The sequence below is a fragment of the Triticum aestivum genome, chromosome 1B (genome assembly GCF_018294505.1).
Source record: "Triticum aestivum cultivar Chinese Spring chromosome 1B, IWGSC CS RefSeq v2.1, whole genome shotgun sequence".
Lineage (NCBI taxonomy): Eukaryota > Viridiplantae > Streptophyta > Magnoliopsida > Poales > Poaceae > Triticum > Triticum aestivum.
This window is the reverse complement of record NC_057795.1, coordinates 212,289,289-212,361,377: the sequence shown is the minus strand read 5'-3', so window position 1 is coordinate 212,361,377 and position 72,089 is coordinate 212,289,289. Positions and strand designations below refer to the sequence as shown.

At 46.8% G+C, this 72,089-nt stretch overlaps 1 protein-coding gene and 1 long non-coding RNA gene across 8 annotated transcripts; both read left to right on the top strand.

Moving 5' to 3' along the window:
• The first annotated feature begins 35,594 nt into the window (after positions 1–35,594).
• LOC123116488 (cold-regulated 413 inner membrane protein 2, chloroplastic) lies at positions 35,595–38,937 on the top strand. 7 transcript variants are annotated; one of them, XR_006457096.1, is made up of 6 exons: positions 35,595–35,864; positions 35,950–36,075; positions 36,811–36,897; positions 37,025–37,120; positions 37,585–37,649; positions 37,746–38,937. XR_006457096.1 is itself a non-coding variant. In XM_044537444.1 (5 exons), the coding sequence occupies exons 2-5, from the start codon at positions 36,047–36,049 to the stop codon at positions 37,799–37,801; spliced, it is 246 nt and encodes an 81-aa protein (XP_044393379.1). In that variant the 5' UTR covers positions 35,595–35,864; positions 35,950–36,046; the 3' UTR covers positions 37,802–38,937. The 7 variants fall into 7 exon arrangements, 1 of the variants encoding a protein (XP_044393379.1); XR_006457097.1 differs by lacking the exon at positions 37,025–37,120; XR_006457092.1 differs by having other exon boundaries at positions 37,025–37,649.
• Positions 38,938–54,924: 15,987 nt separating this feature from the next.
• LOC123089571 (uncharacterized) lies at positions 54,925–60,072 on the top strand. The gene is made up of 5 exons (XR_006442324.1): positions 54,925–55,344; positions 56,250–57,145; positions 57,297–59,108; positions 59,339–59,504; positions 59,611–60,072. It is a non-coding gene; the product is annotated as an uncharacterized lncRNA (long non-coding RNA).
• Positions 60,073–72,089: the final 12,017 nt, after the last annotated feature.

The following is a 72,089-nucleotide window of genomic DNA, read 5'->3' as shown; positions in this document are numbered from 1 at the left end:
TAAGTTATCCTGCCGATCCAACTCGGCTTCCTTCTCTTCGTACATGCGCACGCGAGGCGAATCGTGTATTATGTCGCAGGGTAGTACTGCTTCTGCACCGTACACCATAAAAAATGGTGTATATTCGGTGGTGCAATTTGGCGTGGTCCGCAGCCCCCAGAGTACAAAGTCGAGCTCCTCGACCCAGTGCGTGTCCGATTCTTTCAAGGATCGCACTAGTCTGGGTTTGATGCCGCTCATAATGAGACCGTTCGCATGTTCGACCTGGCCGTTTGTTTGGGGATGGTAGACGGAGGCGTAATCGAGCTTAATGCCCATGTTGCCGCACCAAGTTTTCACTTCATCGGCTGTGAAGTTTGAGCCATTATCAGTGATGATGCTATGGGGGACGCTGTATCGGTGTAGAACCCCGGATATGAAGTCTATCACTGGTTCGGATTCTGCCATTTTGACTGGTTTAGCTTCTATCCATTTGGTGAACTTGTCCACCATGACCAATAAGTATTTTTTCTTATGGCTTCCCCCTTTAAGGGGTCCGACCATATCCAGCCCCCAGACTATGAAGGGCCAAGTGATGGGGATTGTTTGGAGAGCGGTAGGGGGCATATGACTCTGATTGGCGAAGAGCTGGCAACCGACGCAATGTTGGACAAGGCCCCATGCGTCTGCTCGAGTTGTCGACCAATAAAAGCCTATACGAAAGGCCTTGCTGACGAGCGCCCGAGCCGCGGCGTGGTGCCCGCCGAGTCCGGCATGGATTTCAGCCAATAGCTGCCGCCCTTCCTCTTCGGAGATGCATCTTTGGAGCACTCCGGTCGCACTCTTCTTATAGAGTTCTCCCTCATGTACTTTGTAGGCCTTGGAACGCCGCACAATACAACGTGCTTCATTTTGGTCCTCGGGGAGCTCCTGCCTATTTAGGTAGGCCAAGAAAGGCTCGGTCCACGGGGCGATTACAACCATGATTTCATGGGCTGAAGGTGTTATTTCGGTGGCCGAGCCTCTGATTACGTTTGATGGTTCGGAATCTGGGGGTGTGTTTGGATCCGTGCTAGTGTTTCCGGACTCCCCTTCCCATACCATGGATGGCTTGAACAGCCTTTCCAGGAATATGTTAGGTGGGACAGGGTTGCGTCTAGCGCTGATGCGGGCGAGGATATCCGCCGCTTGATTGTTTTCTCGAGCCACATGGTGGAATTCGAGCCCCTCGAACCGAGCTGACATTTTGAGGACGGCATTACGGTAGGCCACCATCTTCGGATCCTTGGCATCAAAGTCTCCGTTTATTTGCGATATTGCGAGATTTGAATCCCCACGTACTTCCAGGCGTTGAATGCCCATAGAGACTGCCATCCGAAGACCGTGCAACAGAGCCTCATATTCGGCTGCATTGTTGGAACCTGTGTATAATATTTGGAGTACGTATTGGACCGTGTCTCCAGTGGGAGATGTCAGGACTACACCTGCTCCCAGTCCGGCCAGCATTTTAGAGCCGTCGAAGTGCATGATCCAGTTAGAGTACGTGTCGTACTCTTTAGGGAGTTCGGCTTCTGTCCATTCGGCGACAAAGTCGGCCAATACTTGCGACTTGATGGCCCACCATGGCTTGTATGTTATGTCAAATGGAAGGAGCTCGATGACCCATTTAGCAATCCGGCCCGTAGCATCACCGTTATTTATTATGTCGTTGAGTGGTACTTCGGAGGCCACCGTAATCGAACACTCTTGAAAGTAGTGCCGTAGCTTCCGGGATGCCATGAAGACTGTGTATGCTACCTTTTGATAGTGGGGGTATCGGGATTTGCATGGGGTGAGGACCGTGGATACGTAATATACCGGCTTCGGGAGTGGGAACTTGTATCCGTCGGCCTCTCGTTCGACGACGAGCACTGCGCTTACCACTTGATGTGTTGCAGCTATGTAAATAGCATAGGTTCGCCAATATTTGGCGCTGTTAGGACTAGATTACTGGCCAACAAGGTCTTTATTTCGTCCAGTCCAGCCGCGGCTGCATCCGTCCACATGACGTGTTCGGTGCGCCGAAGAAGGCGGTAAAGAGTTAATAACTTTTCTCCTAACCGGGAGATAAAGCGGCTTAAGGCCGCCATGCATCTAGCTAGTTTCTGGATATGCTTGAGGTCTGTTGGGATAGCCAACTGCGACGGAGCTCGGATTTTTGCCGGATTCGCTTCAATTCCTCTATTGGAAATAATGAAGCCGAGCAGTTTCCCTGAGGGGACGCCGAAAACATATTTTTCCGGGTTCAGCTTGATGTCGTATGTTTGAAGGTTATCGAACGTAAGCCTCAAGTCGTCTATTAGGGTTTCAATGTGTCTTTTTTTATGACCACGTCGTCCACATATGCCTCCACTGTTTTGCCGATTTGCTTTTCCAGGCATGTTTGAATCATGCGTTGACAGGTTGCGCCGACATTTTTAAGCCCGAAAGGCATAGTGTTGAAGCAGAAAGGACCATATGGCATTATGAAAGCTATTGCAGCTTGGTCGGACTCTGCCATCTTTATTTGATGGTATCCAGAGTATGCATCAAGAAAAAACAGTGAGTCGTGTCCTGCTGTGGCGTTGATGATTTGTCGATGCGAGGGAGGGGAAGGGATCCTTGGGGCAAGCCTTGTTGAGGTCTTTGAAGTTGACGCATGGGCGCCAGGATTTGTCCTTCTTTGGTACCATTACTAGGTTTGCCAGCCAATTCGGATGCTTGATATCTCTGATGAATCCGGCCTCGAGTAGCTTGGCTAGCTCTTCCCCCATGGCTTGCAGTTTGGGCTCTAAAAAGCGCCTTAGAGTTTGCTTGACAGGCTTGTATCCTTTTAGTCTATTGAGGCTGTGTTCGGCCAGTCTGCGCGGGATACCCGGCATGTCCGAGGGGTGGCAGGCAAAAATGTCCCAATTCTCGCGTAGGAAGTCTCGCAGTGCGGCGTCCATTGTGGGGCTCAACTGTGTCCCAATGGAAGCTGTCTTCTTGGGGTCCGTTGGATGGACCTGGAATTTGACTATCTTGTGTGCGGGGTTAATGAGGTGGACTTGGGTCGCTTGTCGAGTATCATGTCGTCCCTGTCCACGGTGGCACGCAGCGTTGTTAGTTCTTTGGCTGCTAGGGCTTCGGATAATGCTTCCAGGGCTAGTGATACGGTTTTGTTTTCGGCGCGGAGTGTGACGTCTGGATCACTGGCTAGAGTCATGATTCCATTGGGTCCGAGCATTTTAAGCTTCATGTACCCGTAATGGGGTATAGCTTGAAAGCTTGTAAGCGTGTCCCGACCTAAAAGGGCGTGGTATCCGCTGCTGAAAGGAGCCACTTGGAATGTGATTTCTTCGGACCTGTAATTCTCCGGAGTGCCGAATACCACATCGAGTGTGATTTTTCCCGCACACCACGCTTCCCGACTAGGGATGATTCTCCTAAAGGTTGTGCCGCTTTGCTCAGTGCGGATTTTATCAATTTCCATCTTGCTGAGTGTTTCTTTGTAGAGCAAGTTTAATCCGCTTCCGCCGTCCATGAGTACTTTAGTGAGCCGAAAGCCGTCCACGATTGGGCTAAGGACCACAGTGGCTGGTGCCCGGACTGTCTGGAATTGAGGTTCATCACTAGCACTGAAAGTTATAGCAGTGTCGTTCCACGGATTTATTTTTTCCACGTGGCAGATTTCAGCGGAGCTTCGATGAGCTCGCTTGCGCCTATTGTTTGAGGCGAAAGTCTTGAAGACTATTAGTACCGTATTGTTTTCTTTGGCGGGATGTTGTTCTGCTTTATGGCTTACAAGGAGATCCTCGCCACTTTTTGCTACCTGCCGGAGTATCCAACATGCTCTAAGGCTATGTGTTGGTGTGGTGTCCGGCGTGCTGTGGAGTTTACATGGCCCGTTGAGCCATTCTTCCAATATGGTTCCACGCCCTGGGGTGGGCTTTGGTTTCTTGGGGATTGGATTGGCTGACTTACGAGAGTTTGCCCGTTTAGCTCGGACAAAGGTTTTAGTGAGAGCCGGACTATCCCAAAATTCTATTTGGTTTTTCCAGGCGCTTTCCATTGCACAGTACTTCTGTACTATGGTTGCCAAGTCAACAAAGTGTACTATGTCACGGCGACTTATAGCATTAAGGATTCCTTTGTTCGTACAGTTTTTGCAGAAAAGTGAGACTGCGTCCTCCTCACGACAGTCCTTGACCTTGTTTAGCACAAGGAGGAATCTGGCCCAATAGCGATGTACTGTCTCTTGGGGCTCTTGTCTGATATGGGAGAGAGGGTTTGAGTACGGGTGGGTGGGCGTAGCTAAATCTGGATTCTGATCTGATCTAACACCCTGGGGCAGGGGAGCTTCTGGGCTTGAAAGCTCGGGATCCGGGGTGCTGCCCAATTTTTCCGGCCCAATACCCGATTCTAAGTCCGGGGTCTGGGTCATGTCTTCCATTGAGCGGGTGTCCGGCTCAGGGAGCTCGGTGATCCGGACATAAATCGTCCTCAAATAGAGGGGCAATCCGTATGTGGCTCCTCCACTACCGCTATCTCGTGGGTGACCGGCGGGGATTTAATATCCCTTTGGTCGGATTTAAGCCTGATCCGGTCATCGTCTGTGGCGACTCCCAAAGCAGCGATGCGATCCGAGAGCTCATTAAGGAAGGAGAGCTCCGTCAGATCCATCAGTTCGGTGAGTTCCGAATTGGCGTGGAGGCTATGCGTGATGACCCGAGAGGTCAGCCTCGGCGCGACAGCCGATTGGGCGGCCATGATGAAGCCGCCTAGCCGGAGAGTTTGGCCTACAGCCAGCGCTCCCCCAGAGGTGATGGTGTCCTTGACAAAGAGACGGGCCATCGAGCCTTGCAGCGACGACACAGAGGAACTCTCAATGAAAGCACCAATGTCGGTGTCAAAACCGGCGGATCTCGGGTAGGGGTCCCGATCTGTGCGTCTAAGGCGGATGGTAAATGGAGACAGGGGACACAATGTTTACCCAGGTTCGGGCCCTCTCGATGGAGGTAAAACCCTACTTCCTGCTTGATTGATATTGATGATATGAGTAGTACAAGAGTTGATCTACCATGAGATCGTAGAGGCTAAACCCTAGAATCTAGCCTATGATGATTATGATTATGTCTGTAAGGACTAAACCCTCCGGTTTATATATACACTGGAGGGGGCTAGGGTTTACATGGAGTCGATTACAAAGAAGGAAATACAATATCCAGATTGCCAAGCTTGTCTTCCACGCAAAAGAGAGTCCCATCCGGACACGGGACAGAGTCTTGAGTCTTGTATCTTCATGCTCCAATAGTCCGGACAAAGTATATAGTCCGGCAGTCCGGATACACCCTAGTCCAGGACTCCCTCAGCAGGGACGGACCGACGCGGTTTGGGGATAGTGCAGCTCGAGGGGCGCCCCCAACTGACCGAACTAAAAGATGTCACCTGGCACCATTTCTAAAGAGGTGTTGGAGTAGTAGATGGCATGCGCTGCAGAACTTGCTCCTCATGAGCCGCCATGGCCCTGAACCTTGGGAGGCTCTGGAGGTCCGGGGGGCTCATGAGGATCCATCGCCATCTCCGCCTGGATCGCCTGGCGCCTAGCCTCCTGAGCCGCCAGGACGCCCCGCATGTGGCGCTGGGAGGCAGCAGCCGCGTTCAGCAAACCAAAGGGCATGTGAATGTAGCTGTGAGGGGGACCCTCACATCGGCCAACACGGGACGACCAGAAGAGCTCCTGAAACGCGGCCCTGTTGAGCCCCGGGATGTCGACACAGACGCGCAGCTCCCCATCCTCGTCTGGGCAAGGAGCTGCGCCTGGTGATGGGCAGTGATCGCCCCGCATAGCTCTCGCCTCCTGAATCTCCTTGGCTGCCTTGGTGATGAACTCCTGAGCGACTGGTGCCTCGCGCCCTGCGCTCTCTCCGCAGAAGCGCGTGCGAAAGCACGCCTCCACATGGGGCCCAAGCGCCTCCCTCATGACGTTGGCCAGGTCAGAGGCCCTCCAGAGGAGAGCCCCTGAGCCCAGCCTGAGAGGGGCGCCGGGCGCGCCTTCCTACGCGAGAGGGGAAGGCGCCCCGTCCACGGACGCAAGGCTTGAGGCGTCACCGCCGGACGCCCCACCCTCCTGAGATCCTTGGTGGAGCAGCTGCTTCTTCTTGGGAACGGCCTCAGGAGGGAAGACGGCGCCCTCGTTGTCAGGGTTCTCGACCGCTGCAGCCTGGTAGGCGCGCTCGAGAGAGCACATCGTGTCCTTTTCTTCGCAGGCGACCATGATGATGCTATAATTTCCCGGCATCTTGAGGATGTTGTAGCCGTGGTGCGTTGCCTCCATGAACTTGGAGAGAGCTGGGTACCCAAGGATGGCATTGTACGACAGGAGAATGTCGGCGACGTCGAAGTCGATGAGCTCGGTGCGGTAGTTGTCGCATTTGCCGAAGGTTACAGGGAGGCGAACCAGCCCGATCGGATGCGTGGAGCCGTCGGTCACTCCTGAGAAGGGCTTGGTAGGCTGAAGTTGGTGATACGGCACGTGGAGCCTGTTGAACGTCTGGACAGAGAGAACGTTGAGCCCTGCGTCACCATCAATGAGTGTCTTGGTGACGAGTACGTTGATGATGATGGGCGAGCAGAGCATCGGGAGGGCACCGGCGGTGGCCGCACACTTGAGCTGGTCGGAGGAATCGAAGGTGATGGCGTACTTGGACCACCTGAGCGGGCGCGTTGCCTCGAGCTTCGGAAGGGCTGCGTTCACCTCACGCGCGAACTGCTTGAAGATGCTATGAGAGGCTGGGGCCTGGGAGCCGCCCAGGATGCAGGTGATGGCGCGAGGCTCTTGGAAGCACCCAGACCCCTTGTCCTGATGGTGGTCTTCATTCCTTCTTGGTGGTGGCGGCAGTGTGGGAAGGCCAGCGTTGCCTTGAGGACGGTCCTCGCGCGACCGATCCCTCCATGCGCCCTCACGAGGGTGGTCCTGCCAGCGGTCTTCCCGAGGCTGGTCACACCATTCCTAATGATGGTCGCGGCCGTCCCAGCGTCCTCCGCCTCGTCCTCCTCCGCGGTCGTAGCCTCGATCGTTGTGCTCGGGGCGACGACCGAGTCACCCATCGTGGATGGCCCTGAGCTCCTGGCAGTCATTGGTGTTGTGGCTGTGTATGTTGTGGAAGACGCCAAACGGGCGGCTGCCCTTGGATGACTTTGGGTGATCGCAGCCGCGCTTCATCTCTAGCTCGACTACGAGTACGGCCGGTCCCTTGCGCTTCACGTCCTTGGCCTTGGCCTTCCTATCTTCTGGGTCCGCATCCGAGAGCTTGAGGAGGGAGAGGTGTCCCTCCTCAGCACTCGCGCACATGGTTGCCATGTTGAACATCTCCAGGGCCGTGCACATGTCTTCTTGTATGCAAGCTCCTCCTTCATCTTGACATCGCGGACGCCGTCAGTGAACGCCGAGATGATGGCTTCGTCCGACACCTTGGGGATCTTGAGGCGAACGCCGTTGAAGCATTAGATGTACTTATGCAGGGTCTCTCCTGGTTGCTGCTTGATGCGTCGCAGGTCACCCGCGGCCGGCAGGCGGTCGCGAGTGCCTTGGAAGTTGGCGATGAAGCACTCCCGCATCTCGTCCTAGGAGGAGATCGATCCTACAGTGTGACGCCCGGATAATCAGACTACAGTAATCCCACGTTAACGATGTCACGTCACCCCGGTTACTGTTGCTACTCTATCGTTAGATCAAAACCGGTCCAAAATTCAAATTCAAAGTTTGGTAAATAATAATAAAATTCAAACATTAAAATAAAAATGTTCGGTTTGTACTAAATATTGCATGTGTAAATATGGTGTAATAAACACATTTTATAAAATGCCTAAATAATTTAAATTGAAATAAAATAGAAAAGAAAATAAATAAAATAAAGAAAATACAAAAGAGAAACAAAGCCCCCTGCTGGGCCCTGGCCCGACCGGCCCACCCCACTCTCCATATCCCCCTATCGGTCGAAACCCTAGCTGCCCACGATTCCACTCCCCCTCCACTCGCTCGATCCCCCACTCCCCCTCGTTCCCTCCTCACGCCGCACATGGGAGGGGCGCATCTGTTCGATCCCCATCCTCTCGACGCGCTCGCGCCTGAAGGCCGGCGCCAGCCGGCACCGAGCACCGCACCTCCCGACCTCCGTCCTTGCGCCGCTGTCCTCGCCCAAGACCTGGCGGGATCTCGCGCCTCCCCGACGCAGCCCCGTCGTCCTCGTCTCCTCCTCGCCCGATGCGACCTCGACTCCACCTCGCCAGACCGCCTACCCGTCTCCGGCAACGCACGTCGTTCCCGTCCTCCTCCCCGAGCACCGCTGCCTAGACCCCACGGCCCCGTGGTGAGGCCCCAACAACTCCTCCTCCTCCCCTGCTCCGGCCACTTCGGCCATGGACTCACTCACTGGCGCCCGCACGCGCACCGGCCGCCCTGACCGCGTCCTGTCCCGTGTCGTCGCCAACGTCGGAGCTCTGCTCTCGTGCGCGGCGTGCCTCTTACCGCATCGTGGCTCCCCGCTCGTGCCGGCCCCTCCGGTTGCACAGCCCCGCGCCCGTCCCTCATGCTCCTGTGCCGTGTCGCTCGCCGTCGTTCCCGGCCGACCGGCCTGCCACGTCGGCGGCCCCCGTCTGTGCGCGGGCGTAGCCCCTGTCGGTTGCGCCTCTGCCAGATTAGGCAGGCCCCTGCTAATTGGGGGTTAGATTAGCACTAACCCCCTCCTATTAGTCACTAACAGTGGGCCTTGCCCCTGTTTGAATTAAAAAGATATCTTCAAGCATAAATAAATAGATAAAATATTAATTAATTAATTAACCAATTAAATTTAACTTAATTAATTCTGTTTAGACTAACCTAATCATTAGGTAAACTAATTAACTCTGATTAACTAGCCTGCTAACTAAACAGACTATTACATGTGGGACCCTCCCGTCAGCTTGACTGGTCAACGGTCAAAGCTGACCGCTGACATCACCTTGACATCATGCTGACATCGTAATTATATTTTCTTATTTAATTAATTCTGTTAATTCTAAAAATGATTTAAATCTTTAAAAAGTAATATAAAATAATCCGTAGCTCGGATGAAAATACTTTGTACATGAAAGTTGCTCAAAACGACGAGATGAATCCGGATACACAACACGTTCGTCCGCCACACATTCCTAACATATCGAACATGCAACTTTCCCCCTCCGGATCACCTGTCCAAAAACGCAAAACACCGGGGATACTTTCCCGGATGTTTCCCCCTTTCGTCGGTATCACCTACTACCGCGTTAGGGAACACCTAACCTCGCTCATTGTCATGTCATGCGTCGTCATGCTTATGTTTGCATTGTATTTACTGTTTCTTCCCCCTCTTCTCTCTGGTAGACTACGAGACCGATGCTGCTGCTGCCCAGCTCGACTACGGTGTTGACGACCCCTCCTTCTTGCCAGAGCAATCAGGCAAGCCCCCCCCCCTTGATCACCAGATATCGCCTATTCTTCTCTATACTGCTTGCATTAGAGTAGTGTAGCATGTTACTGTTCGGTTACTCCTATTCTGTTGCATAGCCTGTCATTGTTGCTACAGTCATTGATACCTTACCCGCAATCCTAAATGCTTAGTATAGGATGCTAGTTTATCACCATTGGCCCTACATTCTTGTCAGTCTGCCTTGCTATACTATTGGGTCGTGATCAATCGGGAGGTGATCACGGGTATATACTATACATATATACATACTACAGATGGTGACTAAAGTCGGGTCCGCTCGAAGAGTACCCGCGAGTGATTCACGGATCGGGGGCTGAAAGGACCTTTGTCCCGACGGCCCTCTGTGTGGATCTTTGTGGCGGAGCGACAGGGCAGGTTGAGACCACCTAGGCGTGAGGTGGGCCTGGCCCTGGTCGGTGTCCGCGGTTGCTTCATAATAACACGCTTAACGAGATCTTGGTATTTGATCTGAGTCTGGCCATTTGGTCTATACGCACTAACCAACTACGTGGGAAAGATATGGGCACTCGACGTCGTGGTATCAGCCGAAGCCTTCTAGATGTCAGCGACTGAGCGGCGCGTGCCGCATTGGAACGTAAGCCTGCTCTTGTATTAAGGGGGCTAGTTCTGCTTTCGGCCGCCCACGCAACATGCACGTGTGCAATGGGCGATGGGCCCAGACCCCTGCACCATAGGAGTTAGACCGGCGTGCTGACCTCTCTGTTAGGCCTAGGTGGGGCTGCGACGTGTTGATCTTCCGAGGCCGGGCATGACCCAGGAAAGTGTGTCCGACCAAATGGGATCGAGCATGTTGGGTTATGTGGTGCACCCCTGCAGGGAAGTTAATCCATTCGAATAGCTGTGCCCCTCGGTAAAAGGACGACCCGGAGTTGTACCTTGACCTTATGATAACTAGAACCAGATACTTAATAAAACACACCCTTCCAAGTGCCAGATACAACCCGGTGATCGCTCTCTAACAGGGTGACGAGGAGAGGATCGCCGGGTAGGATTATGCTATGCGATGCTACTTGGAGGACTTCAATCTACTCTCTTCTACATGCTGCAAGACGGATGCTGCCAGAAGCGTAGTCATCGATAGGACTAGCTATCCCCCTCTTATTCTGGCATTCTGCAGTTCAGTCCACTGATATGGCCTCCTTACACATATACCCATGCATATGTAGTGTAGCTCCTTGCTTGCGAATACTTTGCATGAGTACTCACGGTTGCTTTGCTCCCTCTTTTCCCCCGTTTTCCTCTTCTTCTCGGATGCCGCAACCAGACTTTGGAGCACAGGAGCCAGACGCCACCGTCGACGACGACTACTATAGTGGAGGTGCCTACTACTACGTGCAGGCTGCTAACGACGACCAGGAGTAGTTAGGAGGATCCCAGGCAGGAGGCCTGCGCCTCTTTCGATCTGTATCCCAGTTTGTGCTAGCCTTCTTAAGGCAAACTTGTTTAACTTATGTTTGTACTCAGATATTGTTGCTTCCGCTGACTCGTCTATGATCGAGCACTTGTATTCGAGCCCTCGAGGCCCCTGGCTTGTATTATGATGCTTGTATGACTTATTTATGTTTTTAGAGTTGTGTTGTGATATCTTCCCGTGAGTCCCTGATCTTGATCGTACACGTTTGCGTGCATGATTAGTGTACGATTAAATCGGGGGCGTCACAAGTTGGTATCAGAGCCAACTGCCTGTAGGAATCCCCCTTCCACACTCCTTGGCCGAAGTCGAGTCTAGTCATTACAAAACTTTTACTAACTTGGCTGTGTGCCTTACGGGCCCACGTCGCCATTGGGTGATATTAGGATCTTTTATTCCTCATCTACACTCTGGGACTCTAATCTCTCTTCTCTTAGGGTTAAATGAATTTGCTAAAACAATAACATTAGGTTCTCGTAACAACTTTCTCCCGGAGAGCCCCTTATTACAGATGATCGCCTGATGCACCAGAAGATTTTGAAGTTACTCTACGATGTTCTCTCGAGACCTTGTGCCTTCGCATTTGCGATTTCCCTCCACTGTCAACCCATATGGAAAGCTGCATACACTTTCCATTCATACAATCATTTCCCGTTGCTCTTGTTATTACAAGATGCCCCGAAATACTCTCCGTTGTCCCGATAATCCTTTGAGTTTATTGTGTTGCAGTTCTTTACCGCATGAATACCCCCTACGGATAATTCCTCGCACTTATCGTGTATCTGTTCATCCCCAGTTGTTCGTATGCTTCATAAGATACTCTGAAATACTATCCGATCTTCCGTGAATCCTCTTCAAACTATTGCTCTGCAAATACTTGTCTGCTTGCATTATGGATGCTTCCCATATGTCTAGCGATATTCATTAGTATCCTTTGACACTGTCATTTTGATCCTATTGATTCAACATGTGAGTGAATGTGCGCAAACATCAATTGATCCTTTTAAATTATCTTTCTGGCTCAGATGTCTTTTTGAACATGAGCTGGTTCTCGACCAAACAAATTACTGTCGATTGTGCCCCTAAGTCTACTCAACTTATCCATCCTTACTCAGAGCGTTTGTTTCTGAGCCCTTAATTTGGAAATCATAACTCCTTTGCAGTTGAGCTTGGATTAGTCAGTTGTTTCGATAATCCGATCTCCTTGCTCTCTTTCTTCTTCTGGTTGAGTACCGATGCTCACATCAGATCCCTTATGGACCACCAGATCCTTATTGGATTTTATCCAACGACGTCCTTTATATTCAATAACTCTGTGAGTCTTTTATCAGAATAATGCCTTTGGTAAATTGTATCCTCTGCTTTGTCAAACATGCTATGCTTTTGAGCTTGTGTTATTTACCCCTGAAGTTGTGGTATATGTTCTAAGAAGCCCCGATGGGTTGAACCTATGCCTTCCTTAATCTGTGTGAACTCGAAAGTTTTCACGGGTCATACTCCTCTGATAATTCACCAGGTAGGTTTTGACACTGAAATCATTTTTATCTAGAGAAGTGAATGAAAGGTTATGCATTGAAGAAGTGGGAGTCGACCTTGAACTTTGTGTTCATGCCCATGGACATGATGTAGATCGTATCATTAAAGCTTCTCCTAAATTAATTATTCCCTTGGTATAAGTTCTTATATCTGGGATTTGGCCTTTTGCAATCGTGGTTCCGACCATGATCTCCTTGAAATACCATTTCTCATGCAAGTTTAAGCACTTATCTTCATTAGAGCAATACCCCAGTCCAAGCTCTACTTTGGACTATCATCGAGTATTACCCCCTGGTATCTCGAGATTATCTTGGAACTGCATAACTCCTTATGAGTTCTTCATCAAGTACTACATTCTCACTGATTACAATTTTTCATGGGCTCTGAGTTATTAAACACTCAAAGACATCGATAACTGAACCGAGTCTGCACTACGGTTCAACAACTCTTAGTAATCTTCTTTAAGTATGAGTTTGTACCCGATCACGCCATTCCTAGCCTTATCGGCTATATCATTATCGTGCAACTTTTAACTGTGCTATCTGGTCCTTCTTCTCAAAGCACAATTTTCGATGATGAGCTAAGCTTACGTCAACTTTCCTCGTCATATCATTTTGCCTTGAACAACAAGCTTGATTCCGAGTGTGTGTCGTACCCGTGGTTTCAATAACTTTTGTCTCCATCCTTTCTTTTGCTTGATGTCGTCGATGAGCGATAATATCTTCATGAAACCTCTCAATAAATGTGTCATGATCATCATCAACATTCTGAGCTCTTCAAGGATATTGATCGAATTCATGTTGAGAAATACCATCCTTGCCCCTCGATGATTTGTGTTATCATCGACAACATCCTTGTCTTCCCTCAACACAAATGTGTTCTTGTTTTGGATTGAATCTTGAGTTCCTTGCTATCCAGCATTTGTTCTTCTTTACCTTGGAGTATTATCATCTTTTATGTCAAGAATGTCGTGAGAATTTCACCACCTCTTAAGAATTCTTGATGCAGGTGATACCTTTTGTCATATTCGTTCATTCCTTGGTCCCCGTGTTATTCTAACCGGAAAACCGATAATCGAACTATGATGTGCGAATTCAAAACTTCTAGCAACCCTATTGCTTTGAAGTGAATGGCTGATAGTTTCATTCTAAGTCTTTTGGTGATCAAATCACCATTTTAACATTGATCGTGCTATTTAGTCCATACTTCTAGGTGCACTTTCGATCAATGTTTAATTGTGGATGTTTTTCCTCGAGCATACATCATTATATCATTTGATCTGACATATGTTATCTCCTTGTTCATGTAATTATGGAAATCCATCTTTTTGGAAATCTCGATGAATTGTCGCTGAGTCCATCTGACTTTTCCTCACCCTCTCCTTGGTTTAGTGATGAACCCTTGTTTTGGAAGTTCGCTTCCATAGTTCATTTCCCGAGTATCTTACAATGCTATCTCGTCAATTTGTGTTGCACCTTTTCTTCTCGGTCATCCTGAGTCTGAGGTATCATGACACCAATCTGATATGAATCTCGGTCAAGTACGATGGTTGGGACAACTTTCCACGAGTTATGATGTTGGTCCTTTGATGAACCGGAAATATGATGTCATGCCTAGCACCCCCTGGCTGGAGGACCTATCGTTATAATTTCTTTTGCAAGGATATCCATTCTTCCTGGAGGAAATTGTAAGACTTAATTTATAAGTTGCTCCTGATGGATCATTTGTGTATCCAAAGTCTGACCTTTATTGGAACAACATATCATTGCTACCTCGAAGCATGACTATGATACCCCGCTCTTCAACAAGAACATTGGAGGCATGATGCTAAATGTTTCTTGGTCAGTTATCCAAACACCGTTGTATGGGTAACATCTTGATTAATCCTTGCCTCTTATCTGAATGGTTGGCTACTTGCTCTCCTACCTTGTATGCTATGTTCTGCTTGTACATGGGAAGGATATACTCCTAATAATTGTGTGTAAACACAATTTTCCTTTCCATTGTTCTGTTTACTCTGATAATCGTGTTTTCCTATCCAGTCTTTTGCTTAACCTTTCCTGAATCTGACTTAACTGAGCAGAGATAATTCCCTGCTTAGATAAGCACCTTGTTGTACCACTCTGTTTGTAAGACCTTGTTACTATTGTTGATGACATTTCGGTAACCACCGACGGGTGATAGCTTGCCAATTGGTTTGCCTCGTTCAACAAGCAGGAAAATTGCTCTCTTCATTCCCCATCCTTGGTACCGACATTGTTGCCGGCATAGCTGACAAGCTATTCACTGGCATGCCTCCCTGTCGCGGCTGTGCAAGATGTCACCACCCTTCCTACTTTCAACCCACATGGTGGGCCCATAACCCACAGGTCCACTGGATCGAAACCTGACTCTCCTGTACAACCCTGTTTCTAATGGATATTCCTCACGCTTGGCTTCGTATTTAATTCACGGGCCACCTTCCTAGTGCTCTATTCTGGTATCAGACGCAATACTTACTCTCGCTGCTTGGACCCATTTCACATGTTGTTTCAGGCATCGGACGGTTACCCGCCCGCTCAAATCTTCCCATGATAACTCCTTACTTTGCTCTCGATATTTCCTTAAGTTTCAATTCGAGGGTTACTTTCCGCCACCTTCCTTGATGTTATCTACTAGATAAACAAGCATTGTAGCGGCCCGTTCTTCCATAATACCCCCTTATCCTTCGTAAGTATGATGGAGTTCCCGAAGGAAGACAACTTCATCATGATGCGTTGGAATAAAGAATGGAAGACATCAACGAAAGGGATTAACTTCTTCGAGAAGATCTGTTAGAATATCGTAACCAGAACTTTCCCCCATACTCCCCTCTTAAATCTCGGGACGTGATTTCTTGTAGTGGAGGAGAATTGTGACGCCCGGATAATCAGACTACAGTAATCCCACGTTAACGATGCCACGTCACCCCGGTTACTGTTGCTACTCTACCGTTAGATCAAAACCGGTCCAAAATTCAAATTCAAAGTTTGGTAAATAATAAAAAATTTCAAACATTAAAATAAAAATGTTCGGTTTGTACTAAATATTGCATGTGTAAATATGGTGTAATAAACACATTTTATAAAATGCCTAAATAATTTAAATTGAAATAAAATAGAAAAGAAAATAAATAAAATAAAGAAAATACAAAAGAGAAACAAAGCCCCCTGCTGGGCCCTGGCCCGACTCCCACCCTGGCCCGACCGGCCCACCCCACTCTCCATATCCCCCTATCGGTCGAAACCCTAGCTGCCCATGATTCCACTCACCCCTACTCGCTCGATCCCCCACCCCCCCTCGTTCCCTCCTCACGCTGCACATGGGAGGGGCGCATCTGTTTGATCCCCATCCTCTCGACGCGCCCGCGCCTGAAGGCCGGCGCCAGCCGGCACCGAGCACTGCACCTCCCGACCTCCGTCCTTGCGCCGCTGTCCTCGCCCAAGACCTGGCGGGATCTCGCGCCTCCCCGACGCAGCCCCGTCGTCCTCGTCTCCTCCTCACCCGACGCGACCTCGACTCCACCTCGCCGGACCGCCTCCCCGTCTCCGGCAACGCACGTCGTCCCCGTCCTCCTCCCCGAGCACCGCTGCCTAGACCCCACGGCCCCGTGGTGAGGCCCCGACAACTCCTCCTCCTCCCCTGCTCCGGCCACTTCGGCCATGGCCTCGCTTACCGGCGCCCGCATGCGCACCGGCCGCCCTGACCGTGTCCTGTCCTGCGTCATCGCCAACGTTGGAGCTCTGCTCTCGTGCGCGGCGTGCCTCTTACCGCATCATGGCTCCCCGCTCGTGCCCGCCGCTCCGGTTGCGCAGCCCCGCGCCCGTCCCTCATGCTCCCGTGCCGTGTCGCTCGCCGTCGTTCCCGGCCGGTCGGCCTGCCGCGTCGGCGGCCCCCATCTATGCGCGGGCGTAGCCCCTGTCGGTTGCGCCTCTGCCAGATTAGGCAGGCCCCTGCTAATTGGGGGTTAGATTAGCACTAACCCCCTCCTCTTAGTCACTAACACTGGGCCTTGCCCCTGTTTGAATTAAAAAGATATCTTCAAGCATAAATAAATAGATAAAATATTAATTAATTAATTAACCAATTAAATTTAACTTAATTAATTCTGTTTAGACTAACCTAATCATTAGGTAAACTAATTAACTCTGATTAACTAGCCTGCTAACTAAACAGACTATTACATGTGGGACCCCCCCGCCAGCTTGACTAGTCAACGGTCAAAGCTGACCGCTGACATCACCTTGACATCATGCTGACATCGTAATTATATTTTCTTATTTAATTAATTCTGTTAATTCTAAAAATGATTTAAATCTTTAAAAATTAATATAAAATAATCCGTAGCTCGGATGAAAATACTTTGTACATGAAAGTTGCTCGAAACGACGAGACGAATCCGGATACACAGCATGTTCATCCGCCACACATTCCTAACATATCGAACACGCAACTTTCCCCCTACGGATCACCTGTCCAAAAACGCGAAACACCGGGGATACTTTCCCGGATGTTTCCCCCTTTCGTCGGTATCACCTACTACCTCGTTAGGGCACACCTAACCCCGCTCATTGTCATGTCATGCATCGTCATGCTTATGTTTGCATTGTATTTACTGTCTCTTCCCCCTCTTCTCTCTGGTAGACTACGAGACCGATGTTGCTGCTGCCCAGCTCGACTACGGTGTTGACGACCCCTCCTTCTTGCCAGAGCAATCAGGCAAGCCCCCCCCTTGATCACCAGATATCGCCTATTCTTCTCTATACTGCTTGCATTAGAGTAGTGTAGCATGTTACTGTTCGGTTACTCCTATTCTGTTGCATAGCCTGTCATTGTTGCTACAGTCATTGATACCTTACCCGCAATCCTAAATGCTTAGTATAGGATGCTAGTTTATCACCATTGGCCCTACATTCTTGTCAGTCTGCCTTGCTATACTATTGGGCCGTGATCACTCGGGAGGTGATCACGGGTATATACTATACATATATACATACTACAGATGGTGACTAAAGTCGGGTCCGCTCGAAGAGTACCCGCGAGTGATTCACGGATTGGGGGCTGAAAGGACCTTTGTCCCGACGGCCCTCTATGTGGATCTTTGTGGCGGAGCGACAGGGCAGGTTGAGACCACCTAGGCGAGAGGTGGGCCTGGCCCTGGTCGGCGTCCGCAGTTGCTTCATAATAACACGCTTAACGAGATCTTGGTATTTGATCTGAGTCTGGCCATTTGGTCTATACGCACTAACCAACTACGTGGGAAAGATATGGGCACTCGACATCGTGGTATCAGCCGAAGCCTTCTAGACATCAGCGACTGAGTGGCGCGCGCCGGATTGGAACGTAAGCCTGCTCTTGTATTAAGGGGTCTAGTTCTGCTTTCGGCTGCCCATGCAACATGCAGGTGTGCAATGGGCGATGGGCCCAGACCCCTGCGCCATAGGAGTTAGACCGGCGTGCTGACCTCTCTGTTAGGCCTAGGTGGGGCTGCGACGTGTTGATCTTCCGAGGCCGGGCATGACCCAGGAAAGTGTGTCCGGCCAAATGGGATCGAGCGTGTTGGGTTATGTGGTGCACCCCTGCAGGGAAGTTAATCTATTCGAATAGTCGTGTCCCTCGGTAAAAGGACGACCCGGAGTTGTACCTTGACCTTATGATAACTAGAACCGGATACTTAATAAAACACACTGTTCCAAGTGCCAGATACAACCCGGTGATCGCTCTCTAACAGGGTGATGAGGAGAGGATCGCCGGGTAGGATTATGCTATGCGATGCTACTTGGAGGACTTCAATCTACTCTCTTCTACATGCTGCAAGACGGAGGCTGCCAGAAGCGTAGTCTTCGATAGGACTAGCTATCCCCCTCTTATTCTGGCATTCTGCAGTTCAGTCCACTGATATGGCCTCCTTACACATATACCCATGCATATGTAGTGTAGCTCCTTGCTTGCGAGTACTTTGGATGAGTACTCACGGTTGCTTTGCTCCCTCTTTTCCCCCGTTTTCCTCTTCTTCTCGGATGCCGCAACCAGACTTTGGAGCCCAAGAGCCAGACGCCACCGTCGACGACGACTACTATAGTGGAGGTGCCTACTACTACGTGCAGGCTGCTGACGACGACTAGGAGTAGTTAGGAGGATCCCAGGCAGGAGGCCTGCGCCTCTTTCGATCTGTATCCCAGTTTGTGCTAGCCTTCTTAAGGAAAACTTGTTTAACTTATGTCTGTACTCAGATATTGTTGCTTCCGCTGACTCGTCTATGATCGAGCACTTGTATTCCAGCCCTCGAGGCCCCTGGCTTGTATTATGATGCTTGTATGACTTATTTATGTTTTTAGAGTTGTGTTGTGATATCTTCCCGTGAGTCCCTGATCTTGATCGTACACGTTTGCATGCATGATTAGTGTATGATTAAATCGGGGGCGTCACATACAGGGAGGTTCAGGAGCCAGGAGCGTGCGCTGTTCTTGAGGGCCATGGGGAAACAATTCGCCATGACTTCCTCGTCGCCGCTGGCCGCCTCGATGTTCAGCTCGTAGAGCTGCAGAAACTCAGCAGGGTGGGCTTGAACTTCCCGGGCCAGACGATGCTGCACAACTCCGGAGTGAACGCGTGACACCCTGTTATGGTCATGGGAGCCCACCGTGGAGGTGGAGCCTGGTCTTGGTGCTCGCGCACCACCATTACAAGTGGCACGCAGTCTTGACGAGGCGGCACCGGGAGCGCACGTGCATCTTCTTGTGGCCGCTGCACCACATGGCAGCTTGCTTCATCGTGCGCGAGCACCTGACGCTGTGGATCACGCCGAGGCGCCACCCATCCTGGCTCGATGATGGAGTCCTACCTGGGAGGTGGAGGAGGCGCCCTGTGAGCTACGTCTCTCGCAGCAGGTGATGGTTGAGGCAGAATCTCCAGCGGCACTGACGAGCTCAGCAATGCGGTCGAGCCAGTCCTCGTAGAGGTCGTCGACTGGGTGGTAGCGCATGAGCTCGCGTGCCATGAGCAGAGCGGGCTGCGCGTTCATCGGGCCACGACGAGCGTGGGAGGACGAAGCAGCCAGAGTCAGCGACGGAGTGGCGGTGCACCCGTCGCGGCGCACGGAAGGATGCAATGAAGAGGCCGGTTGCTCGTGGCTTGCGGGGCCCGTGGCGGCATTCACCACCGGCAACGAGGGTCGGCGAGGAAAGCTGTCGCCCACCGGTGCTGTCTGAGCAACGCAGGTGGCGAGAGCGGCCTGGCGCTCAGCACGAGCTCGGCACGTGTCAGCCATGGAAGCGGTGGAGCAGCAGTGAATCAATCGACGGAAGAGAGGCTCCGACGCACCCCTACCTGGCGCACCAAATGTCGGATTTCAGGTTCTACAAACCCTTGAGAAGCTCGAACTCTGGGGTACGTGCAGAGATCTCAACCTCCCCAGTCTGCCTACTTGCCAATCTCATAGCCTAGCGCGTTGAACTCGAAGGAAAGGGGACACAACAGTTTACCCAGGTTCGGGCCACCTTGCGGTGTAAGACCCTACTCCTGCTTTGTGGTGGATTTGCCCCGATGGGCTGAGGATGAACTAGTATAGTGGAGAACAACCTCAGGAGGTGTATTCTTGAGCCCAAGTGAGCTGGTGAGGGTGGAATGGATGCGGTCGACTTGATCGGTCCTCCCCTCGCCCATGGTGGTGACTAGGTCCTATTTATAGTTGGCTTGGTCTGCTTCCCAAACGGAGGCGGGAAGGGATCCCACAACGGCCAAATTTGAAGGGAGACAACTAGTACATCTTATCCTGACTAAAGTGGTCTTTGCCTGCAAAAGCTTCTGGTCGTGACGTCGCGGTGCGCTTGGTGATGACCTCCGTCCTACCGTCCTTGAAGGTCCTGGTGTTGTTGCACGGGAATGGAAACCTTTGGCTACTTCCTCGGGACTCCATGCCTGCTACTTGTCTCCTTTGCACCAAAGAGGAAATTGGTACACTCCGCCCGCTGGTGCCCGCCTGGCTTTGATCGTCATGGCTCACGTCTCCCGAACCTCACGAGGTGAGCCTTGCATAGAATTCTCTCCTCTTTGGGAGCCAGCCTAAGGAGGCTGATCCCTTTGGAGGTCTTGGTGTCGTCCGCCTCGCGAGGCTTGGCCCCTCGCGAGGGTCTTGAGTTGTCGATGTCGAAGCTGGGCCGCACCAGGCCGACGATGGAGCCACGCCGTGGGCTGTGGGCAGGCAAGTCTGGGTACCCCTGTATCCAGAACGCCGACAGAAACCAATGGAACCTATAGAGCTAAATTCTTCATTGCTCCAAAATACACAACAAAGTGAAGCGCTATTTAGGAAGAACCTAGTGCTTTACATTGGTTCACATTGCCCTCACACAGAGCTGGCTATACTACAGATCATATTGTAGAGGAGTGACCGTTGCATCTTTTAATTAACTGAATTGTATCCAGGATACATCATTAGATCACACCATTTACAATAATAAATATTACCAGCAAATAAATAATACCAATTGAAAAAAATACCTTTGGTTATTGGACGCCATGAGACGGGGGAGCAGCGAGATGGGGGCGCCATGAGACGGACGGTGCCGCCAGATGTGGGTTCTTATCTAATCAAATTCCATCATACAACCAGAACAGAATTAAGAGGATTTTTTAGATAGCCTCACATGGGCCATCCAACACGTCCCAATTTTGCGAGAAACAAGCAGATCATCAACAAGCTCTTACAACATTGCTCATGAGGCTCTAAACTCTGAATTCGAGTGTGTCTTGTATTGTAATCGTTTAGCTCATAGATAGCCCTTGTGGGATAATAGATTCTATTGGTTGTAGGCAAATCTTGCAGGCTATGCAATTCAGGCTATAATTGACTGAAAATTTGGTACGTCTCCCTGTTAAAGAAAAGGTTGCAATGCAGAATAGTGGTATAAAAAATAGAATATCAAAGGAACTACAAATTACCAAGAAAAAGAAAATAACAAGTGTGGAGCAGATCAGTGTTACCTTTGTGACATACTCGCTTACACCCTTCCAAAAATAACAATCAAAGCAAGCGGCTGCAGATTCAAAAAGGAAGGACATGTGTACAGCTCGTGTGCTCTTGCAATTTTTGGTATGAAAGAATGCATTTTATTTCAGCGCAAAAAAAGAAGAAAATGATGATAGGTTACAAAAAAACAAGTACATACACCAAATTAAAGGAACACATTTTTTATTTGCAAAAAAGAAACCAGGCAACTACACAATTTAAAGGATCCACTACTAGGAAAAGGGCTATAGATGTTATGGCCACTAATGGCGCACCAGACATGTGGTGCGCCACTACTATATAGCAGTGACGCACCATGTGCTGGTGCGCCATTAGTGTGTAATGGCGCACCAGACACATGATGCGCCACTAGTAACAATTTTTTTACTTTTCCAAACGTACTAATGGCGCACCAGGGCACAGTGCGCCATTACTAGTTCTAACTAGTAATGGCGCACTAGCCACACAGTGTGCCACTACTATATTTTTTTTTGCAAAACTACTAATGGCGCACTAGGGAATAGTGCGCCATTAGTATATATATTCATTATTATTATTATTTTGCAAAACTACTAATGGCGCATTTGTAGGTGGTACGCCATTAGTAACCTGGGACCAGCTAGATATTTTGGACAGCCACACCTACCCACTCACTTTCCCCACTTCATTCTTTCCACCTCCTCCTCCAAGCTTGTCTCGGCTGCCTCCTCCTCCTCACCTCATTTGCACCATAGATTCATCCAAGTTAAGTGGTTAAATTACCTTTTTTTTGATAGGTAAGTAAGGGGGAAGCTATCTTTACGTTGTTCTCCCTCCAACAATGTGCACATGCACTTTTTATAGCCTAGCTAGATCTATGTATGTTTATGGTGTTGCATATATGTTTGTGGTGTTGCATATATGTTTGTGTTTGCAGGTACCGGTATTTGAAATGCGTTAGTTGCCAATATTTTGCCGGAATGTTGATTCATTTCCGTTTCGGCGAGAATTTTGGCACTATGCATTCTTTTTGGTCCTAATTTTAGGGAAAGTCATGCCAAATTTTTTCTTGGTTCTAAAATATCATTTTGCTCTATCCCGTAGGCGACCATGGTCCGCACGATGACCGAAGGCAACGTGAATAGGTTTTTGAGCTCTGCGAAGGCCGAGATGCTTCAAAAGAACGAGACGGAGATAAGATGTCCGTGTCAAAGATGCAAGCTGAAGAGCCTTATTGCGGACCCGGATTCCGGGCAGGTGCGGGACCACCTGCTCTTGCGTGGTTTCATGGATGGCTATCGGTGGCAAGGTGATGAAGATGACTATGAAGTCGTCCATGGGGGCCGGGCAAGAAATAAGGAAGGGCAGTAAGACAACCACCGCGGCTCGGGCGGGAGAGAAGACGAAGAATCTCCAGGATATGATCACGACGTTGATGATGTACACAGTCATCATGTAGAATATGTCGGACATGATGATGAGGAAGATGCCGGAGCAGATGAAGGGCATGATCATGAAGGTGAAGATGCCGACGGAGCAGACAACGATGGACCATCGATGGGCTGGGTGCAGGACCCTCATATTCAAGAGCTGCTTCTCAAGTAGACAGATAACGCAAGAGCTGCAGCCCGAGAGAAAGCCAAGCTGGATCAACTAGAGATAGATGCGGTTACTCCATTGTATGAAGGATGCAGGCCCGAGGATACCCGCCTGAAAGTAACGCTCATGGCTCTGGAGATGAAGGTAAAACACAAAATGACCGACGCATGCTTCGACGAGAACATGTCATTCTGGCACGAACGTCTTCCCAAGGGGAACAAGTGCCCGACCAGTTTCGAGGAGGCGAAGAAAATCGTGTGTCCTATGGATTTACCTCACGTGAAATACCATGTGTGCATGAACAATTGCATCATTTATCAGGACGAGCACGCGGAGTCTACTATATATCCGATGTGCGGTGTCACTCGATACAAGAAGAGGAAGAAAGCTCCTCGAAAAGTGGTGTGGTACTTTCCGTCACTCCTCGTCTGCAGCGGTATTTCGCGGACCCTAAGGTAGCAAAGCTCCTGCGTTGGCACGCGAATAGGGAGGAGAAGAAGCGAGAAGATGACGCAAATGATCCATAGATAAATAAAAAAGACAAGATGCTGAGCCACCCTAAGGATGGGAGCCAGTGGCAAGCGTTGAACTTCGAACACCCAGAATTTGGGAAGGATCCAAGGAACATCATGCTGGGCGCGAGCATCGATGGAGTCAATCCGTTTGGCAGCCAGAGAAGCACACATAGCACCTGGCCTGTGTTTGTGTGGATGTACAACCTTCCTCCCTGGTTGTGCATGAAGAGGAAGTACATTCACATGAGTATGCTAATTGAAGGGCCGAAACAACCAGGGAATGACATCAATCTGTATCTGGGGCTGCTGAAAGAGGAGCTAGACACATTGTGGAAAATGCCAGCCAATACCTGGAACACCGCAGAGAAAGAATATTTCCCCATGAGAGCCGCATTGCTCACATCGGTGCACTACTATCTCGGTTATGGATATCTCGCGGGGAAGGTGGTCCATGGATTTTCTGGATGCGTCAGGTGCATGGATGACACAACGTATCGCCAGCTAGATGGAGATCCCGGGTCTTCGAAAACCATGTTCATGGGACATTGAAGGTGGCTTCGCGACGATGACCCCTGGAGGAATCGCAAGGATCTGTTCGATGGTGAAACCGAACCCCGAAGACGCCCGCGTACGAGGAGCGGCGAGGAAATAGACGAGCTGTTCAAAAATTGGAAAGATTGCCCACTGCCGGGAAAGAAGCAAAAGGCGCCAGAGCCGGGAAAGAAGCGAAAGGCGCCAGACCCGCTGCTGAAGGTATGGAAAACGAGGTCTGTTTTCTGGGACTTGCCGTACTAGAAGATCCACCGTGTGCCTCACAGCCTTGATGTCATGCATATCACGAAGAACGTGTGCGAGAGTCTGCTTGGTACCCTTCTCAACATGCCAGAGAGGACCAAAGATGGGCCGAAAGCAAGGGCATACTTGAAATCAATGGGCATCTGGGAGGAGCTTCACGCTAATGATGATGATGATGAGGCAAAGCAGGACACGGAAAGTCGTCGCAAAGGCAAAAAGGCCAAGAAGACCGGAAATGACTTCCCTCCCGCGTGCTTCACTCTAAGTCAGGAGGAGATCGATCAGTTTTTCACCTGCCTCATAGGAGTAAAACTTCCTTACGGTTACGCGGGGAAGATAAGCAGATACCTAGAGCCAGCGAAGCAGAAGTTCAGCGGGATGAAGTTTCACGACTGTCACGTGCTGATGGCGCAGATACTTCCAGTTGCAATCCGTGGGATCAAGGACGCGCACGTCCGTGAAATGCTATTTGGCCTATGCAACTTTTTCGACGTCATCTCTCGGAAGTCGGTTGGCGTGAGGCAACTCAGAAGGCTACAGGAAGAGATCGTGGTGATACTATGCGAGCTTGAGATGTACTTCCCGCCCGCATTCTTCGATGTTATGGTGCATCTGCTGGTCCATATCATGGAGGATATCATCCAACTCGGGCCGACGTTCCTGCACAGCATGATGCCGTTCGAAAGGATGAATGGTGTCGTCAAAGGATACGTTCGCAACATGTCACGTCCAGAGGGAAGCATAGCCAGGGGCTTTCTGATCGAAGAGTGCATCTCCTACTGCACGAATTATCTAGGTATCGACAACCCCGTTGGTATGCCCGTCAACAGGCACCTCGGCAGGCTCGCTGGATGGGGTCACCGTGAGGGTCGCCGCGAAATGCATGCCGACTTCAAGGGTCGACTCGCCGACTTTGAAAGAGCAAACCTAGTCGCACTACAACACATAGACGTGGTCGGTCCTTGGGTGGTAGAGCACAAAACCTTTATTGAGAAGACGTACAATGACCGAGGCCAACAGAGGACGGACGGAGATATAATCAAAGAGCATAACTCATGTTTCACGCGTTGGTTCAAGTAGAAGCTTTTGTCGTACCCTTTACCTGAGGATTCTTCCGCAGAAGAACAACTCATATTCGCCTTGTCACAGCGCGCCGAGCACAACCTGATGACGTATGAGGCGTACGATATCAACAGCTACACATTCTACACCGAGGGAAAGGACATGAAGAGCGATGGTTATCAGAACTCCGGGGTAATGATGGAATCCTACATCGGTAACGACAAGGACAAATACTATGGAAGGATCGAGGAGATCTGGGAGCTGAGCTACGCTGGAGAGAAGGTCCCGATGTTCCGTGTCAGATGGGCCAAGAGCGTCATAAAAGAAGACCGGTATTTCACCACCATGGTTATACCCGAAGCCAAATCCAAGACCACGGTCGCAAACGTCACCGCGAAAATGAGCCATGGGTACTGACTTCCCAAGTTGACCAATGCTTCTTCATTACCACCCGCCAAAGCCCAGTCGTGTTGTCGTGAGGAGAGGCAAAAGGAAGATCATCGGAATGGATGGAGTCGCCAATGAGCAAGACTTCGACAAGTACGGCGACCCGAAGATGGAACATGACGACGACGATCAAGTATGAGCATACACCACAAGAAGAAGCAGGACCACCCTACCTAAAGGACGTCCGTTCAAGAGAAGAACTCCATTTACGAAAAATAAGGGCAAGAAGATTGTGAACAGATAGCTAGCTAAGATCGATTGTATTTAAATTGTAGCCTTCATTTCTCAATTGTATTTCATGGGCACTTTTTGAACTCATGAATATTTTTAAATTTCACGGACACTCGATCTCGATCCCCCTCCATCTCGATCGCTATCCCACCTCGCCAGATCCGGTCCCCCTCACCACCGAGCATCCCCCGCACCCTCTCCCTCGCTCCACCGGCCGCCGCCGCCGACCCCCCGCACCCTCCCCTGCTCCACCGCCGCCGACAACCCACCGCACCCTCCCCCGCTCCACCGCCGCTGACGACCCACCACACCCTCCCCCGCTCCACCGCCGCCGTCGACCCCCCCCCCCCCCCCGCACCCTCCCCCGCACCCTCCCCGGCCCGCTCCACCGTCACAAATGAATGCAACTAAAATTGCAAAAAAAACAAATTTGATTATATTTTAAAATAACAAATTTGATGATATTTTCAAATAATAAATTTGATGATATTTTTTCATATTCATAAATATTTTCAAATAACAAATTTGATGATATTTTTAAAAAAATTATTATTGTTTTTATAAAAAATTATTACTGTTTCATATTCATATTCATTTTCTAAATAATTATTAGTTGCAACAAAAATAATAATAATAAAAAAAATTACTTATGGTGCACCTCAGGCTGGTGCGCCATTGCTATCTAAAAAAAGATTACTAATGGTGCACCGATCGGGGGTGCGCCATTGCTATCTAAAGAAAAAAGATTACTAATGGCGCACCGATCGGGGGTGCGCCATTGCTATCTAAAAAACATACTAATGGCGCACCACTGCGGGGTGCGCCATTAGTATTCTTCCCTCCCCTAGCCAATTCCACCCTCTCCCTCGCCAGATCCCTTCGTCCCTCTCCCTCGCCAGATCCACCCGCTGCCCCGACCCACGACGCCGCCGCCCCGACCCCCGCCGGGCTCCACCCCCGCCGCCCCCACGTCCCCGCGCCCCTGCGCCCCCCACCACTGTAGCTCCCCCGTGCCGCAGCCCCCGCGCCCCGAGCCGGAGGAGGAGGACCAGGAGGAGGACGAAGAGGAGGAGGAGACGACGACCGCCTCTACCTCAGCTCAGCCAGACCACGCGACGCCGCCGTCCGCGCGCTGCTCTGCTCTGCTGCGGCGTGGTCTTGTGCCGGCCCCGAACCCTAGGGATCCGGCACGACCGTGGCTTCCTCCGGGGCCAAGGCGGCCGGCCGGTGCCATGTACGCCCTCAACTGCAGGTGAGGCCCTCCCCTCCACTTCCTTCTTCTTCTTCTTCCTCTTGCCCTCAACCTCTGCTCTGAGTCTCGACCGCTGTACAGGGCCCATCCATCTCCGGCGAGCTCACCACACCGTGCGAGCTCAACGACCACTGTGCAGGGCACCACCACGCAGGTGGCCCTCCAAATGTCAAAATTTCAACATTTTGATGGAGTACAATTGTTACAGTACAGTCAGAATTGTGTATGATTGTGCCTAAAGTAGATAATAGTGGACTTTAGGCTTTTTTAGAGGCAATACTAGTGAATTTCAGTTAACTCCTTACAGTTCAGATCATATTTTGATTGTCAACAATAGTGGACTTTTAAGGCTTTTTTAGAGGCAATACTAGTGGATTTTAGGCTTTTTTATAGAAAAGTAGGGGCAAGACTGTTACAGAAAAATTCAGTTAGGTACAGTTATAGAAAAATTCAGTTAGGCTTTTTTAGAGGGAATACTAGTGGATTTTAGGTATCTATTTGCTTGTCCTTCAAATAGGGGCAAGACTGTTACAGAAAAATTACTAAATGCAGTTAGCTACTGTCAAAAAATTCAGTTAGGTACAGTTAGCATCATGTAAGAAAATGGCCATAATGTGCCCTGATAATGATGTATTTTGTCATAAAAATATCATATTTGTGACAGTTAGCATCAGTTAGGTACAGTTAGCATTAGTTAGGTACAGTTAGGTACAGTTAGCATCAGTTAGTTGTCATAAAAAAATTCAGTTAGGTACAGTTAGCATCAGTTAGGTATAGTTAGGTACAGTTAGTTACTATCAGGCTTGTTAGATTAATCTTCAGTTTACTTGACTTTTGAGCCTGCTAGTAGTTTACTTCCATGAGTTGTTTTATTGACATGGCACATTTGCAATGGAGTTTTATATATCTTTAGCCACAGTTTACTTGACTTTCTGGTTTGCTCGGCTCTTTACTTTACTTTAATTCTGGCAGGTCGATTTCTTCTCCCTCGTGTGGCATCACTGTCATATGACAGTATTAGTAAGCAAAGATTTTGTATGCTATCCCCATTGATTTTGGGGGCTGTATTGCTTTGCTTGGATTTTGATTTTGATTTCTACTATTGGATTGGGTTGAGGACAAGTTTTGTAGGTCTGGACCTTCAAATTCCATTCCTAGGCAGGGTAGCAACAACCAGTAGCTTAATTACTTAGTTTTGACTACCTGTCTGTCAATCTCTAGGCCTCTAGCTATAGGCTCTAGAATTCAATTCAGATAAGCACCTATCTATCATCATTTTCATTTCATTCTCACTTCGTTTCACCTATATATGTATGCTATATATCCTCCCTCTCCACAAACAAACATAGATAGACCATTTCTTACTCTAGATAGGTATGTACCCAATTCCTACACTAGATACATAGATAGGCAGCAGTAGCTTAACTGCTCCAAAATCCTCCTCCTTCAAGAACCACTTATGCCATTTCTTTGCTCCATATAAATTGCAGACAAACAAATTAATGTGCTCATATATTCACATTACAGTCAGTCAAACAAATTAATGTGCCCAATTTATCTCATGTTGAGCTCATGAGTTAGGTACAGTTTGCCAGAACAGAAGTTAACCTGGGCCTAGTTAAGTATAGGCTTGGGCTTGTTGTTGAATGCTACCGTTGTCCAAGCCATGTATTTTCAGAATTGAGCTAAAGATTTGGGGGGGTAGTATTTCTGATTTTAGAGCACCTTTGCTGGATGTATTTTGTGATGAAAAAGGCTCTTCCTTTGCGCTAGTTTTCCTCTCGTTTGTTGTTACGCAAGATTATGATGATCGAAGAGACATTACTGAAGTGTTAAAGTATGCATGTTTTGCTTAGTTGAAGAATCTGAGATATTGTGGTACGAGTTCGTGGCTTAAATTTGCTTGTTCTTTGTTGTTGCCCATGATGTGCAACATATGCAGCAAGAATGTTCCTGCTCTTGTGTATCTGGTTTTATATTTATAACCTGCCATTACTGGATATTCCAATTGTGGTGTCCCTGTGATATAGGGTTGGCCGTTTAATTGATACACACCAAATTTTGCGGTAGCAGTGGTCGTTTCCTGATCAATCATGCCTAGTAGACTTTTTAATTAATTAGGAGCAGTGAACCCTTGTTTTGGAAACTTGAAACTGACTGGCTGTTTAGCAATGTTCAGTAGGACCGAATTGTAGTAGTGCATTTACAGGGTAAGCTTGATGCATCCTTTCCAGTATGTGTTCTTCTCTACTTGATGGTGTGATGAAATGGTGCTTGATCTGAAGTTATAAAGCAAGAGTGTGACAAAGTTATGTCAGGGCGTAGTTTGTGATGATGCTACTTGTGATCTTGTGATGATGCTACTTGTGATCTTCTGAAATGACCCATTGGCGACTTCATTATGCGGGGATAATGATTTTGCAGTTACCCTGAGAGGCCCTTGAGTTTGCCGGAATGTCGATTAACTTCCGTTCTGGCAAATTCGGGTACTCCATATGTCTTATTTTCAGCGAAGGTCATGCTGAAATTTTTCGTGAATTTTAGCATGACTTTGCTAAAAATAGGACATATGGGGTACTTGCGACTAATGCATGGGCCGGGGTATCTTAGTACTTAATTAAGTAGGATCAACTGCCCTACCATTCTTGCTGCATTAAACCGTAGGTGGCAATAGAGCCAAGTGATTAGGCCCAACTTAGAATTCTCCTTCCCTTTTCTTGATAGGGTATATTATTAGAAGATACCCATATATGTCAGTCAACCTAGGGTGCCTCAGCATCGATAAACCCTAAATGATGAAACTTAACTTAGCATTTAGTGTGCCTCGGCGTCGACAAACCCTAAATGATAAAACCTTGGCTTTTAGGGTGCCTCGGCATTGACAAACCCTAAATGATAAAAGCTTAGCTTTTAGGATGCCTCGGTGTCGACAAACCCTAAATGATGAGACCATGATCCTGTTCCTTGATAATAACCAACTTTTTGACCAAATTTTTTTCCTATTTAGAGCGAAACATGGCCCACAACGATGAGGCCGGCGGTTCAGGCGGCAAGCAATTCTGGGAGCTATCCTAGGAGATGAAGGAAGAACCTCACCGCTATGAGGACGCCGTGGAAGACACCGATCTTGAGTACACAACCCCTAGTGGCGTCGGGGATGACACCACTGATGGTGCCCCCGAGGATGCCACCACTGATGATGGCGGCGCACGCATAGATGGCAGCCAACCGAAGAGGCAACGGAAGGACCGGCGCCCGAACGTGCTCGGCACCATCAAGGAGGAATTTACTGAAGTGAACTCCGACGGGCATCCAACGACGCCCAAAGAATTAGTCAAGGGTTACTCGGTTCAGCTCAAGTGCATTCTCCGGAGCACCGTCTCGATCAACACCGAGAACCTAAGGCATAAGGACCGAGGGAATTTGCGTAGCCTCCTCTTCACAAAGCTGCACGAACTATACAAGTTCCCTGCTGACTTTGCAAACACACGCCTCTCAGGGAATAAAGTGAACAGTGCCGCCCTCACGAGGATGAGCACGGCCCTGTCTACTTGGAGAAGCACGGTGAAGGCAATGATTGAAAAAGGTGATAGTTATGAGAAGATCAAGGCAAAATATCCTTTGATCAGCAAAGATGACTACAAGGAGTTCAAGATCAAGTGCGAGAGCAGCGCAACCTCCGAATCAAGTCAGTGGGGGAAAGAAATGCGGCAGTTGAACTTAGGGGTCCACCAACTCGGTCCCGGCGGTTATAGAGTGGCGCAGCCTATATGGGACAAGGAGGAGCGGAGCGTACCGAGCAAGGCCTACCGCCTCGCTTCGAGAAATACCATGAAAAGTAGACCAGGAACTTTGTCAGGGCCCGGTACAAGGAGGACCCGGTAACAAAGGAGCTTACCACGGATCCGAAGACCAGGGCGCTTGAGCTTGTTCTGGTAAGGAATACACCCCCGCGTAATTAGCTCCATATGGTTGCATTCTAATTAATCCCCAATATTTCTAAATGGTTCACGTTCCTTCCGCAGGACACTGAAAGCAGTAGCGCGGGGTCGTCTCAGAGCTCCCCTTTCGACACCCCTTTAAATAGGGCATTGAACGTAATGAAAAACAAGGATAAGCTCAGTAAGCCATCGTCAGCTGGTCGTGTGGCCGGCAAATGCTTGTCCACAAAACGGCCATCATACTATACCGCTGGTGGGCGAAAGGAGAAAAAGACCAGCTCGGAAAGCCAATCGTGCGAGGTTGAAGCACTCAAGGCACAAGTGGCGCAGATTCCGAAGATTGTCCAAGAGCAAGTGCAACAACAACTGGGAACGACGCTCACCGCCATGGTGCCTACGTTGATTCAGGGGCTGACGACGTGGATTGCGGGTGGCCAACATGGGCCGCCCCCGGTTCCCAGCTTCACGGCCAGCAACTCGCACAACGCGCAGGCGGCGCCATTGGTGTCTCCGGCGGAGGCGGTATTCGTGTCTCCGACGCCAGCACGGGCATTGGAGCTTAATGCACCCGGGTGTACGCCAGCCGACACCTCGCCAGCAAGCGGCCCCTCCGTCAGTTGCACACCCGCCGTTGGCGGTGCCTCGACATTAGCCGAGCTCGACGGCATCATGGTAACTAAGCCTCTCGGCCGATGACTTCATCTCCTTGCCTTTGACTGGGCATCCCTGACGCCCTACATGTTTTCACAGGGCGCCGCCGGTGTTCCTTGCACTCTCCTGCACTTCGTGGGCGACGAGTTGGTCGATGTCGCCAAGGGCAGAATCGTTCAACCGGGCAACCCCGTGTTCCACGGTAATCCGATGCCACCCACCGTGTATATGGTTGAACTGGTTCGGGTGCTGCCAGGCTGCGACAAGTTGTTACCTTCGATTCGACCCGCTGGGGCCGACGAAGATGATGTGATGACCCTCAGCGCCTGTGTAAGCTGGCCCCTGCTTTGGCCGAAGAGCCAGATTCGTTTGGGGGCGGGGGAAACCACCTCACAGACAAGACCGCCAGTCGTGCCGGCGCCAAGCCATGGCAAGAACGCCGCAACGCTACCGGACATGCCGGACATCCCTATGGCACATGATCCGGACATGCATATGGCACAGGATCCGGACGACGACGACAACGATGACGGTACATTTACAAACGTCGATAAGTACTTTGCCGAACATGGGTATGGTGACGAATTCTGCGGGCCTCCTTCTCAAGAACCCAACCAAGACGACCGCGATCTAGCTGGTACGGCGGAGAAACCCAATTGCAACAAGCATCGTCTGGCGTTCAGTTCTCAGGAGACGCCTCCAGCTGCCGCCTTCACCGAGCCTCAGATAGCCGAGGTGTGAAATATTATCAGCCCCAACACGCTCAAGAAGGCGGTCTGTGAGCAGAACTCGATCCCATTATAGCAGATCAAGAAGAAGGGACGGAAACGAAAGACTAACAAGGGCACCGGTGCGAGCCAGCCGACACCGAGTACGATCCGTGCTCAGGACGGGCCACCTTCACCTAAGGATATCTCGAGGAGGGTGCATGTGGCGGGTAGGGCGATGCTACCGACAAATATGCTCAATGCTGCAATCGGTGCTATGCGAAGTCTGCATGACAGTGTTCTTTTTTTGGAGAAGCGGCGTCTCTTCCAGAATGATGTGGCATACCCGGTTTTCGTGGCCAAGGTGCCAGAGGGCAAGGGCTTTGTGGATAGCGCCATCGGGGGTACGATCGTCCTGCGGTTTGATGACATCTTTGCTATGTTTAACCTTCATCCGCTGCACTACACCTTCGTTCGGCTGTTTTCGCTGAGTATGGAGATGCGGATCATTAGAGACAAGACCCCGGACATTGGGATAGTCGACCCCTTCTACATGTGTGCCAAGATCTTGGGCAGCGCTGGGGATTGGCAAGTCGCGAGTTCACACCTCAAAGGCGTCATTCTGGCAAACCGAGATAAGGATAACTTCCTCGTGCCTTACTTTCCCGAGTAAGTCATCCCCTAACCGCCCCGTAACATATGATTTCTTAGATTTCGATCGTTCTTTTTTTTCTAACATTCCGTGTTCTGTGCAGTGACACACATTGCACACTCATCCTCTTAAGCCCGAAATATTCCATGGCCACGTATTTCGACCCGGACCATGACTCCAAGATAGACTACACAAATATCAAGAAAGTTCTTGATGATGCTCTCCCCGCTACACCACATCTGGAGGCACCTTTAAGAGGCCAGTTCATAGGTACGACAGGCACATGTTCACCCACAATACGATGCTCCCCTGCATCAAGCAGCCGCCTGGCGGTCAGAAGGATGGCTACTACACCCTCCATCACATGCGGGAGATCGTACGGGACCATAATCACCTTCTGCTACCAAATAATCTTAAAGATTGGGCCGCAAGCTTGGCGGCAATCCAGGACGCGAACATCCGACAAGAATTCTTTCGCATCCAGTCAGAGTTTGCAGAAATCATCCATCAAGACGTCCTTCGTACCTCGGGGCAGTTCTACCTCAGATATCAACCGTCCAACAATGAGATAGACACAACGCTACAAATGCAGGCTGACAACGCCCGCGACTTCATGACCATCATGAAAGACGGCGGCTTCATCCATGCTCCGGTCCCATGAGTCGAGTCAAAAGTAGTGATGCTATGTGTAGTTCTAAAACATCGATTAGCTCATGTTGTAATTAAACTTTAATGAACTTGTATGTCTCTTTGGTTTAGACAGTCGTTCAACTTAGATGTAATCGATGCTATTTATTAGTAGGACCATGAATCATGCTATTAATGTCTTGCTTTTCTCTTCCGATCCTTTTGTTGCATATTTATATATTGCTTATGTATTGTCTGTTGTTTGGCTAGTGCATAGATGCGTGTATGTCGTGTACAAGGGTAAGGTTCCCGGAGTCTACGACGACTGGGAGGAGTGTCGGAGACAGGTTCACCGTTTCAGCGGTAACAGTTACAAAGGATACACCACTAGGGCGGAGGCGGAATTTAGATACGCGCACTATCTAGCGGGAGAGAGGAGGGAGCGTTGGAGGAACCGGATGAAGACCAGCTTCATCGCGATGATGCTCATCGTGATGACCGCAGCTCTCTTCTATGTGATGGTAGTTTAGATGATCGATATCGACTTGTAATGTGAAGACAAACTCGCTACTCGCGGTCTCGAGACTTGTAATGTTCTATCTTTGTTCGGTCCTCTGAATTCGGAGACTAATATGATGAATTGTATTCGGAGACTAATCTTCTATTGTATTCGATGAATCTGCTGTTGCTGTGTGGTGCTGTCTATATTCTGTCCAATAATATATTTTGTAACCTGTGCAAATATCAAAAAAGAAAAACTAATAATCCCTAATATTCATACTAATGGTGCACCACTCAGCACTCTAGTGGCGCACTGTAGAAAGGATACTAATGACGCATCACCCCAAAGTGCGCCATTAGTATGCCAAAGCACATGGGTAAATATGGCCCCCTGGGAGGTATACTAATGACGCATGTTGGGCTATACTAATGGCGCATTGCGTGGTGCGCCATTAGTATACCAGATACTAATGGCGCACCAGTGGTGCGTCATTAGTATTTAATACTAGTGGCGTGGTGCTAGTGGCGCACCAAAAGTGCGCCATTAGTAGGCAAAACTGGTGCATCACTAGCAGGCCTTTTTCTAGTAGTGATCACATTTAGTTTTATTCTAACCTGGATCCAAGAGGGCATCAAATGCATGAATCCAATGTTGTGACACTGTCACGGCGTACAGCCAACATTCCTAGCAACTTGACAAAAGATGTGTTGTCGAACACACCATATCTTGACAATCATGTAGTTGAATCAGTTACAAATTCTTATTAAATGATTCATCATTTCTTAATAAAAAAATAGACAAATGAGGATCTCTTAATATGCTCGATAGAAAAGCATTGCCAAACAAAACTCCACATGTGCGTCTGACAGATTGTGAGACTGCAAGCGGGCAATAGCTTTTCATGTTCCATCCCACCGAGTCAGATCCCAACAAGTGGTGTTGATTTAGCCAACAGGAGAGTGAAATCTCATTATAACTCATTGGTAAAAACACAGACATATTTGCATCAACTAATGCAAGTACTCTCATATAGAGAAAAATCTTTACTTGTAATGTCTGAGTTGATAGTCTCGCATCACGCCCACCTCATCCCACCCCGCCTATATTTCGCCCTCCTTTAATATCATCATGTCGCAGCATTGGGCCAGCCTATTAACGTGTACGTGACCGCAATCCCTTCTCACGATCCTCCCAACGTCCTCGCGCTGCGGTCCTCCTCCACAATCTCCTCTACCAGGGCGCATCCTCCCAACGTCCTCGTGCCGCCGTCCTCCTTCCCGATCTCCTCTGCCAGGGTGCCCTACTCGCGATCCGGCCGACATGTCCTCGCGCCACACTCTCTTCTCATCGATCTCCTCTGCCAGCGGGAGCCCTCTGCCGGGAATGCGAGCTTTTCCACCGCCGCGTGCACCGGCACGCTCAGGTGAGGCTGCTCGCCGGGTTCCCTCAGTGCCTGCCTTTCATCTACTCACCGTGCCGTCGGGTGATTTGTGTGTGCGTGTATGCAGGGGATGCACCGCTCTGCTGCAGCCACTGGTCTGGCCGTGCCGGAGCCGGGGGAGCGCCGTCATGTGCAACGCGTTGGTGTAGCTCGGCCCACCCACGATGCAGTGGGTCTCCGTCGCGGCCGCCGCGTGAGTGCCTCCCCTCATCTCCTTGTCGATACCTAAAAGTACATTTTCCGGTGCGATTTGCTCCTACAGAAACGCATGAGCCTTTCCGGGCTCTGAATATGTTCGTGCTTTTGCTTGCAAGAGCTGTAAATTGCGCAACTGCTGGTGTCAGATTGTAAGATGCGCCATCCTGTCATAGATTCTGCAACCTATCGATGGTTACTCGTTCAAAACTCCGAGGGCATCATACAACAACTATTAGATGGAGTTGGTTCTTCATCAGTAAACATGAGTTAATATTTTCACAGTAAGTAAAAAAAATAAACACATCATGTCCATAGCTTTAGGAGGTAGGAGCAACATTAACACACTTCACAAGAACTAGAGAGACAATATACTTGTAGTACCATATGTTGCAACGACGAATGCTGCTAGATATTCAGCCTGTTTACACATGAACATGACACCGTGTGTTCAGTAGCATCACTCTGTATCACAAAAAAGTGCAATGCATGTTTTTCATATAACTCGAATGCAGAAATTTACTCAAGGTATAAATTCAAGTCATGTTAACATCATCAGTCTGTTAAACATAACTTACAGGATATGGTACTCAGGGTTCGGACCACTTGGTGACGCTTAGCTTGCTGCAGAATTGTAGTGTATCTACTTTATGCTTCTGATCCATCATAAGTTACTATCGCATTCATGTTACGATACTAACTTGTCAACACCAAGGTGGTAATATTGCTTCAGATCTTGGATGAGCTACTGGAGCTATTCAGGCCATGACTCCAAATCGTAATTGCTTTCTTGAGGATCTTCAATCTTGTGTAACTGAAAGTAATAATTCTTTGAAAACTTAGCTCTTGCTATTCGCCATGTAGTTTCTTCCATTCTGCGACATATTTGGTTTTGTCATAAAATGTTGGATTATTATTTGAGCATTTTACTCTTTTTCCTCTTGCAGAGTGCTCTTGCTTGGTAAAGGCACAAGCATACACAAATCTTTCCTCGTGCCATTGTTTGTTCTGCAAGCACCTACCCCTATAATCTCATGGATCAAGTAGGGAAAATTTTGTTTTTGCCATCTAGATTTTTCCATTTTCCTTATGCCACTCATATTTTGACATTTCACTTTTGCCACTCTTACTTTTTGACAGTTATCACAATTGCCATTCCCGTGGCAAAAGCAAAATTTTCAGAGTGGCAATTGTGATAGATTTCAAAAGCTGAGAGTGGCAAAAATGTAATAAAATTATTTTGCTTTTGCCACAGAATGGCAATTGTGATAATCGTCAAAAGCTAAGAGTGGCAAAAGTGAAATGTCAAATTCTAGAATGGTATAAGGAAACTTGGCAAAATCTAGAGTGGCAAAAACAAAAATTTCCCAGTAGGGTTCTGCCACTTGGCCCAAAAGAATTATTACCTTGCTCTTTTCTTGCTATAGCTACTGGATGTTTATTCTTTTTGAGACAAGAACACTTACTTTTGGCGTACTTATCCTATGGTGTCTATTCCAAATATTAGGAGTGAATATGGGCTGTGGACTGCTTTTCTTGTGCTTGCAGTGCATTTGTTCTTACCCTTTCCAGGTAGAGTAACAACGAAGATCCATACATCCTCAAGTATATTTGACAAGAGATGGAACATATATGTGTTACTTATGCACGTGCATCTGTTTATTGCAGATGAGCTAGAGCTTCCACTATCAACAATGCTGGCGGTCAGCATTGCTGCTTACTAGGTGATGAATGTGAGGTATGTAACATTCTCGCCATTTTGAAAGACATTAGTTGTACTGCTGCATATGTCTTTGATAATTCAACCACTTTGTCAATTGTCCGCTAGATGAAAAGTGTCTAAAAAGAAAGGAAAATAACATGTAGAAGAACTGTTAAGCTGAGAATTCATTGCCTAGCTTAGCCAGTGCAACATGAAAAAGGTTTAAGAGGATCTAGCTTAATCCATGTGTACGGTAGCAGATCATATACTCTGCTTTCTTCAATTTCCTAAGTTACCGTTTCACCCCTAGCCACATTTGCGGGCAAAACATTGAAGTTTGTGCAAGCAATAGATCTAGAGAATCTTTTGTAGGGCCTGAGTTACTTGATAGACATCTAATAAAAAGAGGCATTTTCTTTTAGCTCGATACAAAATGTACCAGTGCTATTGGGTGCTCTTTGGTACTAAAATTGCCTCACCCACTCTACAAAACCTTGAGTGTATATGGTCTTTTGTTCTTCACTATTACATTATTAAGGCTACTAATTTGTGATATCTATAGATGAAAACACATAATGCAACATAATTGATTCATCTGACGATCCAGTGTTCCCTGCTCTTTTTGTGTGAACTCCAACTAGATATATTTAGCTGGGGTATTTTTTGCCACTTATTATTTGTTACAAAGAGTTGGGTGTTTCTAGACACAAAATATTTTGTTCACTGGTTTGTACCAATGGGTTAGTTCCATCTCAGGTTAAATTAGACAGTGTTGATCAAAAATGAAATGTGGCCATTGATTGATCGATCGGTGATGGCACATATGTGAAAAGCATCAATTATATATCCCACTGTGTTGGACCCAAATACCTTCTGGAAAAAAATTCTGAAGGGTGGGATACTAGACCACCATGTAATTTCAGTTATCTCTTTATTATATAAAATAGGTGGAATTTTAGGTACGGTCTGCTATCCCCCCTCCCTAATTTGGTTATATTGTTTTTAAGGTAGCTATTTATTTTGAGTTTTTCTGTGTCAAACACAGAGGTTGAATGTATGGCTTTTTACGGGAGGTTGAATGTATGGCTTTTTATGGGAGGTTGAATGTATGGCTTAGCACTACATGTGGGTTGTTCTGCTCAAGTTATTTCAGTTACATGCCTCAGTTAATCCTTTGCAAGATCTTGAGGAGCTCTTCTGTGTTGTAGTGCTTTGAAGGTGAGGCACATTCCTTGAATTTTGCTCTGTTATTATTGTAATAAGTAGTATATTTGTGCTTTTAGCATTGAGAATATTCAAGGAACTACCTACTACGACATCATTTTCCACGAAAATTAGGTCATAACAAGAGACGACGAATCCGTTATTTTCCTTGTTGTGGGTAGGGTAGAATTTTGAATGACCAAGCTTTTGTATGATTTTGATTGACCAAGCTTGCTACTTTCTTGTGAGTCAGGCTATGTTGGTGGATTTTAGAGAGAACTTGTCTTTGAACAATACTATCAGCAAGGGAAAGACATCCATTGCATTACTACACTTGAGATAATTTTGCCTTGTTAGCTACACCCTTTTGATGGTGCTACTTGTAGAAAATTATAGACAATCAACCCTTCAAATTTTACCGGACACATCCTCCTGGAGTACAAGATATTTTTATAACTATGCCTACAACTCATGATCTCAATGCCTAAATATTTGTTGGCATTGTGAGGATATTTTCCATGGTGACCAATATCCATTAAGCTATACGAGATTTGATTGAGAACATGGAGATACATTTTATCTTACTCATAATGATAAGAATGTATGTCGACTATTTTATGGGCCGAGCGCTTTTGGCAGAGGGCTTGTTAGGGCAACGAGAGGACGGTTCTAGACCTTCTCCTCAAGATCTGAACCAACGTCGATGGAGAGCAAAGAGTTGACTGTGTGTTTGTCGTTGATGTGGAGACAACTGGCAAGGTTGTAAAACCAACAATGATGATGAATGATGTGCAAATTTATTGTTCCGTGGCAATACACGGGCATTAAACTACTCCTATTAACCCTCCGCGGCCCCTCGCGCAACACGCGGATCACCCACCGGCCCGTAACAGGGGGATCTATTCCAGCCGCCTCCACCTCCCTCCTCCCTCCTCGCTGCCGCTACAGAATGCCGCCGAGGTCACTCTCATCCCACGAGCAGCGTTGGCAACGCGGGACGCAGTGGGCTCAACTTGCATCGGCGGCGCCGGTGTCCCTCTCCTCTGTCGAGCGTCGACGGCGCGGGACGTAGCAGGCTGAACCTGCGTCGGCGGTGGCGGCGATGGGTTCCGTCCTTCATTCCCCTCCTCCTCACCCTGCCCCTCACCTTTTCCTTGCTTTCCTGCATCGCTACAGGGGGATCGATTCTAGCCGCCTCCACCTCCCTCCTCTCTCCTTGCTGCCGCTATAGAATGCCGCCAGGGTTGCTCTCATCCCACGAGCAACATCGGCAACGCGGGACGCAGCGGGATCAAGTTGCATCGGCGGCGCCGGTGTCCCTCTCCTCTATCGAGCGGCGGCAGCGTGGGACGTAGCAGGCTGAACCTGCGTTGACGGTGCCGGCGATGGGTTCCACACCTCCATTCCCCTCCTCCTCACCCCGCCCCTCTCATTTTCCTTGCTTTCCTGCACCGGCAAAGAGGAAGACGCCCTCGGCTTCATGGCCTCATCTCTAGGGCCAAGGGGTGGCTAGAGGACTCACCAGGAGGGCGGCGAAAAAAGAGGCCAAGAGGAAAGGGGAGGCGGAAGAAATCCGCCCACACGCCCTCACCATCTCAGCATCTCGCTCTACCTGATGGCGTTGTATGATCGGTCAGACAAGGGAACCCGATTGATGGCGGATGTCAAACGCCTTCTCCCTAAGATCATGCTCCTAGGTGCGTGGTGACCGTACCTATTACTGTGCTTGAATTTTCTGGTTTAGAACATGTGTGCTCAATCGAAGTGCTCAAATGTGAGGTTGCAAGTAGATGCTTGTTCTTTTTTTTCATAGAAACTCTGGGAATGGATGAATGCATACTACTTCTGAGCTTTCTAAACTCTAGGAACCACTAAAAATTTTGGCGCTGCAAGAGAAATATACTACTGTGTTTATGCATCCTCATTTGGCAAGAGTTCGCATATTACTTACAACTAGTTTAATGCCCGTGCGTTGCCACGGAACAATATATTTGCACATCATTCATCATCATAGTTGGTTTTCCAACCTTGCCAGTTGTCTCCCCGTCAACGACAAACACACGGTCAACTCTTTGCACTCCATCGACGTTGGTTGAGATCTTGAGGAGAAGGTCCAGAACCGTCCTCTCGTTACCCTAACAAGCCCTCTGCCAAAAGCGCTCGGCCCATAAAATAGTCAACATACATTCTTACAATTATGAGTAAGAGAAAATGTATCTCCATGTTCTCAATCAAATCTCGTATAGCTTAATGTATATTGGTCACCATGGAAAATATCCTCACAATGCTAGCAAATACTCCCTCCGTTCCTAAATATATGTCTTTGTAGGTACTTCACTATAGACCACATACGGATGTATATAGATGCATTTTGTGTGTAGATTCACTTATTTTGCTTCGTATATGGTCTATAGTGAAATCTCTCCAAAGACTTATATTTAGGAACAGAGGGAGTAATAAATTTAGGCATAGAGATCATGAGTTGTAGGCATAGTTATAAAAATATCTTGTACTCCAGGAGGATGTGTCCAGTAAAATTTGAAGGGTTGATTGTCTATAATTTTCTACAAGTAGCACCATCCAAAGGGTGTAGCTAACAAGTCAAAATTATCTCAAGTGTAGTAATGCAATGGATGTCTTTCCCTTGCTGCTTCTGGATAGTATTGTTCGAAGACAAGTTCTCTCTAAAATCCACCAATATAGCCTGACTGACAACCAAGCAGCAAGCTTGGTCAATCAAAATCATACAAAAGCTTGGTCATTCAAAATTCGACCCTACCCACAACAAGGAAAATAACAGACTCGCCGTCTCTTGTTATGACCTAATTTTCATAGAAAATTATGTCGTAGAAGGTAATTCCTTGAATATTCTCAATGCTAAAAGCATAAATAAACTACTTCTTACAACAATAATAGAGCAAAATTCAAGGAATGTGCTTCACCTTCAAAGCACTACAACACATAAGAGCTCCTCAAGATCCTGCAAAGGATTAACTTAGGCATGTAACTGAAATAACTTGAGCACAACAACCCACATGTAGTGCTAAGCCATACATTCAACCTCCCTAAAAAAAGCCATACATTCAACCTTTGTGTTTGACACAGAAAAACTCAAAATAAATAGCTACCTTAAAAATAGAACCAAACTAGGGGGAGGATAGCAGACCATACCTAAAATTCCACCTATTTTTTATAATAAAGAGATAACTGAAATTACATGGCGGTCTAGTATCCCACCCTTCAGAATTTTTTTTCCAGAAGGTATTTGGGTCCAACACAGTGGGATATATAATTGTTGCTTTTCACATCTGTGCCATCAACGATCGATCAACCAATGGCCAAATTTCATTTTTGATCAACACCGTCTAATTTAACCTGAGATGGAACTAACTCATTGGTACAAAGCAATAAACAAAATATTTTGTGCCTAGAAACTCCCAACTCTTTGTAACAAATAATTAGTGGCAAAAATACCCCAGCTAAATATTTCTAGTTGGAGTTCACACAAAAAGAGCAGGGAACATTGGATCGTCAGATGAATCAATTATGTCGTATTATGTGTTTTCATCTGTAGATATCATAAATTAGCAGCCTTAATAATGTAATAGTGAAGAACAAAAGACCATATACACTCAAGGTTTTGTAGAGTGGGTGAGGCAATTGTAGTAGTAAAGAGCACCCATTAGCACTGGTATATTTTGTATCGGGCTGAAAGAAAATGCCTCTTTTTATTAGATGTCTATCAAGTAACTCACGGCCTACAAAAGATTCTCTAGATCTGCTGCTTGCGCAAACTACAATGTTTTGCCCGCAAATGTGGCTAGGGGTAAAATTGTAACTTAGAAAATTGAAAAAAGCAAAGTATATGATCTGCTACCATACACATGGATTAAGCTAGATCCTCTTAAACCTTTTTCATGATGCACTGGCTAAGCTAGGCGATAAATTCTCACCTTAACAATTCTTCTACATGTTATTTTCCTTTCTTTTTAGACACTTTTCATCTAGAGGACAATTGACAAAGTGGTTGAATTATCAAAGACATATGCAGCAGTACAGCTAATGTCTTCCAAAATGGCGAGAATGTTACATACCTCACATTCATCACCTGGTAAGGAGAACCGCCGACCGCTAGCATTGTTGACAGTAGAAGCTCTAGCTCATCTGCAATAGACAAACACATGTGTTGGGGAACGTAATAATTTCAAAAATTTCCTACGCACACGCAAGATCATGGTGATGCATAGCAACGAGAGGGGAGAGTGTTGTCCACGTACCCTCGTAGACCGAACGCGGAAGCGTTAGCACAACGCGGTTGATGTAGTCGTACGTCTTCATGATCCGACCAATCCAAGTACCGAACGTACAACACCTCCGAGTTCAGCACACATTCAGCTCGATGACGTCCCACGAACTCTGATCCAGCAGAGCTCCACGATAGAGTTCGGTCAGCCTGACGGTGTGATGACGGTGATGATGTTGCTACCTACGCAGGCCTTCGCCTAAGCACCGCTATGATATGACTGAGGTGGAATATGGTGGAGGGGGGCACCGCACACGGCTGGGAGAGATCAGCAGACCAACTTGTGTGTCCATGGGGTGCCCCTGCCCCCGTATATAAAGGAGTGGAGGAGGGGGGAGGGCCGGCCCTCCTATGGTGCACCCTGGAGGAGTCCTACTTCCACCGGGAGTAGGATTCCCCCCTTCCAAGTAGTAGGAGTAGGAGTCAAGGAAAGGGAAAAGAGAAGAGAAGGAAGGAGGGGGCGCAGCCCCTCCCCTAGTCCAATTCGGACTAGGCCTTGGGGGGACGCGCAGCCTCCCCTCTCTCTTTCCCCTAAAGCCCAATAAGGCCCATATACCCCCCGGCGAATTCCCGTAACTCTCCGGTACTCCGATAAATAGCCGAATCACTCGGAACCTTTCTGATGTCTGAATATAGTCGTCCAATATATCAATCTTTACGTCTCGACCATTTCGAGACTCTGGTCATGTCCCCGATCTCATCCGGGACTCCGAACTACCTTCGGTACATCAAAACACATAACTCACAATATAAATCGTCATCAAACGTTAAGCGTGCGGACCCTACGGGTTCGAGAACTATGTAGACATGACCGAGACACATCTCCGGTCAATAACCAATAGCGGAACCTGGATGCTCATATTGGCTCCCACATATTCTATGAATATCTTTATCGGTCAAACCGCATAACAACATACGTTGTTCCCTTTGTCATCGATATGTTACTTGCCCGAGATTCGATCGTCGATATCTCAATACCTAGTTCAATCTTGTTACCTGCAAGTCTCTTTACTCGTTATGTAATGCATCATCCCGCAACTAACTCATTAGTCACATTGCTTGCAAGGCTTATAGTGATGTGCATTACCGAGAGGGCCCCGAGATACCTCTCCGACAATCGGAGTGACAAATCCTAATCTCTATATACGCCAACTCAACAAGTACCTTCGGAGACACCTGTAGAGCACCTTTATAATCACCCAGTTACATTGTGACGTTTGGTGGCACACAAAGTGTTCCTTCGGTAAACGGGAGTTGCATAATCTCATAGTCATAGGAACATGTATAAGTCATGAAGAAAGCAATAGCAACATACTAAACGATCAAGTGCTAAGCTAACGGAATGGGTCATGTCAATCACATCATTCTCTAATGATGTGATCCCGTTAATCACATGACAACTCATGTCTATGGCTAGGAAACTTAACCATCTTTGTTTCAACGAGCTAGTCAAGTAGAGGCATACTAGTGACATTATGTTTGTCTATGTATTCACACATGTACTAAGTTTCCGGTTAATACAATTCTAGCATGAATAATAAACATTATCATGATATAAGGAAATAAATAATAACTTTATTATTGCCTCTAGGGCATATTTCCTTCAGTCTCCCACTTGCACTAGAGTCAATAATCTAGTTCACATCACTATGTGATTTAACACTAATATTCACATCTGCATGTGATTAACACCCATAGTTCACATCGTCATGTGACCAACACCCAAAGGGTTTACTAGAGTTAATAATCTAGTTCACATCGATATGTGATTAACACCCAAAGAGTACTAAGGTGTGATCATGTTTTTCTCGTGAGAGAAGTTTAGTCAACGGGTCTGTCACATTTAGAGTCGTATGTATTTTGCAAAATATTCTATGTCTACAATGCTCTGTACGGAGCTACTCTAGCTAATTGCTCCCACTTTCAATATGTATCCAGATTGAGACTTAGAGTCATCTGCATCAGTGTAAAAGCTTGCACCGATGTAACTCTTTACAACGAACTATTTTATCACCTCCATAATCGAGAAACATTTCCTTAGTCCTTACTAAGGATAATTTTTTGACCGCTGTCCAGTGATCTACTCCTAGATCAAAATTGTACTCCCTTGTCAAACTCAGAGCAAGGTATACAATAGGTCTGGTACATAACATAGCATACTTTATAGAACCTATGACTATGGCATAGGGAATGACTTTCATTCTCTTTCTATTTTCTGTCGTGGTCGGGTTTTGAGTCTTACTCAACTTCACACCTTGCAACACAGGCAAGTACTCCTTCTTTGACTGTTCCATTTTGAATTACTTCAAAATCTTCTCAAGGTATGTACTCATTGAAAAATCTTATCAAGCGTCTTGATCTATCTCTATAGATCTTGATGCTCAATGTGTAAGCAGCTTCACCGAGGTCTTTCATTGAATAACTTTTATTCAAGTATCCTTTTGTGCTATCCAGAAATTCTATATCATTTCCAATCAACAATATGTTGCCCACATATAATATCAAAAATGCTACGGAGCTCCCACTCACTTTCTTGTAAATATAGGCTTCTCCAAAAGTCTATATAAAACCATATGCTTTGATCACACTATCAAAGTATTTATTCCAACTCTGAGAGGCTTGCACCAGTCCATAAATGGATCGCTGGAGCTTGCACACTTTGTTAGCACCTTTCGGATCGACACAACCTTTTGGTTGCATCATATACAACTCTTCTTCCAGAAATCCATTTAGGAATGCAGTTTTGACATCCATTTGCCAAATTTCATAATAATAAAATGCGGCAATTGCTAACATGATTCAGACAGACTTAAGCATCGCTACGGGTGAGAAGGTCTCATCGTAGTCAACCCCTTGAACTTGTCGAAAACCTTTCACAACAAGTCGAGCTTTGTAGATAGTAACAATACTATTAGTGTCCGTCTTCCTCTTGAAGATCCATTTATTCTCAATGGCTTGCCGATCATTGGGCAAGTCAACCAAAGTCCATACTTTGTTCTCATACATGGATCCCATCTTAGATTTCATGGCCTCAAGCCATTTTGCAGAATCTGGGCTCATCATCGCTTCCTCATAGTTTGTAGGTTCATCATGGTCTAGTAACATGACTTTCAAAACAAGATTACCGTACCACTCTGGTGCGGACTATACTTTGGAAGACCTACGAGGTTCTATAGTAATTTAATTTGAAGTTTCATGATCATCGTCATTAGCTTCCGCACTAATTGGTGTAGGAATCACTGAAACTGATTTCTGTGATGAACTACTTTCCAATTCGGGAGAAGGTACAATTACCTTACCAAGCTCTACTTTCCTCCCACTCACTTCTTTCGAGAGAAAATCCTTCTCTAGAAAGGATCCATTCTTAGCAACAAATGTTTTGCCTTCAGATATGTGATAGAAGGTGTACCCAACAGTTTTCTTTGAGTATTCTATGAAGTTGCACTTCTCTGATTTGGGTTCGAGCTTATCAGGTTGAAACTTTTTCACATAAGCATCGCAGCCCCAAACTTTAAGAAACGACAATTTTGGTTTCTTGCCAAACCACAGTTCATAAGGCATCGTCTCAATGGATTTTGATGGTGCCCTATTTAAAGTGAATGCAACTGTCTCTAATTCATAACCCCAAAACAATAGTGATAAATCGGTAAGATACATCATAGATCGCACCATATCCAATAAAGTGCGGTTACGACGTTCGGACACACCATTATGCTGTGGTGTTCCATGTGGCGTGAGCTGTGAAACTATTCCACATTGTTTTATATGAAGGCCAAACTCGTAACTCAAATATTCTCCAATACGATCAGATTGTAGAAACTTTATTTTCTTGTTACGATGATTCTCCACTTCACTCTGAAATTCTTTGAACTTTTCAAATATTTCAGACTTGTGCTTCATTAAGTAGATATACTCATATCCGCTCAAATCATCTGTGAAGGTCAGAAAATAATGATACCCGCCACGAGCATCAACACTCATTGGACCGCATACATCAGTATGTATTATTTCCAACAAGACAGTAGCTCGTTCCATTATTCCAGAGAACGGAGTTTTAGTCATCTTGCCCAAAAGGCACGGTTCGCAAGCATCAAATGATTCATAATCAAGTGATTCCAAAAGTCCATCTTTATGGAGTTTCTTCATGCGCTTTACACCGATATGACCAAAACGGCAGTTCCACAAATAAGTTGCACTATCATTATCAACTTTGCATCTTTTGGCATCAATATTATGAATATGTGCATCACTATGATCGAGATCCAGCAAACTATTTTCATTGGGTGTATGACCATCGAAGGCTTTATTCATGTAAACAGAACAACAATTATTCTCTGACTTTAAATGAATAACCGTATTGCAATAAACATGATCAAATCATATTCATGCTCAACGCAAACGCCAAATAACATTTATTTAGGTTTAACACTAATCCCGAAAGTATAGGGAGTGTGCGATGATGATCATATCAATCTTGGAACCACTCCGAACACACGTCGTCACTTCACCCTCAACTAGTCTCTGTTTATTCTGTAACTCTTGTTTCGAGTTACTAATTTTTAGCAACCGAACAAGTTTCAAATACCCAGGGGCTACTATAAACACTAGTAAGATACACATCAATAACCTGTATATCAAATATACCCTTGTTCACTTTGCCATCCTTCTTATCCACCAAATATTCAGGGCATTTCCGCTTCCAATGACCATTTCCTTTGCAGTAGAAGCACTCAGTTTCAGGCTTTGGTCCAGCTTTGGGCTTCTTCGCGGGAGTGACAACTTGCTTGCCATTCTACATGAAGTTCCCTTTCTTTCCTTTTGCCCTTTTCTTTAAACTAGTGGTGTCGTCAATCATCAACACTTGATGCTCTTTCTTGATTTATACCTTCGTCGATTTCAGCATCACGAAGAGCTCGCGAAACATTTTTGTCATCCCTTGCATACTATAGTTCATCACGAAGTTCCAGTAACTTGGTGATGGTGACTAGAGAACTCTGTCAATCACTATCTTATCTAGAAGATTAACTCCCACTTGATTCAAGTGATTGTAGTACCTAGATAATCTGAGCACATGCTCACTAGTTGAGCAATTCTCCTCCATCTTTTAGCTATAGAACTTGTTGGAGACTTCATATCTCTCAACTCGGGTATTTGCTTGAAATATTAACTTCAACACCTGGAACATCTCATGTGGTCCATGATGTTCAAAACGTCTTTGAAGTCCCGATTCTAAGCCGTTAAGCATGGTGCACTAAACTATCAAGTAGTCATCATATTGAGCTAGCCAAACATTCATAACGTTTGCATATGCTCCTGCAATAGGTCTGTCACCTAGCGGTGCATCAAGGACATAATTCTTCTATGCAGCAATGAGGATAAACCTCAGATCACGGACCCAGTCCGCATCATTGCTACTATCATCTTTCAACTTAGTTTTCTCTAAGAACACATATAAAACATAGGGAAGCAACAACGCGACCTATTGATCTACAACATTATTTGCAAAATACTCTCAGGACTAAGTTCATGATAAATTAAAGTTCAACTAATCATATTACTTAAGAACTCCCACTTAGATAGACATCCCTCTAATCATCTAAGAGATCACGTGATCCAAATCAACTAAACCATGTCCGATCATCACGTGAGATGGAGTAGTTTTCAATGGTGAAAATCACTATGTTGATCATATCTACTATATGATTCACGCTCGACCTTTCGGTCTCAGTGTTCCGAGGCCATATCTACATATGCTAGGCTCGTCAAGTTTAACCTGAGTATTTTGCGAGTGCAAAACTGTCTTACGCCCATTGTATTTGAATGTAGAGCTTATCACACCCGGTCATCACGTGGTGTCTCGGCACGACGAACTTTGGCAACGGTGCGTACTCAGGGAGAACACTTTTATCTTGAAATTTAGTGAGAGATCATCTTATAATGCTACCGTCAATCAAAGCAAAATAAGATGCGTAAAGGATAAACATCACATGCAATCAATATAAGTGATATGATATGGCCATCATCATCTTGTGCTTGTGATCTCCATCTCCGAAGCACCGTCATGATCACCATCGTCACCAGCGCGACACCTTGATCTCCATCGTAGGATCGTTGTCATCTCGCCAACTATTGCTTCTATGACTATCACTACCGCTTAGTGATAAAGTAAAGAAATTACAGGGCGATTGCATTGCATAAAATAAAGCGACAACCATATGGCTCCTGCCAGTTGCCGATAACTCTGTTACAAAACATGATCATCTCATACAATAAAATTTACCATCATGTCTTGACCATATCACATCACAACATGCCCTGCAAAAACAAGTTAGACGTCCTCTACTTTATTGTTGCAAGTTTTATGTGGCTGCTACGGGCTGAGAAAGAACCGTTCTTACCTAGGCATCAAAACCACAACGATATTTCGTTAAGTTAGTGTTGTTTTAACCTTCTCAAGGACCGGGCGTAGCCACACTCGGTTCAACTAAAGTTGGAGAAACTGACACCCGCCAGCCACCTATGTGTAAAGCACGTCGGTAGAACCAGTCTCGCGTAAGCGTACGCGTAATGTTGGTCCGGGCCATTTCATCCAACAATACCGCCGAACCGAAGTATGACATGCTGGTAAGCAGTATGACTTGTATCACCCACAACTCACTTGTGTTCTACTCGTGCATATAACATCAACGCATAAACCTAGCTCTGATACCACTGTTGGGAACATAGTAATTTCAAAAATTTCCTACGCACACGCAAGATCATGGTGATGCATAGCAACGAGAGGGGAGAGTGTTGTTCACGTACCCTCGTAGACCGAAAGCAGAAGCGTTAGCACAACGCGGTTGATGTAGTCGTACGTCTTCACGATCCGACCGATCCAAGTACCGAACGTACGGCACCTCCGAGTTCAGCACACGTTCAGCTCGATGACGTCCCACGAACTCGGATCCAGCAGAGCTTCACGGGAGAGTTCCGTCAGCACGACGGCGTGATGACGGTGATGATGTTGCTACCGACGCAGGGCTTCGCCTAAGCACCACTACGATATGACCGAGGTGGAATATGGTGGAGGGGGCACCACACACGGCTGTGAGAGATCAATAGATCAACTTGTGTGTCCATGGGGTGCCCCCTGCCCCCGTATATAAAGGAGTGGAGGAGAGGGGAGGGCCGGCCCTCCTATGGCGCGCCCTGGAGGAGTCCTACTCCCACCGGGAGTAGGATTCCCCCCTTCCAAGTAGTAGGAGTAGGAGTCAAGGAAAGGGAAAAGAGAAGAGAAGGAAGGAGGGGGCGCAACCCCTCCCCCTAGTCCAATTCGGACGAGGCCTTGGGGGGGGGGGGCGCAACCTCCCCTCTCTCTTTCCCCTAAAGCCCAATAAGGCCCATATGCTCCCCCGCGAATTCCCGTAACTCTCCGGTACTTCGATAAATACCCGAATCAATCGGAACCTTTCCAATGTCCGAATATAGTCGTCCAATATATCGACCTTTATGTCTTGACCATTTCGAGACTCCTCCTCATGTCCCCGATCTCATCCGGGACTCTTAACTACTTTCGGTACATCAAAACACATAACTCACAATATAAATCGTCACCGAACGTTAAGCATGCGGACCCTACAGGTTCGAGAACTATGTAAACATGACCGAGACACATCTTCGGTCAATAACCAATAGCGGAACCTGGATGCTCATAGTGGCTCCCACATATTCTACAAAGATCTTTATCGGTCAAACCGCATAAAAACATACGTTGTTCCCTTTGTCATCAGTATGTTACTTGCCCGAGATTCGATCGTCGGTATCTCAATACCTAGTTCAATCTCATTACTGGCAAGTCTCTTTACTCGTTATGTAATGCATCATCCCGCAACTAACTCATTAGTCACATTGCTTGCAAGGCTTATAGTGATGTGCATTACCGCGAGGGCCCAGAGTTACCTCTTCGACAATCAGAGTGACAAATCTTAATCTCGAAATACGCCAACTCAACAAGTACCTTCGGAGACACCTGTAGAGCACCTTTATAATCACCCAGTTACGTTGTGACGTTTGGTAGCACACAAAGTGTTCCTCGGTAAACGGTAGTTGCATAATCTCATAGTCACAGGAACATGTATAAGTCATGAAGAAAGCAATAGCAACATACTAAACGATCAAGTGCTAAGCTAACGGAATGGGTCAAGTCAATCACATCATTCTCTAATGATGTGATCCCGTTAATCAAATGACAACTCATGTCTATGGCTAGGAAACTTAACCATCTTCGATTCAACGAGCTAGTCAAGTAGAGGCATACTAGTGACATTATGTTTGTCTATGTATTCACACATGTACAAAGTTTCCGGTTAATACAATTCTAGCATGAATAATAAACATTTATCATGATATAAGGAAATAAATAATAACTTTATTATCGCCTCTAGGGCATATTTCCTTCAGCACCTGCATAAGTAACATATATCTGTTCCATCTCTTGTCAAATATCATACTTGATTTTAAGCAAGACGTATGGATCTTCGTTGTTACTCTACCTGGAAAGGGTAATAACAAACGCACTGCAAGCGCAAGAAAAGTAGTCCACAACCCATGTTCACTCCTAAAATTTGGAATAGACACCATAGGATAAGTACGCCAAAAGTAAGTGTTCTTGTCTCAAAAAGAATAAACATCCAGTAGCTATAGCAAGAAAAGAGGAAAAGGTAATAACTCTTCTGGGCCAAGTGGCAGAACCCTACTTGATCCATGAGATTACAAGGCTAGGTGCTTACAGAACAAACAATGGCACGAGGAAAGATTTGTGTATGCCTATGCCTTTACCAAGCAAGAGCACTCTGCAAGAGGCAAAAGAGTAAAATGCACAAATAATAATCCAACATTTTATGACAAAACCAAATATGTCGCAGAATGGAAGAAACTACATGGCGAATAGCAAGAGCTGAGTTTTCAAAGAATTATTACTTTGAGTTACACAAGATTGCCAATCCTCAAGAAAGCAATTACAATTTGGAGTCATGGCCTGAATAGCTCCAATAGCTCTCCAAGATCTGAAGCAAGATTACCACCTTGGTGTTGACAAGTTAGTATCATAACATGAATGCGATAGTAACTTATGATGGATCAGAAGCATAAAGTAGATACACTATAATTCTGTAGCAAGCTAAGCAAGTCACCAAGTGGTCCGAACCCTGAGTACCATGATACGAAAAGAGTACCATATCATGTAAGTTTTGTAACAGACCGATGATGTTAACATGACTTGAATTTATACCTTGACTAAATTTCTGCATTCTAGTTATACGAAAAACATACATTGCACTTTCCTGTGATATAGAGTGATGCTACTGAACACACGGTGCCATGTTCATGTGTAAACATGCTGAATATCTATGAGCATTTGTCATTGCAACATATGATACTGCAAGTACACTGTCTATCTAGTTCTTATGAAGTGTGTTAATGTTGCTCCTACCTCCTAGAGCTATGGACATGATGCATTTATTTTTTTACTTGCTGTGAAAATATTAGCTCATGTTTACTAATGAAGAACCAACTCCATCTAACAGTTGTTGTATGATGCCCTCTGAGTTTTGAACGAGTAACCATAGATAGGTTGCAGAATCTATGACATGATTGCGCATCTTACAAGCTGACACCAGCAGTTGCGCAATTTACAACTCTCACAAGCAAAAGCACAAACAGATTCGGAGCCCGGAAAGGCTCATGCGTTTCTGTAGGAGCAAATCGCACCGGAAAAGGTACTTTTAGGTATCGACAAGGAGATGAGGGGAGGCACTCATGCGGCGGCCGCGACGAAGACCCACTGCATCGTGGGCGGCTGAGCTACACCGGCACGTTGCTCACAACGACGCTCCCCCGGCTCCGGCACGGCCGGACCAGCGGGTGCGGCAGAGCGGCGTATCCCCTGCATACACGCACACAGAGATCACCCGATGGCACGATGAGTAGATGGAAGGCGGGCGCGGGGGGAACCCGGTGAGCAGCCTCACCTGAGCGAGCCAGTGCGCGCGGCGGGGGAGAAGCTGACATTCCCAGAAGAGGACTCCCGCTGGCAGAGGAGATCAGTGAGAAGAAAGTGTGGCGTGAGGACACGTCGGCCGTATCGCGAGTAGGGCGACCTAGTAGAGGAGATCGGGGAGGAGGACGGCGGCACGAGGACGTTGGGAGGATGCGCCCTGGTAGAGGAGATCACGAAGGAGGACGGCTGCGCGAGGACGTTGGGAGGATTGTGAGAAGGGCAGGCGATGAGAGGGGATTGCGTTCACGTACACGTTAATGGGCTGGCCCAATGCTGCGACATGATGATATCAAAGGTGGACGAAAGAAAGGCGGGGTGGGATGAAGTGGGAGTGAGGCGAGACTATCAACTTAGACATTAGGAGTAGAGATTGACAGACCACGGCGTCTGCTTGGCAGAACATTTCATCTGAGTCGTTGATCTGATTGGCAAACTATTAACGTGATGTAGACGATGGGATGTGTTTAAGTTTATTTGATCAAGGGTTCTACTTATCCTGTGTACACTATGGTGTGGGTTTAGAAAAACTCAAGTTCGCTCTTTTAATAATAGTATAGATTTTGCGGTAACGTGAAAGTCCCGAGAGCAAGATATGGTATAATCCATACTGCAAATTCAAAAAATCAGTCTGTGCTATAAATAATTCATCACACCACCGGAGTTCATACATATAGCAAAATACTTTCATACACAATTAAACCTATATCGACCAATTCGCTCATCGACGCCAAGGTATAACTTCTTTGTGGACCTGCAGCACGCGCTGGCGGATGCATGATCCACCTTTGTGACACATAGAGGGTCCGCGTCACATTCTTCTCCGGTCGCCACCGCGCGCTACGCGATGAGGAGCTCCGCATCCGCCTCCCGACAGCTCTGGGAGTGCGAGAAAAGGGTGTCGTGGAGGTTGTTGAAGTCGGCCCAAGGGGACCACCCGCCACTGCGAGAGAGGGGCTGATACATCTTTAATGTATGTATAATTTTTTATTGTTTCATGCTATTATATTATCAATCTTGTATGCTTTACTAGCATATATGCCCGTGCGTTGCAACGGGAGAGAAAACTCAGCCACTGTTTTAAGGCGTAAATTTAGGCATTTTTTTCCATCCGTTATATTTTATTTATCATAGTGCAATTAATTATCCCACCAAATAGTGTCCCTTACCCAAACGCACGTCATTTTCCTCAGGCAAGGTCGTTGTCCTCCTTTAATTATGCATTATCCCATCAAATATCTCTACTCCTAATGTCTGAGTTGGTGAATAGTCTTCACGGTTTATTTTCGTCCCACCACTTTCACCCGGTTTTTTTGCTGGTTTTTTCGTCTCCTTCCCCACTCCATCGGTTTATTTTTTCTCTACTATTTCATTGTGTACCAGCACTTTCCTACCGTATAAAAAGTCACGGATCTAACTTTCCTAACTTACCCTAATCAACCGATCCATATCATTAATGCAATTTGCTTTAAGAAACAAATAACGGATTTTAAAAAACAAATAAAGGACTTTAAGGGGAAAATCCAATTGCCTAATCGACAAATATGTATCTGAACTTTCCTTTTTCAAAACTCCACTACGGTTGTGATGGTGAGTAGCTTCTCCCGCAAACATGTAAAAAAGGAAACTTCTCCCGCAAAACAGCTACGATTCACGGACGTGAGATCATTCCTCACCACGATTCCCATCCCTCCCCAAATCTACACGTCGACACTTTCCCATTCACATATGCGCCAGATCGCTCACCGCATTGTCTCCCCCGTCCCTCCTTGCGCCATGGCCAACTCCCTCCACAGCACCACATCGGCTTATAGTCACGTCGCGCTAGGTATGGGCCCACGGGAGCCAGCGCCGTGGCCCCAGGTCAAGTGTTGCTCATTGCCACCGCCGGCACTGCCACCTACCTCGACGACGGGATCCAGGGCCTCCGCATCCTCCTCCTTCTGTTGGGCGATGACAAGGATCCGATGTTGCGTGCTGCTCCATCTACACGCCTTCTTTCTCATAGGAATCGGCATCGCAGGTTAGTCCTCGATCTTCCATGTGGCTTACTGAATTTTAAGTAGTGATGGAACTATGATCCGAGGCAAATTTGTTGAGAGATTCAGTAGCTGAAGCCTCCCGATTGATAACATACACGTTAGTACTCTGAACCTCCAAATTTCCTGCTTTGTTCTTCCAGAAGATACATTAATAGACCATTTTTTCTAGAGATGAGCCTACATTTTTATATGCTAACATTGTTGTTCATGAGAACACAACAACACCATCAATTTTAACACATATTTTGAGTTTTACTAATTTGTCTGCAAGTAGAATTTGTGCATTATCAGTTCACGAAATGGGGCACTATTTGGGCAAGCCACTATTGAGATGTTTCCGCAAATGACATGATACACCTACTTTCTATTTTCTGCATTAGTTTCAGTTTATTGCAATATTGTTAGGCTTCTTTCTATCATAAACATAAGTACATGTGGTCCCTTTTAATTAGCCCATGTTTTTTTATAAATGGTAGTATGGTATTTATTCTGATGGAATATATTAGAAGAATCCAAGTTTTGTTCTTGGCACTATACAAGTGCATCTCCTATTTTTTTGTAATAGCACGATGCACTTGATTTTCTTACGAGTGATAATTCTATTTATATGATTATTGGAGCTCACATATTTTTTTAAAGCAATTCAACATGTGGTATTGTTTTTCATTTGTCATAGACAATAGTAAAAGGGAAAATCTGGTCAAAAAGTATGTGGTGTACAGTTTATAAAAACTTGTCGGGCTGATAAAAATGAAATATGATTTAGTGTTACCAGGAGAGAGATCTTGATTCGTGGCTTTGATGTAGTTTGAGTTATTTATTTTCAGTTTTATGCTTCATAAATCAGTATACTGATGCGTGGTACTATAATCATGTGACCTGCCAGATCGAGGCTCGGATACACAAGAGGCAGTACCAAGCAGCTACAACTCTCCGGTGACAGCAACAATAAGGCATGTTGCCTTCTATTCTTTTTCGGAAAACCTAGCTATTCGTGTGCTTTTCTTATCACCCTGAATCAAATAATAGTTGTCAAAGCTTTTGACTTAAGGCATTCAAATTTATACAAATATTTTCTTAAATAGCTGCTTGAATATTTTGCTTTTGCAAGGATCAAGTACATCTATGTTCTATTACTCACATCTCAAAATAATGTTCTGTAATCAGGATGCATGATTGGCATGGAGTATGGATCATCTTGCCATGTTGTGTTCTTGTGTTTAAGATTGTGTTTTTGCAGATGAAGTTGTTGATCCTGCTGAGGCATGCCGCTGTCGTCAGGATATTTGTGACTGGAAGTGCCTTTTTTCGAAAGATTCCAGAGAAGAAGTATTTCCCTCGGCTTCTTCTTCGAATGGTCTATTTTTGGGCACGTCGCCTCCTGGTAGTGGTGTTTCAGCTGGTGCTCTGCCTCCTCCTAGTTTGAGTGGTGTTTCAGCTGGTGCTCTGCCGCGGGTCTCTGTCCTGTATCTTCCTCGCGTGGTGCTTCTGTTTCACATGGCCATTGCCGGTCTTCCTAATTCTGCTGTCTTGCCGATAGTTCCTGCGGCCCCTCTCTTTGTTGGTGCATTGGATGCTGTGCTAGATATTTCGTCTTTGGGCTCTTCTTGCTTGGTGGATATTCATATGTACGGAGATGCTGGCTGCCCATCTACTTTGCAAAGGACAATTTCTTCCAGTTCTAATGTGCGCACGAGAGGGGGACGTCAGGGTTTGTTGTCAGCTAGCTGTCTGAATCGTTGTGCTTCAGATTGGTCTCATGATCTGCTGCACATACGACAGGTATGCATCCTTCTTACGTGCATGTCTCCATTGTTGATAATTTGGTGCTGGATTTTACTGTTGTTCAGTAATTTTCCTTGACTTCGTCTTTCTCGCAAGCCATTTTTGATTGTTGTTTCCACTTGGAATAATTGTTTGTGAATTTGTTTAGGAGGACAATAGAATTATGCTAAATTGTGGCAGCGCCGTCGATATATTCATGAAGGAAAACGTCCTGTGTTGGGTTCTTCAGGTTTACCTTTTACTTTACCACGCCTTTTTGCATTTTGATTTATTCCCCCCCCCCCCCCCCCTCATAATTTGTTCCAGCCGATGGGGTGTCTCTCTCGGGTCTAGAGTCTAGACATATTTCTTCCGTGTGGTTGTTTCCATCTTCTGGGGCCTCTTTTTGTCGGCCGCAGGTACGGGTATTCTCTTCTTCGATATCTATACCATCTTTTGTGTCTGGGTGTCGACCAGACTTAAATTCTCGATCTATACACCTGGTATGCTCCATTTAGTTGTAATTTATTGTTCATTCTCTGTTTTGTATGTTCGGTTGTTTGTCTAAATGTTCAGCTGTCGACGACACGTCATCGGGCCACCGCTACCATCACTGTCGAACTGCCGTTATTGTGTCGCTGTCGAGTTGCTGGCTGCAACGTCGCCGGCTGCTGCTGATATGAGCACTGTCGAGCTGTGACGGCGCTGCCTGACTTGGAGCAGAGAGAAAGAATAGGAAGAGATGCGAGAGAGAGAGGAGAATTTAGAGCTCTATATTCATTTCTTTCTTGCTCATTGAGTTACAGGTCTCGTGGTTTTGTAAAACAACTCAACAGACCATGGCTGAAGGCCCCCACACACATTAACTTAACACACGCACTCGAAGCTGGCGCCACCACTTCCAACCCCTTATCGGTGGCGCAATGCTGCATATAAGTCCCCTCGGGCGTGACATCTCCATGTACATGCAACGCTGCATCAATCTTTTGACAGATCATTAATGTTCATGATTTAGGTGAAGTGGCAAAACCCATATAGTAGTTCTTCTCTGAATACAATAGTTTCATGTGGCTTCCGAGGTTGTGCGCCTTCCGGGATTTAAAGCAGCGTTACAGTGCTCTGTACTCATACGCATGATTGACTAATAAGATTGCACTACCACTTGCACGTAATCTACTGTTTTTTCCGCATTCCGATTGTGCCTTGTAGTGTGTTTCTTTGATTCACATTATGCCTGAACCAGCAGGAGCCTCTGAAGCAGCGAGAGAGTAACGGATGGGGAAACTGGTAGATCCGTTTGTGTGGATGACAGCTAGACGGTGGCAACTCGACTAGGTTTGCCGTGAGAAGGACAGACTACGCGAGAGATTTGGCGTGTGTAGTTTATCTTGTCGCTAATTACGGTGGAGTGTGGTTAGATTATCAGCTTTGTTAGATGCATAGGGCATGGAAGGAGCGGTGGATATGAGCTGCTACGACAGAACTACTGTGCCTTGAGCAACGTCAGAGGAGCCAACTCCTGCTCAGAATACATTTTATTTTCTTTAGCCGATTAATTCCAATAATTAATGAGGGCTGATGCACCCCGGGAGCAGCTGCCAAGATGGAATTTTGTACTCCCTCCGTCTGAAAATACTTGTCATCCAAATGGATAAAAATGGATGTATCTAGAACTAAAATACGTCTAGATACATCTTTTATCTATTTTGATGACAACTATTTCTGGACGGAGGGAGTAGAAAATAGGACGCCTTCCACCGAAGGGAAACTACGGCCAACTCCACTCTCGTTGGTTGGCGATGCATGACGAGGCCAATGGACAGCTCGGTGTTACACAAATAAATCAAGGAGAACATGTTAATAGACCAGCAACGTGCTAGGAGGCCAACGGAGCATTACCTGGTGTTGACGGGAGCATTACCTGGTGTTGACCGGCTGGCAAATGACATTTATTCCTTAATGTTTTGGCCCGGAAACAGAGGTAACCCTCCAAACAGTGCCCTGATAGTCATTTATTCCTTAATGTTTTGGCCTGGGAACAAGTTTAGTTGCAACTTTTTTGCTATCATGTTTCTCAAATTTCGTTCACTAGGATTCCTTTCTTATTATCATCTTCCAAATATTTTTTTGTCACTACATGAATTCAGCTCTATTTCTATCGTGTCTCCTTTTCACATGTTTGCATCCAGCTGAATATCCATCTACCTGCAGGATTTTGTCACATGTGTAGTGCATTCTAAAAATTATAAGCTAAGGATGTTACGCCCTACCATCTACAAGAACAATGGATTGTGTACTGAACATAAGCTTTTTTTGCAAGTTTGCTCTCAGTTATGTCTTTGGCAGGGCATACTTGATCATAAATTTTGTACAAAAGGTAATAGCTAACAATACGTATGCAACTGTTACTTAAATATCAGATAATTCTATATTTTTTAGATTTAATTGGAGAATGCAGCTTAATCAATTATGTCATATATTAGCAAGAAGGGGTGCACGGACAACCTACTATGAGATGGCACAGATGGGCCTTGAGGACGTGGCACCGTTCAGGAGGGCAGCATTTCGACAACACTCCAGCATAGACTCATCGTGATACCTAGACGTGGGGAGCCTGAGCATTGGGACATCAAGAAGGAAGCTGCTGCTGATGAGTACGACCATCTTGCCGTGGATTGCTGCCGCTGCCATGCCCCAGCAACATGTTGTCGTGCCAGTGCTGCAACCTTCTACTACAAACATGATCGCAGGCAATGTGGTCATGAAGTTCTGGGATACTTAACATTCCCTGTATTTTTCTAGCAATGTCTTAGTTAGGTGTAATTTGTGTATTTTTCCGCACTTATCCTTTCGAGAAGAGAACTACTATAATTTGTGTATGGACCGAAGTGTTCGGTCAGCATGTGGCAGATTGGTTAATTGGTTTAGAGAAGGCGGGCATACAAGTTGCTCGGCAAAACAAAATTTTGTTGTGTAGATAGTGCCTATATTTTACTGGTATGCATGGTTGAACATAGTACTTATATTACGTGAGGAGTACGTAAAACGAAGTGTAATATGGTGGACATGGCTTCATGATAGAGCTGGTGGAGAGATGTTATGGGGCGATGTTGAGGTCAGCGGCGGAAGAAATGGGCAAATGGGGTTCCTGATAGGTTCCCGACTTTCTCATGGAGCGACGCAATGTGCAGCAACATCGTATTGGGTTCCATTTCTAGATGGAGAAGAACGGATGAACGACATGAGCGTGATTCATTTGTTTATTCATTTTATCCTTCCTTATTCCACTCAACTCAGATTCATTTACTTTTGCACTCACCCATGATTTGATGGATCTAAAAATTTAGTGACGTTAATTGTAATGAGGAGTACCATATATCCATAAGCCTCAACTATTTTTTTCAGTAGAACATGATCATTATGTTTATATAAACAACCATTAAGCTTTTTAAAATGCCCGTGGCAACGCACATGCATTCTACTATATAGGTTAGACCATTAGTCGGCCATATATAAAGTCTCTTGCGCATGATGCAACGTCATTTGACCTCCTTTAACAATCGACCAATGGCCATCATTTCCTCCTTTAAATTATGCATGCATGTCTCATGCAACCCGTTTAATATCCCATCAATGGTCGGCCATATTATCGTGTCTCTTCCGTATCAAGCGGAGCCTTTTTTATATCTCACTAGCTAATTGCCCGTGCGTTGTAACGGGGCATACATATTTCAGTGGTTCAATATCAGTGTTGTCTAACATGTCCTTTTAAGATCCTCATGCACTTAAACTGTTTTACTCTTCTTCTTCTTCTTCTTTCAACCACTCCCTCTCGTCTCCCCCTCGCCTGTCCCCAGCCCCCCTCCCCTCAGGCGCTCGTGTGAGAGGGAGAGCACAGGAGGAAAACTCAGTTCGTGATCTAGTATCTGCAAGAATGCAAGAAAAAAAACAGTTTGTGCTCAGTCCATGCAACATTAAAAGTCCATCCAAAAAATAAATTGTCTATCTGCAAAATCTCATGGTTCTTGAGTGCAAGACTTGCTTGCCAATGTTGCTCCTTACTCTATGCCTATTTGCTGCACATTTTCATGACTGCGCTTGCCAATAGAAAATATTGAATATAATGAAATGAAAACAACCAAAATATTAAAAAGTGAATCCTAGCAAATATAACTGAAGAAGTGAAGTGTAGTGACTTCTAGGAAGTTAATGTCACAGAACTTGCATAGCTTCTTTTGAGTATGCATCTCTACTCTCCACCATTTGGAAAAAAAATATGTTGGGTTCTAGCTAGCATGTACAGATTATTCATGTTCCGTTCATTTGGTGTCACTAATCAGTGAAGAAATTTTTTTAGAGAGAAGAGGTGGGGGAGAAAGGGACAGGCATTGTTGCCTATGTAGTGTATTATAATATAATAATTTAATCAGGCAACTTGCAAGTGCTAACATGCTGAAGGAAGGGATTAACCTATTGATAATTATTGTATGCATAGAAGTGACATGAACATACAATCAGAGTTTCTTTGGAAACCCAAAATCAAGCAGAACTCAATCCAACTATTAAAAAAGTACTTCAGTGGTAGTACAAGCTTGAAATATATTTCTCAGAAGAATAATGTTGTGTAAACTCTCATGCAATAGAACGAAGAATAAATAGGGCAACATACAAACAAAGTTAGAGATAAAAAATAGCTGGCTCTTCTAGAGTGCACAGAAACTTGATCCATTCAAGGTCACTGAATATTTGTGCTCGTGAATAGACCTTCACGTGACTGAATATTTGTGCAACCCTCGTCATTCGTTAGAACTTAGAATACAAGGTATCTCCAGACTAATCATTTTAGTGCAATGCTTGAGTGTCAATTGTACGCTAAGTCATAGGCAGCACGTGCATTGACTGAAGAAAACAGGAAATTGCGCTGCTGCCGGTGAGTTGGTATGGTGTCGCAGCCGACAACTATGCAACACAGCTAGGAAGGTTCGTAATGATGTACGGGTGTGGCGGCGCCGCCGCTACTGCCGGTAATGGTATGGCGTCGTAGCTGACGACTACACGGCCCACCTGCGCCTCTATCTGCATCGGCGGATGGGCATGATCCATGAGTATAATATAGGAACACTTACCTTGCTAGAGATCAGCCTTCAGCCTGTTGAGTCAACCTGGTCTTCGGATGGTCTACAGCATGCATGTATTGGCACAGCTTGCATGCAGCAGCAGTAATAATTAGATATGGCTGCATGTCGGCAGTAGTAACTTAGCTACAAAGTGAAACAGCTAGCAGCTGTGTAGGTCGGTCGGCAAGACCATTTTTGCTTTTCACTGTTGTAGGTAAGCAGTGACGTAGTACATGCATTTGACATCAGCATGTGCATAGTATAGGCGGTTTGTAAGTACTATATATAGAGCATCACTCCACCCATTGTATCTCATTCCACCTCCGATCAATTCAAGCAGTACCCTTTCTCAAGTGTAGCTCCATCTGTGTACAATACTACTACTATGTGTGTGTGAGAGATACACTAGTGAGTGTGTGAGTACTGAGTAGTACGTGCGCGTGCTCTTCCACCGGTCGTTTCAGTTTACTCGAGTGCTAGTGAGTAGTTCTGGGCTAACAAAGCTTGTAGTATGCATGTCTTACTAGTGAAGTTTAGTTGTAGTAGAAACGTAGCTTACTTGGTAAGCTAGGTAGTGACACAAGTGCTTACCTCACTGCTAGCTGATATTTTGCTTAGGTCGGTTTGGCTGTCCTATATAAGGAGCCTCACACCCTGGGTTGTAACTCAGGCCATTCAGTTTCAATACCAGGCATTTCCTCAATTTTTTCACGCCTCTGCCTCCCAGAGGCTTCGAAATAGCAAAATTCCTATGATTTTGCATAATAATCAGGAGTTCACGGCGCACGAACCAAAAGTTCAAATCCTCACGTCCTTCTTCACTTATATCCTTGGCGCCTCTTCTACTCCAACTTGGAACTTCTCGTTGCATTCCCTTTACCCTAATCCGTTGCCGCAGCTTCTACACCTAGATTCTCCCTTTTTAGGGAAAGAAATTTATAATGCTTTTGCGGAAATGAACCAAATGGCTAGCCCCCGTCCGGATGGTTTCGGTCCCGGGTTCTACCGTAAATTCTGGCCCATTATTAAACAAAGGATAACTGACCTCTTCAACAGTTTCTACTCACTCTCGGCTGATATCTCATGCCTTACAGGGCTTTCATTGTCCTCATCCCAAAAGGAGTGGCTCCCCCATCTCCCGACGCCTTCCGCCCAATCTCACTTCAAAACTGCCCTCCCAAAGCGCTGGCTAAATTACTTGTAAATCGCCTCAAACCCGTTATACCTGCTCTTGTCCACCCTGACCAGACAGGTTTCCTCTCAGGTAGAACTATTTCTGAGAATTTTCTCTATGCTGCAGACGTTCTCCATGTCTGTGCTAGGACCAAAGCCCCAATGTTGGTTTTTAAACTGGACTTCTCCAAAGCTTTCGACTCAGTCTCTGGGCCTACTCTTCTATCTATTCTTCGTGTCCGGGGCTTTTCAGAAAAATGGCTCGGATGGATAAGCTCGTTGCTTACCTCTAGCAAAAGCGCGGTGCTCTTGAATGGATCACCTGGCCCGTGGATCCAGTGTAAGAACGGCCTCCGGCAGGGCGACCCACTCTCCCCTTTCCTCTTCATCATCATCGCAGATGTCCTTCAAAGAATGATTATAAATGCTTGTGCACAAAATCTCCTAGCACACCCAGTCTCCACTACCCTCCCCTGCCTGGTTCTACAGTATGCTGACGACACACTTATCATTATCAAAGCCGACCCCCTAGCTGCAACCAACCTCAAAAAAAATCCTTGATGACTTCTCCCTGGCCACCGGCCTCTCGATTAACTTCCAAAAAACAACGGTTGTCCCCATGAATGTTGATCCGCAACTTGCTGCGGAGATGGCTGCTACCCTAGAAACGACTACCTCCTCCTTTCCTCGGAAATATCTTGGCCTCCCCCTCTCCCCTAATAAACTACCTCCCTCGGCCTTCCAACCGCTCATAGATCGCTGTGACATTTACCTTGCAGGTTGGCGTGCTCTGCTTCTGTCATGAGGTGGTCGCCTCGTCCTTATGTCGGTAGTCCTGGATAGTCTTCCTACCTATTTTATGATGTGCTTCTCTATTCCGTTTAGCGTCCTCGAGGATATTGATAAGCACCGTAGGATTTTTTATGGTCTAATGATGATTCTTTCTCTGGGGCCAAGTGCCTGGTAGCGTGGGATCGGGTGTGCATGCCCAAACTAGCTGGTGGTCTTGGTGTCAAAAACTTGAGAGCACAAAACTTTTGCCTTATGTTGAAATTTGCATTCAAATTTTTGCATGCTCCACTTTTCCCATGGAAAGATTGGATTATCAACCACTCTCCACTACATGTAGGTCTAGGCAGAAATGCTTCTTTCCTTGGGAAAGCCATTTTTAAACACCTCTCAGCTCTTCGAGAAATCTCACAGGTTTCCGTGGGATCAGGCTCCTCAACATATTTTTGGCTAGATCGTTGGGTTCTCCCTGAACTTTTGAGTATTGCTTTTCCCTTCCTTTTCACCCACCACACAAAACCAAATGCCTTTGTTGCTAATATTTTGATGGATGGGATTGATCTGGGTCTGCGTAGCCGGTTTACCTTAACTGCTTCCAATGTACTTGCTTCCTTGAGACTTCTGCTGCAGGATGTGAGACTTTCAGGGTTGCCTGACTCCAGGACGCTGCTCAATGGCTCCTCCTTCACCACCAAAGGAGCCTATGACACACTTGCATCCCAGCTTGCCGACCCCATGCTTGCAAGCATTTGGGATGCACGAGTGCTCAGCCGGGTGCGGGTCTTCGGCTGGCTCCTATACCTCGACAGGCTCAACACCAGGGCCAACCTTCATCGTAAGACTCTCCTTGAGTCTCCTTCCTGCCCTCGATGCAGGGCTGCGCCAGAGGATCGTGGTCATCTCTTCTTCACCTGCCCAGCTGCCCGGGACATCTAGGATGCCATTGATTTTCGACCATGTTTTACACCATTTGCAGCTCTGTGGTCTCCACCATCTCATCAGGGCCTCCCAGTGACCGTGTGGCCTCTCATTGTGCTACTCATCACATGGAAAATCTGGGATGCTCGGAATGCTAAAACATTTAGGGACATAGATTTTTCAGCCTCAGATGTCCTTAGAGGCATCGTCTCTGACCTCAGCCTCTGGTCACACCGCCTCAGAAAGGCGGATGACAAAGTCCACGCCGGATTGTGGCGGGACTTCTTTTCTTCTCGCCTTATCTAGTTTGTAAAAAATACCTTTATTTTTTTGAAATATATTCAGGTGGGGAGTCTTTCCCTCCCGGTGACCGTTTCAAAAAAAAGTATCACCGTGAGTGCCGCAAGAGGATGGCTGACGAGGATGCCGCGGTCGCGGCTAACCTCGTCGAGGCTGAAGAGGATGGTGGGCCAGCAATGATGATTGCTTGCGTCGAGACCATGCAGGAGGGCGGAGCGCCTCTGGCGACCATGGTCCCGACAAGCATCGAAGCCGTGCAGGAGGATGCAGCACCTCCGACGACCACGGTGCCGGAAACCATTAAGTCCATGCGGGAGGCATGGAGCTCTTCAAGTAATCCCCTCCGGACATCGGTAGCGCTCTCCCCGACAACAACGTTCTTGGGAGACTACGATTGGGAGGAGATGAAGACCTAGGTGTGGGGGAGCCACACCCCGGCAACCACGTTCCCTATGATGCTGGTCAAGCCTGTGCAAGTTGGCTCGGCAATCGCGGCCCCGACATCCTCGGGACCGGATAAGCCCATGCAAGTTGGCACGGCAACGACGTCCCCGACATCCTTGGGACCTGACAAGCCCGTGTTAGGAGGCACGACAATGACGCATCTGGTGGACCACATCCCGACCATGATGCTGGCGACCAATGAACCCGTGCAAGAGGCATGCCACTCTCAGGTTGGCCACACCCCGACAACCAGGTTCTTGGGGTTCTCCAAGCCCATGTGGAAGACACGACACTCTTCGTTTGCCTCAACACCAGGGGCTGTCAACCGGGAGGCGATGATGAGACGGTCATGGGGCAGCAAGGCCTCGACCGTGACTATGGCGACTATCGAGGCCGTGTAGGAGGCGCGACGCTCTCTAGTCGGCCATGCCGCGACCCTGGCGTGCTCGGGGTCCATTGAGTCCATGTGGGAGGCACGACACTCGGGGTCCATTGAGTCTGTGCAGGAGGCAAAACTCACAAACATCAGGGGAGACCCAACAAGCAAGTCTGATGGGAAGAGCGTAGCTACCCTGAGAGGAACTACTCCAGTTAGTGCGACGTCCAGCACATCAACCCTATGAAGTGAGTTCCCGGGTAGTGCGACGTCCAGCACAACGACCCCGGGAAGGGAGTTCCCGGGTAGTGTGATGTCAAACAAGTCATCCCCGGGAAGGGAGTTCCTGGGTAACATGACGTCCGACACGACGCCCCCCCAAAAGGGAGTTCCTGGGCAGTGTGACAGCTGGAACTACGACCCCAGGAACACTGACGCCCACGAGCGAGGTGGTTCCCGGGCAGTTCATGCCCCCGCCTACAACACGGTCGGACCTGTTCGACGCCAACAACGTTGGCGCTCCACACATGTTTTGACGCCTAGGGGGACCTTCTCGGCGGACCTGCGAGATGGCCGCAACACCTCGAGATCAAGAAGGACTAGAACAACGCCTTCATCAAGCACAAGGTGCGGATCGTTGCGAAAGGTTATATACAATGCACGGGGGAGGACTTGTAGGAGGTCCTCGCTCTGGTGGTAAAGCACGAGCAGGGCGTACAGGCTACACAAAGCCCGAGAAGGTGGACATCCGACAAAGACATGTGGTCGCATCCAGCTTCAGAAGCTGCACGACAAGGTCGGGACCGTCAACATCGAACTCCTTCAACAAGGTTGAGGAGGAGATTGTTGAGTCAACTTGGTCTTCGGATGGTCTACAACATACATGTATTGGCAGCTTGCATGCAGCAGCAGTAATAATTAGATATGGCTGCATGTCGGCAGTAGTAACTTAGCTACAAAGTGAAACAGCTAGCAGCTATGTAGGTCAGTCGGCAAGACCATTTTTTCTTTTCACTGTTGTAGGTAAGCAGTGACGTAGTACATGCATTTGACATCAGCATGTGCTTAGTATAGGCGGCCATTGTATCTCATTCCACTCTGATCAATTCAAGCAGTACCCTTTCTCAAGTGCAGCTCCATCTGTGTACAATACTACTACTATGTGTGTGTGAGAGATACACTAGTGAGTGTGTGAGTACTGAGTAGTACGTGCGCGTGCTCTTCCACCGGTCGTTTCAGTTTACTCGAGTGCTAGTGAGTAGTTCTGGGCTAACACGGCCCTCATGAGAAACTGCAAACCGAAAGAAGTCCAGATAACCCCTGAGGTTTCACAAACTGGCTAATTCACCCCCTAAGCTCTAAAACCAGTTAAGTAACCCCCCGAGGTCTCTCATACCAGTCAAATCACCCCCTTGCGCTGATTATAGTAGTTTCCTGCAGGTGGTTTTGCTTGCGGGGCATTGGACGAGTGCCACGTCTACTTGATGGGGTGGGTCTAGTTAACTGCTCCTCCTGTTTTTGGCCTTGTCTCCCTTCTTTCCTTCGACAACGCGGTGGCAGCCGGCAAGGCAAAACCAGCCAATGCCAAACCAATCAAAAATTCTACATTGAAATAAAACCGACCTTGTAGTTCAAGCATGATGGGGATCATGCTATATTTTGTGGTACACGGTTGACTCCTGTGCATGCTTAGTTTCGGTCAGCTAATACAACACTGAGAATAGTGCCAATTCACATAGAAAATGAGCAACATCATACATCCCAAATACTACTAATTTGAAAAGGAAAATTAAGAAGCAGGACATAGCCAAAATTCAGCAATAGTTCCACATTACATTCACTACTTTTTATTATCTCTCAACCTGCCACAATGCCAAAGTATTTCTTAATTCACCCCCATACTAATGAAGCCAACACTACCATTACACAGACAAATGGTAAAACAACTGAAACAAGCCAGAACAGCATTGCAAGTTTCTTCATTTTTTGAACTTCAAAAAGCTTGTGTGCACCTAGCTTTTCTTGAATCTCTAGCTTCTTTGCAAAGTCTGAAGCTTGCTGTCACAACTTCAGTATGTGTGTCCAATTTGCTTCCAGCTAGTAGAAGTATTTACATCCATCAGTCTACGAATTATGCACACAAAAGAGCAAATCAAATTTCCTGATGGAATAATTACCAAAATTAGTAATCTAATATTACCATTACCTCCAGCTGGTTGTAAACATGGTCACAGGATTGTACACATATGGAATAATTACCAAAACTAGTAATCTAATTTTAGCTGGATCTTATACGGTTTTAGCTGTTTTAAACGAGTAAAAAAATCTAATACTAGTTTGATGTTTTCTTTTGTCCTGAACTCCTGATATTAGCTGATGTTTCTTTTCTTTCTACTTAATAGTTCTGGGAGAGAGGATAGTAGGCATGAGTGTGGCGCAGGGTTAACTTCATCAATGATCAAGTAGAAGTTTATCCATCTCAGCCAGAAAGATCGAAAAATCAGTCCATTAAATTGGAATCATGTGAATGTTACTACAGAATGGTCTTACCTCCGACCGGATGCAAACGTGGTCGCGTACGGAAGCTGCCAATAGGGGATTGGCGACCCCATGTTACCGCGGAGGCCAAGCGCTGAAGACAATCCTGGGACTGACGACCATGGCGACGAATAGGGGAGGAGAGGAACTTGGGAACAGGGGAGAACGAACTTCAGCTGTCTGCCATGCTGACATACAAGGGAGGAGAGGAACAAGAGAACATGCAAGGACGATCTTGAGCTGGCGGCCATGGCCACGAACGTGGGAGGAGAAAAATTAAGGATCGGGGGATTATTGAGCAGGGGTGAAACCGCTTGGCACTTTCCATCAAGCCGACGTGCAATAGTCCAACGTCACGCAAGGAAAACCGTCCCCCAGAAACCAATATAATCAGCGCAAAGGGGTGATTTGCCTAGTATTAGAGACGGGGGTTACTTAACTGGTTTTAGAGCTGAGGGGGTGGATTAGCCAGTTTATGAAACCCCAGGGGGTGATTTGGACATCTTTCCCGCAAACCAGCATAGATCCTGAATGCACCTTTAATGGCAGACAGAGCCAGGCTTAGAAACCCTCTGCCTCTAGGTCTACATCACTATAGAGGATGGAGGGGCGCAGAGTGACTATGATCACCCAACCTGGATGAGCCAGTGAGGGAGGAAATTGTCGTGCCTCTTGTTTCCTGGTCGTTGAGCTGGCGAGGGAGTCTGATCGGATCCGAGGCAGAGGGGCCTTGCGTCCTGGTTTGTTTTGATCAGATGGTGGGACAATCCGGTTTTTTAGGAAGGTCAACGAAGTGGGAGAAAAATTAATGAAGGAGGAGAAAAACCGATGGAGATGTAAGTGCATCTAGTGCCACCCCTAGTTGGTTTTGGAGTATTGACGACAAACCTGGTTGAGGGACTAATGTGTTTGTGAGAATTGCAGGATAACATAGGTAGTAGTCCCTCATTGATTCAGTTTACCTACCGGAGATGACCCCTAAAAATGTATGAAGACATTGAAGACAATGGTGGTCTGTGAAGCTATTCACGGTGAAGTCTATGACATGAGAAGACATCGCATGAAGACTTTGGAGCGCGAAGACTTAGTTGTTTCGTTGTTTCCTTTTCTTCTTTGTTGAGTCATAGGAACCACCGCACTGTTAAGTGGGGTCCAAGTGAACAAAGTCAGAGTGACTAAAGTGATGCTCAACCAAATCCTATGTCTTCGAGTGAAGACAATGAGTGCAAATCTTATTCGGAGTCTGATGAGTCAGCTTTACTTGTAGCCCAAGTCAAGCTGCCGCGTGTGTTTGAAATCTGACCGTTGGAACACGTGTCAATTCCTTAGTAACCCAGGGTCATTTCGGACAAATAAGGTCAGGTTGCCCAGTGGCTATAAATAGCCCACCCCCTACACCATAAATTGGTGGCTGCTCAGAGCTAGTGCACGGCTTTTGTCGTTTGAGAGCAACCCACCTCCGAAGCATTTGATAGAGAATCCTTGCGAGGACAAAGCCCAAACCACCCAGAGCCCAAAGAGTGTTTGGCATCACTGAAGTCTTTCTGTCCGCGTGATCTGAAGACTTGTTACACTTGAGGACTGTGAATCCTCCAGCCGGTTAGGCGTCGCGTTCTGAGCGTCCAAGAGTCATTGTGGATTGCCGGTGAACGAAGTCTGTGAAGGTTTGGAAGTCTACCTTGAAGATTACCAGAGTGATTGGGCGAGGACTAAGTGTCCTTAGCTCAAGGGGAATAAGGTGAAGACGCGGTCTTCTGAGTTAAATCTCAGCCTCCCTAACCAGACGTACAGTTGTCACAGCAACTGGAATTGGTCGAACAAATCACTGTCCTCTCCAAGCTACTGGTTCTATCTCTCACTTCTCTTTACTTATAGTTTGTCTTCGTGAAGTCATTTCTTGCTTGCATTATCTGTTTGACTTCACTGAGTGACTACTTGTTCTAATTGGCTTCATACTATCTTCCATCCTGATCCTTACTACCTAGCTGCTAATAGTCTTCGTGCTTTCACTTCATTGAATACTTGACTATGGATTGCCTAGTGTAGTCTACCTTCCGCTGCATACGAATAGGGTCATTTCTATTGTTGGTCTTCGAAACTCCCACGTTTTGAAGACTTCCATAAAAATTGCCTATTCACCCCCCTCTAGTCGATAACCAGCTCTTTCAATTGGTATCAGAGCAAGGTACTCCCTTGTTCTGTGTGATTCGGTTTAACCACCTAGAGTTTTAGCCATGTCGACTGCAGGGATAATCAAAGTCTCCGCTGTGTGCCCCATCTTCGATGGCACTGAATAACCCTACTGGAAGAATAAGATGTACATGCATCTTGAAGCCATTGATGTCGATCTATGGTATGTCGTCAAGAATGACGTTCCCAAGACCAGTGAAGGTGTCACCCCTGCTGATGTCAAGAAGTTCATTCAACTGGATTCTACTGCCAATAACATCACCTGTGTTCATCTGACCAAAGGACAGTATGGCCGTGTGAGTGTTCTGGAAACATCGAAGCTAGTCTGGGACTGGCTCTCCAAGGTCAACGAAGGTGTCTCAACTCAAAGATATCAAAGGACCAGTGTCCTCCACAACCTTTTCAACCGCTTCAAGAGACACGACAATGAGAACGTCCAGCTCACATTTGATCTCCTCACTGATATCACAAATGAGCTCCAAGCACTCGGCGCCACTGAGATCATGAAGCATGAAATAGTCAAGACACTACTGAGATCACTTGACAGCTCATTTGACACCCTCGCCCGGATGATTCAAGAATGCCCTGACTTCAAGACTCTCGATCCGTCTGACATACTTGAGAGGCTCAACACACATGAGTTTCAGCTATGTGAGAAATGAGATATCTATGGCCCCAACAATGGCCGAACTCGCGCTTTGAAGGCAAAGGCTGTTTCCTCATCTGAAGAAGAATCTGACTGCAGGTCTGGTGATCCTGAAGACATTGGAAAGGAGCTTGCTATGCTTGTGAAGAAGTTTCAGAAATTCACTAAGAAGAAAGGCTTCAGAAAGTCTTCACGATCCAGCTCAAGAAATGATGAAGTTTCCACCCATGATCACAAGAAGAGAATATGCCACAAGTGCAAGAAACCCGATCACTACATCTTTGAGTGTCCACAGTGGGACAATGAGAAGAAGAAGAAGAAGAGCAAGGAATATGATTCTGATGACAAGAAGAAGAAGAAATCCTCAGAGTCTTCTTCCAAGTCTTCATCACACAAGAAGAGTTCATCTGGCAAGGCTCGTGCTTTTGTTGGCAAGGAGATGGATTCAGAGGAGGAGTCTGCTTCTGAGGA

What these genes read in the sequence shown, in the direction of transcription:
- LOC123116488 (XM_044537444.1), top strand. Translation starts at nt 36,047, where the DNA reads ATGCAGTGGGTCTCCGTCGCGGCCGCCGC. An exon ending in GTCTCCGTCGCGGCCGCCGC is followed by an intron (nt 36,076 to 37,024) that starts GTGAGTGCCTCC and finishes TTCCTCTTGCAG; the next exon opens with AGTGCTCTTGCTTGGTAAAG. An exon ending in TTTGTTCTTACCCTTTCCAG is followed by an intron (nt 37,650 to 37,745) that starts GTAGAGTAACAA and finishes TGTTTATTGCAG; the next exon opens with ATGAGCTAGAGCTTCCACTA.